Source organism: Diabrotica undecimpunctata, chromosome 2, assembly GCF_040954645.1.
Source record: "Diabrotica undecimpunctata isolate CICGRU chromosome 2, icDiaUnde3, whole genome shotgun sequence".
In the NCBI taxonomy this organism is placed as follows: Eukaryota; Metazoa; Arthropoda; class Insecta; order Coleoptera; family Chrysomelidae; genus Diabrotica; species Diabrotica undecimpunctata.
In genome coordinates, this window is record NC_092804.1 from 132,942,280 (window position 1) to 133,014,368 (window position 72,089).

General features: G+C 33.4%; 1 protein-coding gene and 1 long non-coding RNA gene across 3 annotated transcripts; both read right to left on the minus strand.

Annotated features, from left to right (window-relative positions):
• Nucleotides 1-1,760: 1,760 nt before the first annotated feature.
• LOC140434913 (uncharacterized) lies at nt 1,761-37,120 on the minus strand. Of its 2 annotated transcripts, XR_011950094.1 has the most exons (6): nt 36,969-37,120; nt 26,693-27,040; nt 21,585-21,829; nt 7,739-8,002; nt 4,161-4,269; nt 1,761-1,999 (listed from the first exon to the last, which is right to left on the minus strand). XR_011950094.1 is itself a non-coding variant. In XM_072523541.1 (5 exons), exons 1-5 carry the CDS (start codon nt 37,026-37,028, stop codon nt 4,233-4,235), a joined length of 954 nt encoding a protein of 317 aa, XP_072379642.1. In that variant the 5' UTR covers nt 37,029-37,120; the 3' UTR covers nt 4,157-4,232. The 2 variants fall into 2 exon arrangements, 1 of the variants encoding a protein (XP_072379642.1); XM_072523541.1 differs by lacking the exon at nt 1,761-1,999 and having other exon boundaries at nt 4,157-4,269.
• A 30,611-nt stretch (nt 37,121-67,731) lies between these two features.
• On the minus strand, nt 67,732-68,645 carry LOC140433460 (uncharacterized). The gene is made up of 3 exons (XR_011949973.1): nt 68,569-68,645; nt 67,898-68,069; nt 67,732-67,836 (listed from the first exon to the last, which is right to left on the minus strand). It is a non-coding gene; the product is annotated as an uncharacterized lncRNA (long non-coding RNA).
• Nucleotides 68,646-72,089: the final 3,444 nt, after the last annotated feature.

Consider the following 72,089-nt stretch of genomic DNA (forward strand, 5'->3'; position numbering starts at 1 on the left):
TCTAAATTTAATTTTAATTACAAACTATCTATTGATCTGTTTTATAATAATATCTACTAAAAAAAATGACCATATAAAAATATAATTTATTCACAAAAAAAATAACTCTTTGAAACTTGGAATCTTAGTTCGTATGCTTATATTTGATTTTATCTTTAGAATATCTTAAAATTTTCTTTCATTCAAATTATTTGACTGGCCTTTATTTTTTTCACCAATGATGTCTCCTCTCGATCAAACCACAGTTCCTTCCTTGATTGATTATGTCCGGCTACCATCAAATCTTTCCCGTTCTCAGCATCGAACCAAACCGCATACCAGCAAACTACTCCTCCGAAACCACAAGCCCAAGCCTCTTTTGACCGGTACTCTTTATTCACAAATTCTCCTTTCTTTCTCAATTATATCTCGTGGACTATGCAGACTCAAAAGAGGTATTAATCTTCTCGATTTTGATCTGCTCTCAGCTTCCACCTTTTTCACTAACAAACGAAAACACTGGTACTCAGATTGACTACACGAAAACACGTCTTCTCTTCTGGTCTGCCGGTAACATAATAATCTTTTCAATCTCCCCAGACAAACCTTCTCAACTCTCTCATTCCCCATCATTCCTTTTTAACCAATCATAAGCATTCGTCTTTCCCACTAATTTTCGATTTAGAAAATTTCCAACATAATATTTAAAACAAATAAACTACTTTCACTCAAATTACTTTTCAGAAACCATTAACAATTTTGCCTTTTTCAACAGAAATAAGTTTCTAAATTCTTGTTATCTCATATCTAAATCTAATTCTTATTTACTTTCGAAAAATGCCCACCGCAAAATACAATTACAAGTTTATTCTTAAATCTATAATGATACGGGTTCCATTGTCCTTTCACTAATCACTCAGTCTTTCAAGGAAAAAACTCGTCCGGGTCCCGTCACGGAACAATGTCTTCTCTTATTCTAACTATTACAAATAAGTACAGGGTTGTATTTTAACTTATATGCCCGCGGTATATTAAAATAATAAAAAAACTCTTTATTCTATTTCTGATTGATAAACTGATCCATAACAGTATATAAATTTTTTTCTAGAACTACATCAAATAATTTTTCTGTTTCCGACTAAGCAGAGTTCTCGCGTTCTTTGTCTTCCTGTGAATAGAACGCCAGACAGCAAGAGTTCTCACTGACCACCGAGTTCTGACCGCTGGTAGTGTGTGTTATTAGATTAGAACGTAAGTATTATACAACAAATAACGAAGAACTCAGAACGCGCGACCTTTGTGTGCACGTGGCTAAAGGTTCTATAATTGTCAGAATAAATCACTTTCACAGATTTGTCAATTTATTTGATTTAATTGCGACTTTTCATAATTCACAATGATAAAACAAACTTTTTTAACAAAACAAATTTTTTTCCAGATCTTAAAATTTATATTAGCCCTTTTTTATATCATAATACATTATAATTGAGCACTTTTATACGCATAAATGAGGCTAATTTTATATAGGCAAGTTAAAAGAATGCAATGTATAGTCTAGTGTATCACAATTAGTTTAAGCACGCGAACGCCCTTTTATAATGTAAGTACGCCAAATGGTTAAATTTGCTTTAAAAATGCGCTGTAAAATTTATGCTCAAAGAAAGTCGTTCTAAATAGGAACAACGCAAACAATTCTTTTGAATGTCGTTATTATATCAAGCTTTCTGCTGGCATTAGTAAAATTCTTGATTGTATACGAGAAATATAAAAACAAGTAATGGTTAAGTTAGGATTGTATACTTCAGTTCATTTTTATTTATATCATAACCGTCATTTACTTTTCATGTTGGTAATAATAAAACAATTAAACTTCTGATGTGACTTTCAAAAATAGTGAAAACTATTAAGATGATACAAGAAAATCCATTTAGTTGTTTCGTCTAAGAGTAGGGTTGCTGTCGTGATTGTGGGTATGTCAAAGTAGAAGACGAAGAAGCATCTAGCAGCAGTGAAACTCCACCTAAGATAATTAAAAGAAATTGCTATTATAATATTGATTGGCAAACACGATTTTCTTGGATAAATAAGTTTGACGAAAACAATATAAAGAGCTACTATAAATTGTGTAAAAATTGGATTACTCCAGCTTATAATGACCTAAAAGAATTAAGCCATTACGTTGCGTCAAAAAAGTAGAAACACTGTGAAAGTGCTGTAACCATTTCTCAGCGAATGCAAACACTATTTACACCAACGAGCAGAATACTCCACCTGAATATATTTATGAAGAACTGACTTCACTTCCAAATGCTTTTTCTTCACTTAAAGGCAATTCCATTAATATAGGGAGCAGTTTTTTTCAAAAAATAAAGAGCACCAAATTTGTTGAAGATTGTGTAGTTTGTCTGTATTGTTCCAGTATCCAACGCTTTTGTGAAATGAATATTAAGCGTCATGTGAAATATATAATTCGAAATGACATCGGTCGAATTATTCCGTGAAGAAGTTTTGATAGTGCAAATAGCCAAGATGATCAGCTACCTCCACAGAAGACGCTAAATGCAAGAAGAAGAGATGTATGGATTAACGAAAGAAATCGTCAGGCTATAGATACTATAAAAATCGAATTGTCCATTTTCTTCAACATGTGTCACTTGCACTGAATTTAAAGATGCATTAAACAAATCTTTATTAAAAGCAGTTTCATACAATGCGAAATATATAAAACAGCACATTCTAAGATTTTTTTTTGTAATTTTCAGTGATATTTACCGGCGAATAAAAAAGATAAGATGTGGTCCAGTCTCAAACATATCTGGCAACTCTCTCTATGAGATAATTTTGAACAGCCGATCATACAGACTTCTGCAAATTAATGTTGATACAACTGATAATACGAAATTAACGAGATGATTATAAAGAAAAAAAGAAGAGCAATCAGTTTAAATTGTTTTAATAGGAAATCCTTTATTGACCTTACTTACTGCTTTTTGTATTTGCGAGCCATAAATCATCGAGGGTACACTGTGATAGACAAAGTCTCATTTACAGAGTGCGTCGTTTTCTGTGTTTATACCTCAGTTAATGAGGTTCTGTTTTATATAGTCAACGCCGATGTGTATGCAGTTTGCTGCAGTTCGCTGCGTTCTTCAGTCCAGGAACAATTTCAACAATTCAATATAGGAACAATTCGGGGAGCTCAACGCTAACGCTGCTCATAGATCTTTTTCTTTATTGAAGCCCACTGGTTCTACACATCTACGGTCTTCTGGTGATACGAAACCAGCTGCCCAAAACTGTAGGAATAAAGGAATCGATTTTATCTAGCCGGTAGCTATTCTAGATGTTTCGTTTTATGTACTGGTACCTTGTTAGGTGTGCCTAGATTTATTCCACACGGGACAGGCTCATTATCCTGCTGAGAAACAAAAAGCGTTGGCTGTTGACTTAAAGTCCTGTGGATTTGCACCCCATTTGCTACCTACACGATTCTTGGCCTTAATAAATTCTTTAACACGTTTTGACATAGTCAACAAGTATTTTTTACAATTTTCAATTTACAGTATTGATTGGTCTTGAAACCATATCTGAACTCAGTTGTATTTTTGTTGTGCAACCTATTTTACGAAATTTATGTTTTATGGCTCACACATCCTTAATTGGTCATTCATTCATTCATTCATTGGTCATTCATTCATTCAATTCTTGGTCATTCAGCTTGCGGTATGTTTTTTTTCTTGCAACATTTTATCATGATTTTGGCCATAGAGCCAATTCTTGTTGAAAAACTGCTTGACCTTTGAAGTTTTAAAAAATAGCAAAAAAATGTAGAACTGTTAACATTAACCAAGATGAGAAAGACTGCATACCTAGAACATATATTTTAATACCAGATATATGAGGTACCAAAAGAACTTGAAGAAGAAGGTGATTGAAGACAGAAACTAATTAGAAAGATAAAAATTTCCAACGTATTAGTGGAAGTATAAAATACAGAATGGATGGATGAATATTTGACTTAAAACTGAAATACGCGAGTAGATCGAGTAGAGTAGAGAAGATCAGGACTACCAATGGATAAGTAATACAGTACGAGGCGTATGTTTGGGTGATGCTCATTCATTTATAGAGGTTTTTTGTGGCTACAACTGAACAATTGTAAAAATTGTAAACAAACTTACGTTAAAAGTTTTATTTATTTCCTCATAAATAGTTTACTAAACATAATAAACAATTACAAGCTGTGATTTTCTTTATTTTTCAAAGGGGTAGTGGACGTGCTCCTTTATCCTGAAAAAGAAAATTACGTTACTAAACGTACAGTTGTTCGTTTTATATTTATTGTGCATAATTAAAATCTATAATTACATTGGGATTTAAAGAGAAAGTACGAGAATGTCTATTAAAAGAATTCCGCTAGTTGCTGGGTGAATTAAGTAGCTCTGCAACTATCAGTGCCGGTCCCAAGACCTTATAAAAGAGAAGGGTTTGCGTCAGGAAGGGCATAACACAGTAAAACCTCGCTAAAACTATGAAAAGAAGGAATATAAAAAGTAGTTTAGAGGCTTGTGCATTCCCCGTCAGCGACGCGCAGTTGCGGCCTCGCCTGGCCCTTGCGAAAAGTGAGCTAGGGATTCCCCTTAGAGGACAGAAGGGAGCAAAGAAGCTAGTCTTGAGATTTACAGCTCTCAACGTCGGAAGCATAACAGATTAAGGAAGAGAACTCGTTGATTTCATGCAGAGAAGAAGGATTCGTGTACTTTGTGTGCAGAAAACTTGTTGGAAAGTGTGCATTCCCCGTCAGCGACGCGCAGTTGCGGCCTCGCCTGACCCTTGCGAAAAGTGAGCTAGGGCTTTCCCTTAGAGGACGGAAGGGACCAAAGAAGCTAGTCTTGAGATTTACAGCTCTCAACGTCAGAAGCATAACAGATTAAGGAAGAGAACTCGTTGATTTCATGCAGAGAAGAAGGATTCGTGTACTTTGTGTGCATAAAACTTGTTGGAAAGATAAAAAGTCGAGAGATCTTGGAGATGGATGCAAGTTAATATATAGTAGTTCGAACAGTCACGGCAAAAATAAAGTAGGTAGGTATTATTTTGAACAACAAATGAAAGGAACATCTTGCAAGGGTAATCTGAAGAAGTGATAAAATAATGAGTGTCCAGCTGAATACAGACAATACCAACGTGAACATCATATGTGCCTACGCCCCAAAGGTAGGGTGTGAAGAACAGGAAAAGCGAGAATTTTGGAGGGCCCTCGATTGCGAGATGCTCGAGATTTCTGTAGATGAAAAGTGTTCTATTGGAGGTATTGGAGGAAATAGAAAGAGTTCATGAAGGTTTCAAGATAGTTAGAGTTAATACGTTCTTTATGAAAACTGAAGACTGAAGACATTAATACCTATAGTAGCGGGGAAAAGAAAATCAGATAGATTTTGTGCTGTGTAGAAGAAATCAGCTAAAAGGCGTTTGTAAATGTAAAGTGATAAAGGGTGAGTATGTAGCTAGTCAACACCGACCGGTGATAGTGGAAGCAAGTAGGATACCAGAAAGTAAATCGGTGAAAGTTAAAGGATAAGGATTTGGCAATAATCTTTAAGAGTAGAGTGCTGCAAGAGTTTGAGGAAAAAGATACTGTAAATGACTGGTGGGAAGCCAACAGTAAAGTTGGGATGCTAGTGAACGAAGAAGTGCTAGGGGGCCCTTTACCCCATGTAAAGGGCTTCCCAGAGACAAAGAAACTTGGTGGTAAACGATGAAGTACAACAGATGGTTAGAGAAAAGAACGAGACTAAAAAGAGGTATGAAAGGTCTAAAAGAGAGGAAGATAAAAACATATACAAGGAAGCAAAGTGTGCTGTAGCTACTGCTAAGAAAATATTGTCTGTACAGCTGTATGAAGAATTGGAAACACCTGAGGGGATGAAAAGGGTGTACAGCATTGCTGTTATCAAAGGACGACCTACGTGGGGCAGATTAAGAGTGCGGATGGAAAAGTGTTAAGAACCGGTGTTAAAATAAAGAAAAGATGGTATGAGCACTTTAGAAAGTTGCTAAGTGAAGAATATCACAGGAGTGACAGAGGATGTAGGATCCCAAATGAGAATGTAGTATCGAGGATAGCGAGAGGTGAAGTTGCCGAGACGGTTAATAGGATGAAGAATGGTAAGACAGTAGGACCTGATGGAATACCTATGAAAGTTTGGAAGGCTCTAGGAAAATTGAGTTAATATTTTGTGGCAAATGATGAGTAGGATATATGAGGAAGAAAGGATGCCCAATACATGGAGAGAGAGAGTGTATGATGGTATCATTGTATAAAGATAAAGGGTATATTCAGGACTGTAAAAACTATAGAGGGATAAAGTTAATGTCGCTCACAATGAAAATTTGGAAGAGAACCGTAGAGCTATTGTTAAGGAGGGAGACATCGAAGAAAAGAGAGCTACATTGGATATTTATAGACCTTGAGAAGCCTATAGCTACAGGACTGTATTTGTGGCAGCCTTGTGGAATATCACGGGTTGCTTTCATTTGCATGTGTTAGCAGCAGAAAGGAGACATCTCCATAAGAAAAGAAGAAAGGGAAAGATAAATGAAAGATGGTAGCAAGGGTGAAACAGCACGGAAGATGTTGTCCAGTGGTCTAAGCTGCCGATCCCGAGCTTAAGGGACTCTCTGAATCCAGGCGACTCGATTACTTCTTCAAGCAAGTGCTCACAGGACACGGGTGTTTTAGGGTGTATCTTTATAGGTTCAGAAAAACAGATACAGACAAATACCTATACTGCGAATACTGCGACATTGTTACTTATACAATACTGGAGTGTAATAGATGGACAGTGTAGAGAAACAGAATGTATAGAGAAATATGTATGAACCCTGTAATTGTGAGAGAGATGATAGCGAAGATGACGGAAAGTAAGGAGGGATGGAATAGTGTACACAATTATAACCAAGTAGTCATTAAGAAGAAATAAGTAGAAAAAAACAGCAGCCGGACTAACGACAGAGATAAGATATAGATAAGAGAAGCAAGTGCTCCGAAAGTGTCAGCCTTACAGTGGCCATCCCACTTTTGGAGTACGGTACGTGCCACAGTCAACTGCGCACAAGTGGAAGAGTGTGATTTTAGTTGGTTAATAGGATAAAAGGAAGGCATTCGTTTGCAGGACCTTCTTATAGCAGGAAAGTGGTTCGGATTTACTCCCCTACCATGTATCCAACACACGCCAGCCATCCGTAGGGATAGGTTAACCTGGTACTGTGTTTAGAAAATTTTCACCCTCAGGAGAAAAAAAAAACAAAAGTTAGATCAACTCGTAGAAGATGTGCATTTTGGAGTACAAAAGCCAAACCCCTGAGATATCATTGGGCATGTACCCCAATACCACAAAAGTAATATTAATTCATTTAAATAATTTTTCAGAAATAAACACCATTTTTTTAGTTAGACATTTATAAGAACTATTGCTACTTGCATAATGGCCCAATATGTGGACCATCTATGTAACGTGCAGCAAAAGAATAGAAAATCTATAAAATCTCGTGCAGAGAGGAGTTAAACGTACTGCTGTTTAGCATTAATACTTGTAAAATATTTAGTAATTCTTATGACCCCTTATAGAAACATATATTATTTAAAAGGCAAAACAAAGCTGGCCTCGTATTTCTAAATTTTTTTCTGTCATTTAAACTATAAATTATGATTTAGACTTTTAATATAAAGTTTACTGTATTAATAAAAATAGCTTACTTTGGATTAATGTGTGTCATATCAAATATTCTTCCCGCTGTACCTTTGTCCAAGTTTTCTAAAGCGGTTAAGTCATCTGAATCCAAAATGATATCCAAAATATCAAAGTTTTCTTGAAGTCTCTCTGGTTTTACGGTTTTAGGAATTACTACAATGTCATTTTGAGTTAAATAACTCAGAATAATCTGTGAGGGTGTTCTTTTGTATTTTTTAGCAACAGCGCATACTACTGGATCTCCCAGAATATTTGGAACAGGCACCGTTCTGAAACAGTAGTAACACAAATAATTATTTAAAAATTATACATAGTGTTTACAGTAAAAGGCGCAAAGTAAATAAACAAAAAAATAGAAGACACGTTAGAACTGATATATTTTTGATTTTTTTGTCTTGAATATTTGCAAATTGTTTTAAAATAAAACAATTACAAGCCTACAGCGCAACCTACTGCATAGAGCAAGTTCAATAGTTTAAATATTTAGCCTCAGGGATAAATAAATTAAATAACTTTAAAACTATTTGACCGATCGGGGAGAAATTTCGCACAAATTTAAAAGACAGTAATTCCTCAATGTTCAAATGTATTAATAACATTTTATTTTGTTAATAAAAAAATTAATAAAATTTATAAATTAGTGTAAAAAACTGCTTTTTGCAAATATCTTTGTAAATTATTTATCAATTTTAATTTAAAAAACGGGAAAAAAAGATATTCTTGATTTAAAAAAGTGATATAAATATTGTTTATGTACGATATAAGGGGAAAAACTTCAAATTGTGACCATAAATTATTGCCAAAAAAACGAAAGGTAAAAATACAAGTACTTTTTCATCTATTCGTCATCTAGTAACCCCCACATATGTATTAAAAGCTTCAGATATCTGCGAAAAATTTTTCGACCTTTTTTTTAACCAGAGTGGGCTAATATACATTTAATATTAATCAATTAACTAAACCGAACTTTTCATTTCACGTAATCACTAAACTTTTGCGAACACATTCTTCAGAGGCACTTTAAGTTTCTAGATATGTTTTTTTGCGCACTTATTGGTATCATCTTTAACGTACGCTCATGGGCGCTGTCAGCGGGGTGCAAGATGTTGCAATTGTACTCCCCTGTCCGGAAAGAGGTTGATAGTTATACATGTATAGTTCTATATTTTATCTATGTACCTCCCTAAAAAGCTGATGCACCGCTCTGAAAATAACCCTAGTGGCGCCAATGCGTATGTTAGCCCGGCGTCTTGATGGATGGCTTCACTGGTTATGGACCTTGGAACTTCGAGTATTCTTCTTAATATTTTAAATTGAAATCTTTGTATTATTTCAATATTGGAGTGTGCGGTGGTTCCCCATAATTTTAGTCGATAAGTACAAATTGGTTTCAGGATGGATTTATAGATTATTGTTTTATTTTTAGTCGATAGTTTTGATTTTCTAACAACCAATACATGTTTCTCAACTTATGACTCAGTTGTTATCGCTTAGTAAATATATGCTTCGTCCAGTTTAATTTTCTGTCCAAATACATACCTATAGTAAAATTCCACTATTTGGAAAAGTGATTTCATCGTTTAAACGCCGAATGTCCTTAAATTTAAATGTACGTAGCGGCCTCCGAAAACTACCCATTTAATTTACGTTTTCTCATCAGAAATCATAGAATGTATAATTAGTACATTTATTTGTGCTTCTCTATAGCAGACGTAACCACAAGATGCCGTACAGTGTGGCCAATTCTTGTTCACAAGTAGCAGTTATGGTCATACAAACTTGAATTCTTCGACGCAGCGATTATTACCGACATAAAAATTCCAAAAAAAAAATGAGTTTTTGTAATAGTAAAAATTGAGCAGAAAATTGTATTGAAATAAATTTTATTTACATGTTCAGTTTTGTTACATATTTAAGTTTATAAAATAAAAATTGATATGTTACATTTCATTCCCTTTCCGTTTCAAAAACTTGGCAACTTTTGAATTTGTAAAGCATCGTAGCGGTAATACCCTTTTGTGATTATATTTTTTGTGGTTGAAGTTTGTGGTGATAATCCTAGTGTTATTGGAATTTGTCGTTTTATAGTAAATTTTTAATTATATTCTGTGATTGTTAAAATATAATGGACGAACAACCGAGATGTTCCAAAAGAAGACAGCAAAATGTTAACGTCAGAAGAGAAGGTAGTGATACGTACGATATGAGGAACTTGAACTGCATGATGCAGAAAAATTGCATCAAATATTGGTCAAGCGGTCAATATTTGTAGCAGTTTAACAAAAGTATCCATTAGCTGTATTTATCATGTGCCTAAAAATACATCGGAAAATAAAAAGCAAGTAAAATGTAAAACTAGAGGTAGAAAAAACATTGTTTTGGATGACGAGACAAGACATTTTATTTTCGGAGTAAAATTCCAACACTGAAAAAATTTCTCAAGGACTCGAAAACAATTACTTTTTACCCAAGATATCTCGTGGAGTATTAATCAGAACTATGCGCGAAATGAACTTTCGATATGTAAAAACAGAAAAAGTGTGTTATTAGAAAAAAAAAAAAAAAAGAAATTATTGTGTGGAGAAGAAAATATTTTAAAGAAATACGCACACTTCGCAGCATTGAACGGAAAACATATTAATTGGATGAAACCTGGATTAACGAAGGTCATACAGTTGGAAAAGATTGGCAAGATTTAAATGTCAAAGGTAAACGCGAAGCATTTATAGAAGGCTGCTTTACAGGAATAAAAGCTCCATCAGGAAAGGGACGACGTTTAATCATTATCCATATAGGAAGTGATACAGGGTTCCTTGATAATGGTTTGCTTTAATATGAGTCAAGAAAAACAGGAGATTATTATGAAGAAATGACTTCCGTAGTATTTGAGCGCTGGTTTAAGAGAATCTTAACAAAATTAAAACCTGGTCAGGTCATGTCAATAGACGTTTTAGCGTAACTTCCGCGACAGCCGGGTAGCATCAATAAGTTTTCTGCAAATTTATTTGTTTTTTTTTATAGCCTTTTGTAACAATAAAACACTGAAAACTTTGTTTTCGAAATTTCCACAAAATTTATTATAAAATCTTATCACTAGAGCTATGATCTATTTTTGGTATGTATTTACACATTATAGTCTTTAACGAAATAGTTGTTCTGAAGCTATTTTCTTGTGGCATTTTAAATTAATTACTATTTAACTGGGAATAAGCCACAATTAAAGGTTAAATACGTTTATTGACGTTTCAATTTCCACTTCGGAAATCGTTCTCAAAATACAAAAATGTTTATATAAATAAAAATATACTGTCACTACTTGGTGTTGACTGTAAGTGCTTGGACTGATTAAGGAGTAGGGAAATCGGTAAATGCGGGTTTTAGGTCTTTGATATGAGCTGTTATTGTATGGTTTTTATCGTCGTGTTTTAATTTGAATATTACATTAGAACACACTTTTGTTATAGTATATGGGCCTGAAAATTTCGGTGCTAATTTGGCGTTAAAATTTTTGGCGGCATTTGAGAGTTGGTATTCCCTTTTCATGACTTTGTCGTTTATTGTGGGTTTCCACTCTCTTCGTCGTAAGTTGTAGTAATGGCTTTGAGTTGTAAAAGCTTTTGCCAGGTTTGTACGTACTAGTTCGAATGTTTCTCGTAGTTTATGCCATTTTATGTTTTGATCGGTATGTTGTGCGTCGTTTGGGGTGTTTACGACTTTACTTGGAATTTCTAGTTCGTGTCCAAAGTTCAGGAAGGCTGGGGAGAAACCCGTTGAATCGTGTTTAGCTGTATTATATGCGAATAGTAGTTCTGGAAGGCTCGTGTCCCATTTCTTATGGTTATTATCGCAGAACTGAGCTATCATTGTTTTGATTACTCTGTTTGTTCTTTCTACTGGATTATTCTGGGGAAAATATGGCGGAATGTTTCTTTTAGAAATCTGGAATTCGTCTAGCAACTTTCGTACTTCCCTGTTATCGTATGTTCTTGCGTTGTCTGATATTAGTTCTTTGGGTGATCCGAATCTCATAATGATTTTATCTTTTAAGTTCTGACAGACTGATTTTGCCGTTGCTGTTCTGATCGGTATGGCTTCGACCCATTTTGAAAAGGTGTCTTGGAATGTCATTATATATTTGTTTCCTTTGCTGGATGTTGGAAGGGGTCCTATGATGTCGGTTGAAACGGTGTGCCATGGATGTGGCGGAATTTGTGTAGATTGCATGCGGCCTGGAGTTAAGCTTTGTTGCGGCTTAAATTGCTGACAGTTCTTGCAGTTCCTGACGAACTTTGCGGCGTCTTTAAACATCCCTGGCCAGTAGTATTTTCTAGCTAGGCGGGTTATTGTTTTGGCTATTCCTAGATGTCCTGCGGTCGGTTGCTCGTGGTTTTCTGCCAGGAGTTGTTGTCTCTTGTGGTTTGGGATGCATAGTTTCTAGGGGTTGGATACTTCTGTCTCTTTTAAATCGTATTTGTCCCAGAAGTGTCGATAGAGAAGTCCATCTTTGATAGAGTAGTCTGGAAATAGTTTTTTTGTTATTTGTCTGGATTTTATTTAAAGCTTTATTGTACCATTCGTCGGGTTCTACATCTTCTACGTTTATTATGCAAACCAGATCTACTGGTTCTCTAGAGAGCGCGTCGGCCAGGACGTTCTGGGAGCCCTTTCTGTAAATGACATCGAAGTCAAATTGTTGCAGCAGCATTGCCCATCTAGCTATTCTACCTGTAGGGTTTTCCATTGTTTGTAAGTATCGTAGACTTTGATGATCTGTGATAATTGAAAATGGGTATCCTTCGATGTAGGGTTTCATCTTTTCTATACCGAAGATGATCGCTAGTAGTTCTTTTTCTGTAACGCTGTAATTTTTTTCGGCAGTTGTTAGGGTTCGACTTGCGTAAGCGATGACTTGTTCCTGTCCTTCGTCGTTTGTTTGTACTAAAGCTACTCCTAAACCGTGGTTCGAAGCGTCAGATTGTAAAAAAAATCTTTTCTGGAAGTCCGGGCAGATCAGTATTGGAGCTTGTGTCAGTAGTAATTTTATTTTGTTAAATGCTTCCTCTTGGTCTCTGTCCCAAGTCCAATGTTGTTTTTTCTTTAGTAGCTTTGTTAAAGGGGCTGCAGTTCGTGAAAAATCTTTTATAAATCTCCTATACCATGAGATGATGCCCAAAAATCGGCGTAGTTGTTTAACGGTTTTTGGTGCGGGATATTCGACTATAGCTTTTGTCTTGTTGTCGTCCACTTTTATTCCCGTTTTGTTTACTACATGGCCTAAATAATTTATTTCTTCTTTGCAGAATTTACATTTGTCTATATTAATTCGTAGTTTGGCCTGCTGTAGTCTGTGAAGTACTTCTTTTAAGTTTTCCATATGTTCCTCGAACGTTTTCCCCAGTACTATTATGTCGTCTAAATAGGCGAATGCATGTGGTTCCATTTCTGGGCTGATTACTGTATCCAGTAAACGTTGAAAAGTAGTGGAGGCGGCGTGTAATCCGAATGGAAGTACTTTGAACTGGAATAGTCCTTTTCCTGGTGCTATGAAAGCGGTCAAGGGTTTGCTTGCTTCGGAAAGTGGTACTTGCCAATATCCATTTTTTAGATCTAACGTGGTAAAATATTTTGCAGATTTTAACTTTTCTAGGATATGATTGATGTACGGTAATGGGTAGGCATCTTTTTCTGAGATGTCGTTGATTTTCCTAAAATCGATGCAAAATCTGTATCCGTTGTTATCCTTCTTTTTTACTAGGACGATGGGGGAACTGTACGGGCTATTGGATTTTTCTATCACGTTCTCTTCTAGCATCTTATCTATCTCATCGTTTATAATCTTCTGCATTGCCGGGTTTCGGGGCCTGTATCTTTGTTTGATCGGTGTATTATGTTTGAGTTTTATTGTATGTTCGGTTAGATGTGTTGTTCCTTTAATTTGTTTAAATTTCTCCAATTCTGTTAGTAACAATTCCTGTAATTGTTTTTTTTCGGTATTGTTTAGTGTAGTACTGATGTCGAGCTGCTCTCGTATTGGACTGTTCGTGAATTCCGGTATGTATGACGAAATATCTTCGGTCTGGTCGTCGGCCGCGGTATCGGTCGGTAGTTCGGTATATCTTCGGTCTGGTTGTCGACCGCGGTATCGGTCGGTAGTCGGTATATTTTCGGTCTGGTCTTCGACCGCGGTATCGGTCGGTAGTCGGTAGGTCGTTTTGTTATATCTTTTGCTTCTCTGTTGGAGCGGATATCTTGCGGTTGGTGTTTCGTTGACCCTGGAATTGGTCGGTATTCGGTTATTATCTGCATTGTACGATCTGGATCCGTGTTCTGTCCTGGTTGGGTATTGTTCTCTCCTTCTTACGCGATTTCTATTTAAGATGTTTGATAAATCAAGGCCCCATCTTGTTATTTCATGCATTCCCAGTACTACTTCTGAAGCTAGGTTTGGTAAAAAATGTAGCTTGGCTTTTCTCCAAACGTTGTCTATGGAACATTTTGCTGTAAAACAGATTTCTATGTTGCTGGTTTTTCCATCTGCCAGCGTGATCTTTAAAGCTTTTCTGTCGCTTTTTGTTCCACATTGTTCCAATATTTTTTTACCTTTTTGTCCTATAAACGAATTTTGGGCTCCTGTGTCTATTAGTGCTCTTAACTTTTTACCGTTGCTGAACGTTATCGTTGTGTGGGGTCGTTGATCTGTATAGTGTGCGTAGCTGGAGGTTGTTAGGGAGGACTCTAAATGCTGACTGGGTTGCCTCCTTCTTGTCCAGTCCTGTTGGAGTTTTCCGGTCGGCTTCTACATTGGCAGTTATTGGAAGTTGTTCCTCGGGTTCCGCAATGGCTGCAGAAGAGTACAGCGATAGCTCTGCAGTTTCTTCTGTTGTGGCCTCTGCGGCCGCATCTCCAACAACAAGTCTGTCTGTCGAAATTCTGTATTTTGTTATTATGACTATTTGCCTGTGTCCAGTCACACCGTGTATTGTTTCTGTTGTATATTTCTTTTTGGACCATATCATATTCTTCCGCTAGTCTGATGATGTCCTGTGTTGACGATACGTCTTGCCTCTTTATATACAACTTGTATTTCGGGTTCATATTGGTGTATATCCTGTTTAGTTCTTCTTGGTGATTGAATTCACCATGTCTTCTGATCATTGTTTGAATATCAATGATGTAGTCTTTTACACCTTCGTTGTTTCGTTGGAGTCGGTTCCGGATTTGAGCTTCCAGAGATTGTGTGAGAACGGAGGAAACGAAGAAATTGCAGAAATCTTGTTCGAAGTCTTTTAATTCGTTCCAATATTTATTATTGTTTCTGTACCATAGTAATGCTTTCCCGTTTAATGTTCCTGGTAGAGCTTGTAAAACGTGGGTGTCTTGTAGGCCGTAAGCTGTCTGGAGTTCTTTCAACCGTTCTATGAATTCTATCGGGTCACTTGAGCCGTCAAAGTGTAACCCCCATTTGCGTACTATTTCCATCTTTCTTTGTCTGTCTTCCATCTGGTTTTCTTCTATTTCCTCTGCCTTGATGATCGCAACTAATCTCGCTCTTAGCTCGCTGAAATTCCCTTCCGTCGGCTGTTCTCTGTTTGTTAATTCGGCTATAAGTTCGTCTTTCTTTAATAGGTACACCCAACTAACCTTCGACGTTTCCGGAGCGTCTGTCATTTTTGAACTGTGAATCACCCTGTCTTTGATTAAAATTTGAAACGTAGTACTGTCTCATGAAAATAAAATTCGGAATTCGGTCGGTATTATTGTTTAAAACGTATTTTTCTGCTCGGGCGCCATTTGTGACGTCCTCTCGTGGGAGTCACTATCCGGGTAGCTTTTAGACAGTCAGAGACAGAGTTCAAAATAAAAATAAACTTTATTGCCTTCCTTAAATTAAATTGACAAAAATCTTATATACATATTTACAATTTGGTTTAGTCTTCTCAGTACCTGGCCTATTTATTCAAATTAAGTTTGACCTTGTCATATGGAACCAGTCTTATCGGCAAGCGAATGTGTATTTGAAATTTTACGGTTTTAATAACAGCGGACGATAGGTATAAAGAAAGGAAAGGAACTCAACACGTCCCTTAAGTGATTCGGGTTAATAGGACACTCCTCGACAATCTCAACACGACTGTTTCAGAGTACGGGTAGTGAAAAGCTCAACACGCTTTTCGGGTAAAGACGGTAAAAGAAAAGGAAACAGCTTGTGAACTCAACACGTCCGCAAGCCGGGGTAGGGAAGAGAGAACCTTCAGTCAACACCTGTCGATTCTGTCTCTGTGAGGAAATGTTGCCGTTTATATAGCGGAGCTTTGCCCTTTCTAGTGTCGATACACTCCTACTTCATGGGTTGGTTCGCGCGCACGCTGGTTTAACGGTGATGGCTTGGACTCATCGTTACAACACCAATAAAACGAAATACATGAAAATAGGTACGCAACCACAAATATGGTTCAGAAACCTGGACTTTAACAAAAAGCAATGAAAACATGTTAGTATGTTTCGAAAGAAAAATACTAAGGCGAATCTATGGAGCGGTAAATGAAAATGATGTCTGGAGAAGACGATACAACCTCGTACTCTATAGAATATACCAGGAACCAGATATCGTAAAACACATTAAGATAAGACGTCTGAGGTAAGTAGGCCATGTAATGCGGATGGGGCAAACCGAGTTAGCTAGAAAAACGTTCCTTGAAAGACCTATTGGTCAAAGAAGAAAAGGGAGACCCAGAACAAGATTTCTAGATAACTTAGATCAAGATATGAGAAATATGGAAATACGTGCTTGGCGGAGGAAGGCGATGGATAGGGACGACTGGAAAAAAATTCTTGGGGAGGCTAGAACCCAAACAGGGTTGTAAAGCCAAAATGATGATGGTGATGATGATCTTGGAGGCCAATTAACGGTGCGAAACGTGAAACTATACGGTTAACAAACGTTTTCTTCTCTAAATCAATTGTGGCACCGTGTGGAGCTATGTGACTTGTTGTACCGTCTTATTGAAACGACAACTCCTGTACAGCGTGGTTGTTTAATTGAGGAATGAAAAAGGAAGTAATCATGGCTCTATAGCGGTCACCATTGACTGTAACGTTCTGGCCAGCATTGTTTTTGAATAAGTATGGTCCAATGATTCCACCAGATCACAAAGCACACCAAACAGTCAGTTTTTCTGGATTTTATGGTTTCTCTACATACATTTGAGGATTATCTTAATTCCAATAGGGCAGTTTTGTTTGTTGACGTAGCTATTCAAACCAAAGTGAGCTTTATCGGTAAACAAAATTCGCTTATAAAAATCGCAATCCACGTCAATCTCGTTTTAGACCAACTCACCGCATATACGAATCTACGCCATGCTAGGTTATGATGTACCTTCAATTCTTGTATGAGTTGAATTTTGTAACCACGAAAAGCAAGATCTTTCCGCAAAATCCTCCATAAAGTGAATAAACAGTATCCAAATGGTGTGCACGATGGCAGATATACTGATTCGGGTCTTCCTGTATGCTACGCTTTACAGCAGAAACAACTTCTTCTGTACGCACTGTTCGATGTGTCCGTGGATGCATATTATCATTTAGAGTAAACGTGATGTAGAAACGTTCCATAATTAATCGAATTACTTGCTCTGATGAACTATTATGTTGATCATATAATGGACGTAGTGCGCGATACGCATTTCAAACAGTACCACAATTTTCAAAATAAATTTGTACAATTTGCGTTATTCAGGCATCAAGTCTATTCATGATAAAATGCCAAACCAAACTTAACATAAATCACTTAAACAGTTCAAAAAGTGTTACCAATTTACATGTCTATACCTCTAAAAAACACCCTTTATAATACCATTTACACTTGTACTCATATCTTTCAAATTCTTTTAAACAAAATTTCTCACCAATATCACTTCGCAGAGTTTTTATATGAATACCCTTCTGGTTTTCAGCCATACCTTTAAAATTCTTAAAACAATGAAAAACTTCACTTTTTGTTTTAAAAAATTAAATGAAGACCATTTAACTAAAATCGTTTTGGAAAGTAACCAAACCAAAATATTTGGAGCCACCTAATGATCTGTTCTCCATAGGTCCATATATATCAGTGTATACAATCTCTAATAAACTATTGGCTCTGTCAATTTGCTGTGAAAAGGGTAATCGTGTTTGTCTGCCTTCACAACAAACTATACAGTTTTGTTTTTTAATATCAATTTCCCCAGTCACATTCAATCCATCTACTATTCCATCTTTTATTTTATTTAAACACTGTTTATATGGCTAAATCTCCTACGCCATGTTTCGACATTAACAAATAAACAATTTTCAAAATGTTTATTAACCTTAATATTCAATTTGTACATACCATTTATCAAGTCAACGTTTGCGATTAGTTCAGAATTTTTGTTAAATGTCTTCAAACAATGATTTTCAAATTTAACTCAATTCCCATTCTCTATTACTTTGCTGACAGATAAAATGTTTTACTTCAGATCTACTTTGGCTGTGTTTTTGTTAGAAACTTTAATGTCACGTGTATTACTTACTCTTTTAATATTAATCCCGTTTTTATTTGAAGTTAAATAAACACTAGCTCTCGAGTCCACATACTACTCGGTTTTTTAAATCTCCATTGAGAAACGTGGCGTGATAGGCCCATGTTTTTCGGATGTTCTTAACTTCGGACATTTAATGTTATCGCGACCGATTTGTTTACAATGGTAATATCTGATTTTCGACAGATCTCTGTCTTTCTTGTCATTTACGCCATCATCACTACTTCTATAATTGGTGCAATTTTCAAACCGCCTGTTGTGATTCGTTTTGGTTCTATTAACACTATAACTTGCAAACGTATTACCAGTCTTCAACATCACTTTCCATGTCGAACAGCTTTCTTTTGATTAAATCGGTAGAAATCACAATTTCCGAATGTTCGATCACCATTATCATTGGTGAAAATCGATCAGGTAATTCCGCCAAAAGTAGCGAACGTTCCCCTCATCGTCAATTTTAAAACCAGTTCCACTCAATTTTTATCATTTTTCAACTATTTGTTTCACATAACTTGCCATTAATCTGTAATCCTCCAATCGCATTGAAATTAGACTTCTCAATAAACTTATTTTTCTCACGTACCCCGAGTCACCAAACTTTTTTAAAGTGTCGCAAATTTCTTTCGCGGTTTTTGCTTGTTTTATATGTATATATAACGATGGATCAAGCAAAAGAACTAACTTGGCTTTAGCTGTTTCTTGTTTGTCTACTTCGGTTTCAGTTCCGTCTAAACATGTGGACCAACCATCTAGAACAAGATAATTTTGCACTGCGAAAGCCAAATCATTGTAATTTTCATGGCCTAAAAAATAACTATAAATGAAACGAATCAGTTGAGTATACAGCTGAGACTAATTTTACTTTGTTCCAAAAGTGAATACAATCAACAGTTTACATTGTACCAATCTTAGCTTCCTGCAAATGGCATATGGCGCTAATATTTAAATTTTGTTTGGTTGATATCAATATTTTAACATAATGCTCGTATAAATAATGCAGAAAAATACGTGTTGCAGGCTGTGGCCTGCAACACCGTGGCCCACTAAATCAATAACTTTGGAGGTAATCCTCTTTTCACACAATTTTTAAATTATCTTCATTTTAGTCGTCGTTTTAGTTCAAATGAAATTTTTATTACAACAATTGTGGCTTAATCTTATATAAACACAATATAAATTACTTATTTCAAGTTATTTATTCTGATATGTCGTTTAATTATATAAAAACATGATCAGGCCTCTGCCCACCTCTTCGGTTAGAATCACCCCACGTCAAATGGGCGAGGTTGGATCTTCGAGGAGCGATTAATTACAGGGACCCGATCCGTCAACTGCGCATGTGCATTCTTTACAATGACAATGACATAAAAAGTGACAATCTCCCGCCTAAAATAATCTGAGCAAATTTGTAAAAACGTTTTAATCATAGAAATCGGAAATTTTAAAATATTAATTTCTACATGTACATAGTTGTTGTTACATTCATAACTAAAATATAGAGAATAAATAACTTATACTCTCAGTAATAAGAAAGAAAATCACATTAATCCAGTGGATATTGACGACTTTGATATGAACCATCGAAGATTGTTTATTTTGTTGTAGTAGCATATGGAGATTTTAAACTTTGCACCAGATAATTTAAAATATTTAACATAATATAAGTTTATGAGTGACGATAAGGATTATAATAAATTATTATATATTATTTTAAAGGTAAATTGATTTATTGCTGTTGAAAGTTAACAAATTATTTATGAACTAAATTTAAATGACATATTCTGGTAAATCTTGTATAGATTGGCATAAATCGTTGTCTTCAGGTGGATGTTTTCCAAATTTGTCTCGTTCTAAGACGTGTTTAAAATACTGCGACTAAAAATTTGTGGAACTCTTTCCTATATAAAACCTTTTGCCACTGATTTTAAAATGTAACGAACTTATAGATTTTATAACTGTGTCTGCAGCTTTCTTAAAATAGAACGCAATACAATCGCTTCTCAATTTTATCATTTAAAGAAAATCTCAATTTTAATAAAAACTGGAGTTTGGTAATTTTGATATGACATGCCTCAAATATAAACCTTATGGTTTAATGTTTAACAATTTCATTTGAAGGTTCGAAATATTTCGAACGCAGTCGTCTCGCACATGCATAGTTGACGGATCGTGTCCCTGTAATTAATCGCTCCTGGTTCTTCGTATGTCGCGTTTACAGTATTTTTAATATACAGTCCATCTAATTTACTTATTGTTGCACGTCATTATCATTGACATAGATCGAAATTAACATAGTTGCCAAAGTATATAAAAAAATCCTGAATCCATTTTAAATCAAATAGGTCACATAATTATTGCAAAAGTGGATTATGCAACAAAACAAATTAATATTTAATGTAAATAAATAGAAACAAAACAAGAGTTAAAAAATAATCTTGTTAAAAACAATTTGAGCCGCTTATTTAAAAAACAAAATAGTTTAATTAATAGTAAATAATAAAAACAAAACTAAAGTGACAACACCGCAACTGTCAAGTAAGTGTTACCAATTTATGCCAAAATATCGCCTTCTTTAGATTACAGTTATAGTGTGTTCCGAACAAATGTTCTTCATAAAAACGCTTTATAATGCATTTATACAAATTAAATGAAACATATTGTTGTGTATTTCTTTAAGTTACCATTAATAGAAATCTTTAAATATTATTTCTACGAGTATATAATAAAATATGTCTAGTGATTGTAAGCCAGTGTACTCGGCAAAGTGATTCTAAAAAAACACACCTACCGCCTAAATATTTCGTGTTAATATCATGTGACCTCACGAGCTATGACGCGGATGACGTGCAACGGTAAATAAATTAGATGAAGTATAGTTAATATAAATGGCACCCAAACGCTTTCTTTTTGCATTCATAGAAGTATTACAAATCTTAGTTGCAGCAGTTATTGGTCAGATGCTCAAAAAAGATTTGCTCTAGTTTTTAACAGGATTGTTTGTGATATTTTAATTGGAGAATTTTGGAATAGATAAGTCTTTCTCCGATATATTTTTCTAAATTTAAAATTAAAATTTTAAAAGTGTGAAATGCCACACAGAATCAATTTGTGAATAAGATTGTCTAAGCAGAAGCACTTTTATTTTATCAATCTGCAATTATTGGTTAGTTAAGAATAATCAGTTAACATTGTTTATTAATTATTTAATATTATCTTTGCAAATCTATTTGGAGAGATATTTAAGAATCTATTTATAGTTTAAGAAAACATACTTAATGGTTTAAAATACCTTCCTATCTTTTTAAAATAGTCTGGTGCTCCTGGAGATCCGAGTGAAGAGTAGGAAACTACGACAATATTGTTTTTCCGACAATATTCTCGTAATTCCTTTTGTTGGAAGTAGAGGTGAAGTTCCACTTGCGTATTGGCTGGCTTTATTCTTGAGTTTTTCATTATTCTCTCCATTTGTTCAATGCCAAAGTTAGAAATTCCTATAGTTCGAGCCCTTTTGCAATCAACTTGTTCTTCCATTTTCTATTAATAAAAAAACAAGATTAGAAGAGCAATTAAATGTAATTATTTTATTTCTTGTTTTTTGTATATTTAAAAGATTTTATGTATACAGTGTAGTAGAAAACTCATACTTATGATGTTATAGAAATTTTTTCAAATGTGATAAATATAATAAATTATATTCGAAAGAACATTAGAAAAAATGTACACTGACCGATCTTCAGACATATTTTTGCTAGAACTGGATATATTTTAATCGTATTATTCTTCTTACATTTCTCCATACTTTTGTAAATCGATTAAATTTAAGATGACAGATAAGAAGAGACAAGTTACACTTTTCCTTATTTGTAAATGAACAAAGCATTACTTGTGTAGTAACCTAGCTATTCTAATGATAATATCTAGCTTTTTTTAAACCCTTTTATTAGAAACAGCAAGGATCAAGGAGGGTCAATAAATGTTCACACATATATTAATCAAAAAATCTTTATTACAACTAATTTAAAAGTAACAATTTTAGAAATAAAAAAAGTATTCCTAGACGATATTGAAACAGTTAAAAAAAATAGCTTATAATTTACCCGGAGTCTTTGACTTCAGTGAAATTGGCATCATCGCAGGATACACAAACATTTGACTTTATGCTGTGCTTACCCAAGGTTAGTAGATGTTAAGTTGTTAGTAGATGTTAACTTAATATCTACTAACCTTGGTGCTTACCTCATACATACTCTGGCATTTCGAACAAACTATGGTTGTTTTTCTCAACTTATCGGTCTTTTCTCTTTTAACACATTCACGACGGGTGGTATTTCCAGTGAAACTAGTACTGTATCAAGATTTTATTCATATACGATTCGGGTCTCCGGCGTCCCTAATATTGTCGTTTTTTAAACGCTGTTTTTCCATATAAACAAATATTCTTAAAATTCTAATATGTGAAATAAATGTCGATAATTATGTTTTAAATACAAGGTTTTATTAGGAAATAAATATAATAAAAAATAAGACTAACCCATGCATTTACAATACTTTTCCCTACATACCACAATTTGTCTTTTTCACCTAGTTCTTTTTAGCTCATCTAGTAATTCCACACTCTTATCTATATGATTCCAAGACCCTATCCTAATTGTTCTAACTAGTAATTAAGTCATCATCATCGTCATGATCAGCCGTTTTCAGTCCACTGCTGGATATACGCCTCCCGTAAATAATTTCAATGCATTCTACCTTGAGCACCCTGAATCCAGTTGTGCTGAATATTGATGTCATCTGACCACCTTGTTGGAGGACGCCCTTGATTATGATAAGCATCGTGTCTAGATCTCCATTCCAGAATTTTCTTCGTCCACCTTCCATCTTTTAATCTGGCAACATGCCCAGCCCAGTTCCATTTCAATGTTGTAATCCTTTGAACTGCGTCAGTAACACCAGTTTTTCTCCTAATTATTGTATTTGATACTCTGTCTTTGAGGGATATATTCAACATTGACCTCTACATTGCTCTCTGTACCACTTGTATTTTATAGATTACTTTTCTGGTAAGGGTCAATGTTTCTGCTCCGTACGTTAGAACTGGGAGTACACATTGATCAAAGACCTTCTTTTCAAGCACATGGAAATATCTGATCTACAGATTTCTCTCAGTTTTCCGTAAGCCGCCCATGCCAGTCCTATTCTCCTGTTTAGCTCCGTTGTTTGATTATCTCTTCCTAATTTAATCTCGTAGCCCAGATATTTATAGCTATACACCTGTTCAATTTGCGTGCCGTTAGTTGAGATGTTTTTCGCTAGTACTAGGTTGGTCATATATTGTGTTTTGGAGAAATTAATTTTAAGTCCAACTCATGTACACGAGCTCTGAATGTCTTGAAGAAGCTGACATATATGATCTACCCGGTCTGTAATAAGAACTATGTCGTCTGCAAATCTCAAGTTGTTCACAAATTCTCCATTTATGTTGACTCCAATATTCTCCCAATTATTGTTTCTCATAGCACTCTGCAACAAAGCGGTGAATACCTTAGAAGAGGTATCTCCTTGCCTAATACCCCCCTCGAAGTGAAATGTATTTGTGTTGCCATAATACATTCTAACTGCAGCTGTTGCGCTGTTATATATAGCTACGAAGAAGAGTTGTGCACTCTGTAAGAGCTCTTAACATGGAGCTAAGCTGGACTGAGTCAAAGGCTTTCTCAAAGTCTACAAATATTAATATCAATGGCTTGTTGTATTCTGTAACTTTCTCTATTAAGGATTTTATTACTTGTAGGTGGTCATTCGTTCCAAAGCTACTCCTAAATCCGGCCTGCTCTAATCGTTGGTGAAAATCCAGCTTGGATTCCAGTCTGTTAGTAATTATTCTCATAAAGAGCTTATATAAATGAGATAACAAGCTGATAGGTCTGTAGTTTCCAATTTCTGTTACATCTCGGCTCTCTGTTACATAATGGCACTATTCCATTTTGCTGGTGTGACTCCTTCAAAGAGGCGGGCATTATAAACGGTTTTTAAAGCTTTTATGACGCATTTGCCTCCTAATTTTAACATTTTACTTACAATGCCATCTTCTCCAGGTGATTTGCTGTTCTTCATACCTTTCAACGCTGATTCGATTTCCTCTTCGGTTATAGCTGAAAGTTCCTCTGATCCTTGATTTTGTATGGCTGGGATTTCCACCTCTGGAATATGAGCATCTCGACGATATAATATTCTATAGTACTCTTCGATAATTTTCTTAATTTCTTGTTATTCATATACAGCATGTCCTTGTCTATTTTTTAGCTTATAAATGTTCCTGGTTCCTGTCTTCAACTTTCGTTTTAGAACTTTAAGGCTGTTATTTTGTTCTATGGTATTAGTTGTTTATTTAGTGTTAAAATCCCTTATGTATTTCCTAACAGCTTTTGAAATGGTTTTATTTAAATTCCTTAGCTCTGCGATGCCCCTGTGTGCTTATCTTTTATTTCCCTTCTTTTTTGCATTAGGTTCCTTGTGTGTTCTGTAAGTTTTTCATTTTTCCTTATTTGCTTAACTTGACAATTCTTATGTGCCTTCCTTAGAGCGTCCACCACCCTTTCGTTAAGTTGTTCAATATCCGTTTCATCTTGTACGTCATTCTGAAGGTTTCTATCTATTTCTTCCTGGTAGGCCCTTGTGTTAGTAATCGCATTGAACGTAACATTTTTATTCCTTGTTACCATATTTCTTCGTTCCTTCTTTACGTTCAAGACTACCTTCGCTCTAACCATTCTATGGTCACTTCCGGTTAAAAATTGATTTAATACAGTTACGTCTTGAACAGCGTCTTTTTTTTAGTAAAGATAAAGTCAATTTCGTTCTTGTTCAAGCCATTTGGTGATTGCCCACTTTCTTTGGGGGGCTTTTTTTAAAATGGGTGTTCATGACACATAGTCTGTGTTGCAGAAGAAATTCTATAGGAGTTGGACCCCTTTCGTTTCTGTCGCCATATCCGTGAGGTCCAAGTACAAACTCCTAATCATCCTACTTGTAGCATATTTTTGCGTTTAGGTCTCCCATCAGTATGGTATAGTTGGTGGTTACCTCTTCTAGCGCAGTGTTAACGTCATCGTAGAACCATTCAAGTTCTTTGTCTGTGTGGGCACTGGTAGGTGCGTATACCTGGATGATTTTTAATCGAGTTTTTTCGTTTACTTTGTAGATAAGATAAATAACTCTATCACTTATGCTTTTAATTGTAAGTATATTCTTCGTGTTTTTTTTTTATTTATCATAAATTCGACGCCACCATTAAAAGATTCTCCTCTATAGTAAAATAGATTTCCCGACGAAAGTATCATTTGTTCTTCGCCTTTCCGCTGTATTTCAGATAATCCAAGTATATCCCATTTTATATGATTCAGCTCGTTTTCAAGTTCCTCAAGTTTTTCGTCCTCCATTAATGTTCTGGTGTTATATGTTGCCATAAACCATATTCTTTGCCGTTGTCGTTTGTATAAGTAGCCTGGTTCACTCTGGAGATTCTTAGCACCCTCTGTCCCTCTATCTCCGTCCCCCTCTATAGCCTAGTTTCAAGGGACTGCCGGAGACTGAGGGCCTTGCGTCTTCATCGTTTTTCATTTTACGTGTGTTCATGGCCGTTTCTCTACCACGCTGGCCAGTGCGGGTTGGTAGATGCATGTTAGGATGGGTTAGGAAATTTTAGGGTCTTTGACAAGGATGATCGGTCGGGACGTGATACCCTCTCGGTTTAAAGGAGTAAGAGTGAACCACAGCTCACGTAGGCAGGGCAGGGTCGCGAACCTGTAGTAGACTAACTTTACCGGGATCGTAAAGTGTATCTAACCGCTACCCAAATTAGGTGTTCCCCTAAAATATTCCTCACCCGGAAATCCGAACGAAGGCTCAGTTTGCTTCCGGAATATTTTACCTCAGTAGATACCATTATTTCAGTATATTTTTTATTACATTCAGGAAGGTATTTTAGTTATTATGGCCTGAAAAGATTTTTGGACGTTTGATGCCTGAATGCCTTTTCTATCAGCATCATTTCCTATACAATTGAGTCAACATACCACCAATGCAACGAAAGTGCAGTATTACCCCACACTTGCTTGCGTTTTTCTGTATAAGCCAGGATCCCCACTGCAAGGACTGCCCTATAAGCTAATGTATTGTTGCCTATATTTCGCGATTAGGAGGCACTTACTTTAATCGGAAATTCGGGATACCCGAATTGATAATTACAATGCTATTATCATAAAAAATGGCTAAGAACCGTTTCATAAAAGGAAAAGAAACAAGTGGTTTGATGAAGGAAGATTAAAAAATAAATTTAAGAATAATAATACCAAAAGGGGTTTTATTTATATTTAAATTAGAAAATTTTAAGCTTACCTTCCAAACATCAAGATAATCTGTATCCAACATGTCCCACGGTTTAAGAGGATCGATTAATTTCATGTGCATAGGAAAATGCATAAGATAAAGATCTACATATTCCAATTGTAACTTTTCTAAGGAGTCCTTTAATGCTGATTCAACTAAATCGGGATGAATTTGTTCAGGACTAAGCTTAGTAGTAATAAATATATCTTCCCTTTTTAACTTTCCAGCATCAAACCATTTCCGTAAAACTTTTCCGATACATTTTTCGTTACGGTAGGCAGCCGCCGTGTCTATGTGACGGTACCCAATAGTTAATGCAGTATCGAGGGCAGCTTCCAGTTCGTCTTCGTTTGTAGACTGAAAGTAAACATTAGAAGAGATAATGTTAATTTTACATCTAAATTCAGGCAGATATTTATATTTAAACAATTATACTATATATATAAATTAAAACTATTTCTGGAGTTCAATATTTAGTTAATTCTTAAATTTTTTTAACTCCACCAGAAACATACTATACATTAACTAACAATTAGATACTAGCATAACATTGTTATGCTGTACCATTGTTACAGATGTTAGATATTTTTAATTTTTCAGAATTTTAAAATATGTATTTAAAAGAAATTTAAAAATTGACCTTTTGTTCTTGTGGATGTGATATATTTCCAGAAATAATCTATTTTTAAAGTTGTTTTTTATATCCAAGATCTTGAGAGATAAATTAAATGTGTGTTCTGTTGCGTTGGAATGGTGTTCAAATGCACAAGCATTTTTCTCTGTGTTGCAATCACTTTTATCCTGCATTATTCTTTGTTTTAACCACTGCGATGTTTGCCTTATATGTTGTCCATTACATCAGAGACAAAAAGTTGATCAATGAGATGACTTTGATTTAGAAGCGTGGGTGTCTGGTCTTTAAGCTTCGAGAATAAGCTGTAATTGGATATGCTGTCATATTTAGCTATTTTGATTATATGAATTCCACTCAGCAGCTTAATTATATTGTTAGTTAAGCCATCTACGTAGGGTAACTTTTTGTAAATCAAGGGACCTGTTGGTCTGTTATTACATTGCCCGTCATATAAGCCTGAGTTGTAGATTCGTTGCTTGAGAACTTTACTAAGATAGCCGTTATTTAAAAATATGTTGTATAATGTTTATAAAATCTGTTGTACAAATTGCTACGAATCATTGCTAATGTGCAAAAAACACTAAACTATGTTGGCTGGAATAGAGCTAATTAGGGAGCCCATGGGAGTGCCAAAGATTTGTGAGTAAAGGCCCACCAAAGGAAAAGTACACATTAGAAAAAATAAAGTCGATAAGATTAAAGAAATTATTCTTATTTAGTGTTACATTTGGTTTTACTAAGCGCCAATTTTGTTCTAAAATTTTAATGATCAGGTTAAGCGAAATATTCGTGAAAAGCGATACCGCATCTAGGGATATAAGTACATAGGTTTGAAGGATTGTAACATTCCCGATTTTTCGACAAACGTAAATGTATCTTTCACATTGTATTTGGTTTGATCTCCAAAAGTAACAGTTAGGGTCCAAAGATGATAGGGTAAGGAGGAATTAAAACTTTTGTAAATTTTTGCTAGACAGTATAACTTTGAAAATATCGAGTTATCAGCTGTAAATTACCAGCTGTTTTGCTACATTAGCGTCTATCACACCTTTGAATTTGAGATTCTTAATATTATTGTATTTAGCTTGTATTTTTCCCGTTGGATCATTGTTTAAGTTACTATATGTAGAAGAACCCTGTAGCATTATTTCAGTTTTTATCATATTTTCTGATTTATCCGTGGCATCAATACACCTTTGTCTGATTATAGAATGTACAGATCTGGATTTGATTTCAAAAACTTGCATGTTTTTTTCAAATAACATGTTTTATTGGTTTGATTTGTTCACTGCAGTGTGATTTACATACTTGATTATGATATCGGTTGCTCTAGCTCGTACTACATCCTTTAATTCATCAGAAATATCATCAACTGTATTCTCCAACTCTGCAATGAACCTATCTATACAATGTAATTGCATGCCTTGCAAATAGGAAAACAAAAAACGAAATAGTGTATCGATGAAAGGTAACCGTAAATACGTATTTCGACTATTTGGTCGTCATTAGTACGGTGCAGCCAAGTTAGAAAAGGAGTATGTTAACTTGGGAAAGGATCACTATAGGAGCAATGCGACCAATTTGTGGCAATAGAGTTAGAAGACCCTGATGGTTTCTAGGGTCTTCTGAAGTTTTCTCTTTCAACAAATTTTTACACTTACTTAATTATCGAACAAAGTTTTATGTTCTCACAAATTTCTCAGAAAGCTCAAATTTGTACAGTTTGAACTTATGTACGTTTTAATAGTTTGCTGTTTATTATTGACAATAATCCGGGACTCGATTAAATATAACAACGGTAGAAATGTCAATACATATCGTACAACCACGTCAATAAAAAAAATAATATCGTATTTAAATAAAGTATGATAAAACTTATTTAACTAAAAATACAATTTATATAATTTATAAAATGTATTTATTCAAATATTACCTTTTGTTAATTGATTAAAATTTTTAAGAGAGTTTTTAGAGATCAGTCTACTAACTTAAGTAAGGTGTTACATATTCATATATGTATATTGTATGTATTGTCGCTAGAATTCTTCGTACTTCCAAACCCCCACCGTCAAATATCAGTCTTTCAGAAAGACGTGCCCTAAAAGAACTTTATAACAACCCTGACATTGTCATCTTTCCGGCCGACAAACGTAACGCCACCGTCATTCTCAATTCTTCTAATTATTTCGCGAAAATGTTCGAACTTCTCAATTCCACAGAATGCAAACGCGTCCCTAACGATCCCACCCCGCGACGGAGGTTGGCAATCATCATGGCTATTCTGATCTTAGATGCTGCTGCTCTGAATAGTTCAATTGATGTGCATCCGTACCATTCCCTCAAGTTACGCAACCATGAGATTCTTCTTCTTCCTACACTTCTCTTGCCCTGGATTTTCCCTTGTATAATCAATTGAAGTAGGTTGTATCTCTCACTACGCATAACATGCCCCAGGTATTGCAGCTTTCGTGTCTTGATGGTTTCCAATACTTCCATTCTTTTGTTGATTCTGAGAGATTCCAGAGATATAAGATATGATAAAATCATCCCGAATTTCAAGGATATATGGCCTTCTAAAAATCCATAAGCCCAATGTCTCCCTAAGACCCATCGTCAGTGCATACAACAGCCCCACTTAGAAATTGGCAAAACATCTCGTCTTATCCTGTAACCGTTTCAAAAGTTTTACAAATCCATTATAATTTCGATTAAATTTTTTTTTAAATAAAATTCCTCCCGCCATCTATCTGCCACGTACTTTAAATTACCTCAAGGATTCTACTGTAATTCCAAATATATCCGTTAGATGAGAACGTTCATTAACTTGTCACTCGTCTCAATTTTCAATGGAAAAGATATAGCGTCTTTCTTTTATCTCTTAAAACGTCAAACCGTTAAGACGTGATTCTGTTTTTTTGGTCTCTTATAGAGGTAAGCCTAAAAAATCCTTTTCCTTTCTATATTTTCAGATAAATATTTAGTTTTAGAGCCTTATCGGCGAGGCTAGAGATTGTTTAATATGTTTATTTGACCCGAAGTATGAGATTCTAAACTCAGCCAATACTTATTTATGGTATAAATGGACTCCTACTAAATGGTTTAATTCAATCAAATACTTATAGGGTAAAAAGAAACAAAGCATATCCTTTTCTTCCTAACCACCAGCAGTTGGATAAATCAGGTTGTACCAAATTTCATATTTCTATTCTATATTGAGCAAGCGAGGAATATTTATGAAATTAAAAAAATAGTGAAGTGTTTTGTTTTTATCTAAAATTATAATAGATATTCTTAGTTAATAAATAACTATATTTCTTTGAATGTGAACGAATTTCGATTGGTAATACATAAATTCATTCTTAGTTTAACATCATGATATAAAACGTTTGTTTACCTATACGATTTTAAAATTAGTTTTGTATAAACACTTCTCATGGTAACCAAATAATGTAAACGTAAGTTGGTATTTTAATGTCTTTCTGGAATGACGTAACTTTTAAAGTAAGATCTTTTAATAATGTTTTTTGTTCATTACAGAGAAATAAAAGTATAGTTTTGTTGTAAAACTTTCTCTAAATTCTTATTTTTTTCTTCTCGTCCCCCGTCAAGAATAACCAGGGAGTGGTGCACAGTAATAAATTCTAAAATAATACACATTTTCTATATATATTTGAAAGAACCACGCCCACCTCTCACCGACAAAAAGCAACATGGCCTTGAATATAAATTTGTACGTAATCTACGTTACAATCCTTACAAATATTAGCCGAAAAACCCTCGTCCTTTGTTAAAAACTCTTTTCATTTCATTGATTTTCTGAAAAACATTTCTATTTTACCCTCAGATATACTAGTTAGTTTTGACATTGTCTCTTTATTCTCCAATATTCCTATCGATAAAACCATTTCCATCTTGGACATCAAATCCCTTGCATGTATAATACATACTTTTTATTCCAAAATCATTTTTATCGTCAAATCAAAGGTACTCCAATGGTATCCCCTCTCTCTTCCGTAATAGCTAATACCTACATGGAACATTTCGAGAAAACAGCTCTGTCCTCATCAAATCTCAAAACACCCACCTGCTGGTTACGGTACGTTGATGACACCTTCGTCATTTGACCCCATGGTAAAGACACATTAGATCTCTTCCTCTCCCACCTGAATAGAATACATACTAGTATTTAATTTAAGATGGAAGTTGAGTCTAAAGCATCTTTGTCATTCCTTGTTCTTATTCAGAAACACCCACTTCACAGTTTTTTCTATTTCGTGTACCGGAAACCCACCCATACAAACCGTTATCTCAATGCCCAGTCACATCATTACCCCGCCCAACTTAATTCAGTTATCAACACTCTTGTTTCTCGTTCCATAAGACTTAGCGATAACAATCACAGATCATCTGAAATAAATTCAATAAGGCAAACACTCGGCTACCACAAAACCAATCATTTATTAAAATAAATTATTTTGCCAAGAATTGTTTTCCTTTATTAATTGATAAAACAGACTAGACAGAAATTAAATGCAGTAACTGCAATTACTAGCAATGAATTGTTAGTTGTTGTAAGTTTTTTTTTGAAAAATCTAGTTAGCTTACCAATACTATTGTATTTGGATTTAATTTTTGTGATTAATGGTATTTATTAAAAAAATCTTAAAATGTCCATTAAAATGGGAACAAGAATCATAGGAGACTTCACCACAACAAAAGGGCTCCTGCAGGGTTGTTCCACATCTCCAACCCTATTCAAAATATACTTAGAGAAAGCCTTGACTACATGGAAAAGAAAATGCGAAGGCATGGGAGTACCGGTACGGAACGAATACCTATATACGTTAAGTTTTGCAGACGATCAAGTAGTGATTGCACAAGACCAAGACGACCTCAGCTACATGATGAAGAAACTACAAGAAGAATATACCAAGGCTGGCCTAGATATTAACCTCGCGAAAACAGAGTACCTATCTACAAGTGAAGAAGACATAGAAGATCTACAGATTGATGACAACGTAACAATCAAAGGAAAGGATAAATTCAAATACCTGGGGTTCATAATCACGAAAAAGGCAACAACAGAGGAAGAAATTACACAAAGATTAGGACAGCAATCCGACAACTTAACTCAGTATGGTGGGATAGACACCTAAATATGAAGACAAAAACGCAGATTTATAAAACATTAGTGCGAAGTATTATGACATATGGGGCAGAAAATTGGATCATAAACAAAAAAAACAGCAGTAAGATAATAGCAACAGAGATGGAATGCCTGCGAAGATGCTGCAGATTAACAAGAATGGATAGGAGAAGTAATGACGAAATAAAGCAAAGAACATCAATAGAAACAGACATACTAACATATATAGAACAAAAAAGACTAAAGTGGTATGGACATGTAAGAAGAGCTAGCGACAGCAGATGGATAAAAAGAATAACCGAATGGAGCCCCATAGGAAGGAGGAAAAAAGGACGACCCCGAAAATCCTGGAGGAACGAAGTAGACGACGCCATGAGTAAGAGAGGACTAAACGATGGAGAATGGAACAACAGAGAGAGATGGAAACGGTTGAGCGAGGGAAGGCAGTGAATACTGTAGAATCCCTAAATATATATATATAGAAAAAGATATGCTTTTTATTAATAATTAATATCCTAACCAGAACCAATTTAACAATTCACAGTAAACCTAATTTATTACCACCAGTCATTTACCGCATCTCCAAGGAATAAAATACAGTAAATGACTAACAGCAAAGTGGTGTTACGAATGTGAGAGGAATTGATAGGAAAAACATCTGGTAAAGAGCCTCCTAGGAACAAAGAAACTTGGTGGCGGAACGATGAAGTGCAACAGAAGGTTAGGGAGAAGAAAGATTCTAGAAAAAATTATGACAGGTCTAAAAGAGAAGATGAGGATATATACAAGCTCTACAAGAGGAAAGCAAGGCGTGCTGTAGCTACTACTAAGGAAAAATCGTCTGTGTAGCTAGATGAAGAATTAGAAACACCAGAGTGGATGAAAAGATTAAACAGCATTGCTAAACCGAGGAACAAGTCATCAAAGTACTTAACTCACTAATGAAGTGAATATAATGGTATTATTGTATAAAGATAAAGGAGATATTTAGTAGTGTAAGAACTATAGAGGGATAAAGTTAATGGCACACAATGTAAATTTGGGAGTGAACTGTAGAGCGGAGATTAAGTAGAGAGACATCGATAGGAAAAGAACACTTTGGGTTTATGCCAGAAAGGAGGACAATGGATGTCTTGTTTGCTTTTAGACAGTTGATAGAGAAATACGGCGAAAAAAAAAGAGCTACAACTGGTATTTATAGATCTTGAGAAGGCGTAAGATACAGTTTCTAGACAAAAGCTATGGAAATGTATTAGAGAAAAATGGGTTCGTGTGAAGTACGTAAGTCTCGCGAACTATATGTATGAGGGGGGGGGGGCGTACACCAAAGTAGGGACTTATGTCGTATTGACGGACGGTTTTCCAGTGACAGTTGATTAACATCAAGGCTCTTTACTGAGTCTCTACCTGCTTAATATTGTTATGGATGTACTGACAGAGAAGGTAATGGGAGGGCTTCCTTGATCAATGCTTTTTGCTGATGATATCGTGTTAGTAGAGAAGAGCAAAGATATGTTGAAGAAGAAGTTGAAAGATTGGAGAACGACTATTGAAGAAGGATGAATGGTTGGGGACATCCAACTGCTTGGAGAAAAACTAGAACGAGTAGGAGAATTTAAATACTTTGGCTACTACGTAATGGAAAATGGGACACTAGATCAAGCAATTGCCCACATGATACAGGCTGGTTAGTTTAACTGGAAGTGAATGAGCGGGGTACTCTGTGATCGAAAAATCGGGAAAGGGCTGAAACGAGATAAATACAAGATTGTGGTGAGACTTGTGTTGGTATACGGCGGTAAAGTGAAATGTTAAAGTGGATGTTAGGTAAGACTAGAAGGGGCAGACTCAGTAACGACTTGATTAGGGAAAGAGCCGGGGTAACCATAGTCTCAAAAAGATTCATATACAAAGTCTGAAGTGGTTTGGCACGTCAGACGTAGAAATGAAAACTATGTGGGTCGAAGGATAGAGCTGTTAGAAGTTGTTGGAAAGAGAAGTAGAGGAAAACTGAGGAAAATAATAAAAGACTGTGTGGCAGAGGACCTGAGAGAGACAGATTTAAGTGAAGAAGACACGATGGGCAGAAATGAGTGGCGAAGAAAAGTAATCGCGAACTCTGAGAAGGGAAATGCTGTGGAAGAAGAAGAAGAAGAAGAAAAACACCTAATTTATTAAGAAAAAATTAAGGTCATGTTATACGTCATCCAGAGATATACTATATACTTTATTTATTAATTCAAGGCAAAATAGATGAAAGAAGAGAGCCAGGTCGAAGACGAATGTCATGGTCACTATGAATTCACGATCATATGCATCCCTTTTCCGAGCTGCCGTCAACAAAATTAGTATAGCCAATTTGATAGCCAACGCACGATAATCAAGCATGTCACAAGACGAAGAAGAAGAAGTAGGTAATGTAAAATGATATTTCTATAGTAAAATGGTAAGCAGACTTATAGAAATATTATAATGTTCATTATATAGGTTCTCTTCTTTTTTTGTATCATATCTGTTTTCAATTACCTTCAACTTTAGAGAAAAATTACAAGAGACCTATTTTGTACATAATAGTCCAAAATTGTTTAAAATTTGTTAGCTCAAAGCTAATGAGAAAATGAAGCAAAGGTACAAGTAGCTGTTTATCCTTCGGCCTTCCTATGGTATGGAGGGAACCAAAAAACCATGGAGACGGCTGTTACTTTTGCTCCTGCGATGTCAAGAGTTTCAATTCGAAAAATAAACAAACAATTTAGTATCCTATTTACCGTCTCTTAAACGACTTGTACCTTATGAACCAGGAATCCCCATTTCTCTACCTTTTGGTTACACCATCCAACAGTAATCATCAAATGAAAACTCAAACGAGAAAACTGACTAAAACAAATTTAATCCAGATATAGATCAACCTCAACAGTTTATTCAAGCTGACTTAAATGACTTAGTGAGAGACTTAGGCCTATCGAGGGATGCTGCAGAAATATTAGGATCACGACTAAAAGATAAAAATCTGTTGCCTCCAGGAACAACATTTCCGTGGTATAGGCGAATATTTTTGACTTTTTGAAATAATAGCCGTGCTTTTGGGACATCAGTCTGGCTTCACAAAGTATCCATGTTTTTGTACGAGTGGGAAAGTCGAGCACGAAATTTACATTACGTTAAGACGTTAAGAAAGACTTGTACAGGGACAAAAAAGTGTGCAGCGTGATGCATTAGTTGACCCAAAATTAGTCCTTTTGCTTCCCCTTCACATAAAGTTAGGATTGATGAAGCAGTTTGTCAGAGCTTTAAATAACCAAGGTAACTGCTGTTCAATAAATAATGTGATAATACTTGTGCGACAAATTTCCTGCAGTGTCTGAAGCTAAACTTAAAGAATTTTTGTATGCCCTTAAATTTGAACCTTAAAATCGAACAGATTTTTCCGGAATACAATGACCCAGGATGAATCTGAAGCATGGAGTTCTTTTATAGAAGTCATAGAAGGTTTCATTGCAAATAAAAAATCTACAAACTTATTATAGCCAACATGGTCGAAAATTATAAAAATGGGAAATAATGGGAAAAATCTTCATTTTCTGGATACCCACGTTGACTATTTTCCCGAAATTCTTGGAGCTGTTAGCGAGGAACAGGAAGAGAGGTTCCATCAAGACATTAAGGAGAGGGAGAGACGTTACCAAGGAAGCTATGATATTAGAATGATGGCGACTTACTGCTGACCTTAAAGAGGGACTCGCTCATAAAAATCCACAAAAAGAAAATTACAAAACGCAGTTTTCACGAAAAAAGAGGTCGATTTGATTTAAAAAACCAACGATTGTGTAACGTAAATTATACTTTATTCTTTTTTGTATAACTAACTTTCCGTGCAAAAATTACGAACTTGGTGAAAAAACTAATCGCAGATTCGTGATCAGTACACTCCTTTTTTTATAAGACACCTATTAAAATGGAAACACATTTTCATTAAAAAAAATGTTTGCTTGTATATTTATTGTCTAAAAGTAATCCACCTATATGTGAAACATGTAATATATAAGTTACCGTTAACCATTTTTTAATGGTATGCCCTCGTGTGGCTAATTATCGTGTTGCATTCAACATACCTAACAGTATAAGTACTTTATTGGGCACTAATTTTTCATCGAATAATTTTGTAAATTTTTTAAAATCTATAGGAATGTGTTATAAAATTTAATTTATTAATTCTGTACCCGCCTCAAATAACCGTATATTATGTAGTGGATGCGACTGTATTTTCTAAATAAAAAAAAAAGAATTTTAAATGCTCAGATATTTTAGAGGCAGATTAATACATATTAGTTATATTTATATATAAGATAATATTACTTATATATATTACTTTAGTATTTACAATTTACAATTATTTTTTAGAACATCAAGGTTATCTACAATGTTTATTTATAGGGTTTTAGAGATAATAGTTTATTTTAAAAGAAATATTTGACTACGTTGACATTATTTACATATCTAATTACCTGCCAAGTCCCTAGTCCAATTATTGGTATTTTTACACCATTATACATTTTAAGCGACATTTTGCAAACTGTTGTTACCTTTCAATGACTCGTAAGGAACTATTTATACTTACTTAAACCAGTTTATTTTAGTCTATTAAAAAACTTTTCAACAATGTGCAAATACAGATTATATTAGTAAACAATTGCAGAGCCGGATTGATCCATGAGGTATTTTGCTTATAATATATTTTATATTTGATATTCAATAAATACAATTAAATAAAAACTTCTAATGAGAAGAAGTGAAGTAAGATCTTTAGTTATGCACTAAAAAATAACCTCACTGACATGTAATGTGGGCTTACTAAAACTTAAAATGATATAATGAATTGGTTGCACATGTGAGTTCATTTAAAACAAGATTGTAGTAATAAATTTTAGATTTCAAATATATTTTATTTGGCGTACCGGTTTTGACCACTAAAATTTTCTGGACATGTTCAGGTCTCCGAAGAAGTTAAATTAAAATGCTAAAGCAATTATATTGTACCTAAAGGAGTTCTATCAGATTTATTTCAAAAAGTGTTAATATTATTTATGTATGGTTTAAGGAAAATAAAAAGTACTTACATAATATATGGTCCTCAAACAATACATAAGTAATATTGGTACTTTTTGCACCACACCTGATAGAACTCGTTTAGTTGCGATATGTAATTGTTTAAGAATTTTAATTTAACTTGTCCGGAGGTCTCAAGATGGCCAGAAAATTGTAGTGGTCGAAACCGTTTGTATTAAGCTAAATAAAATAGATTGTAAGTTAAAATTTATTCTAGGTTCTATCTACAACTATGTTCAAAATGATCATCATCATCACCATCATGCTAGACAATCCTCTGTGGACCCTGGCCTGCTCTAAGATTCGTCACTATCGTGTTCGGTTTCTGGCGATGTGTTACCATCTTCTGATTTTTAGTATCTCTAAGTCGGTCTCAACTCCATCTAACTACCTAATTCGTGGTCGGCCTCTGCTTCTTCTTCCTATCCCTTTCAGCACGGCAACAAAAAATTTTCAACAAATATTTGGAAACGTTGTACTCTATGTTCTTATGTCTTAAATAGCACAGGAAATATAATAAAATAATTCTTTATACAGGGTGTTTAGAAATAAGATACCCACACAATTGTGTAGGTTGGGCTTTATTTTACTAAAACTGTATAAAATATTAATACATTAGAACACATATTATTTGGTATGAAATTTCCTAAAACAGTTTTGGTCTTTGGTGAGACATAGGTAAACATCACATTTAAGACATCTAACACGGGTTCTGCTTTCACAATCCGACCTTCTGCAAAATCTTGCTGTAGTTATGTGGTCAATATTTGGCCAATGTTCGTAACCATCTAACCTTTTATCGTCAGCAGATTGTGGAGCTCGATAATTTTGTGACCTGATTTGTGTTTCGTCTTGTGTTTCTTCTTCCTAAACCTGTTCTTCCACTTCTTCATTTGATCTTTTTCTTTTAGGTGACGCTAATAAACTTTCACCGACTTCCATTCTAAATGTAAGAAGATCTCGTGTTTTAGATTTTGGAATATTATTTGACCGGCAATATTCGCGGTATTCCATCCAAGCATTTACTACGGCTAAATCTAAAAAATGAAGTATGACTTTTAGTGTCCACTTTCTGGTTTTTATCCAGGTTCTATAATATTCAAGTTGCTGGTCGCAGATGTCTACTCCACCCATATTAATATTGTAAGTTCTTACTATTTCAGGGCATTTGACGTCTACGTATCGTTTTTCTGTCTTACACCACCTTCTGACACTTTGTTCTGGTTCAAATCCTGACGCATTTGACAACATAGTAACGGATTTGGTATCCCACCATTTAACAGCAATCATGTTTTGTTCACTGCAATAAAACTGGTCACTGTCTCCTCTTCCAAATTTCTTATCTGAGAAAATGTGGGAGAGAAAAGGTGAGAAATTCAATTTGGAAATTCGGTTGTTCATGACAGTACCAGTTCCATAAAACTTTAATTCATTTAGAGGGCATCTCTTTGTCTAAGTCCATCCTTTATCTCAAAGGATCGAGAATGTTCTGCCTGTATCTTATCCCTGGCTTTTAAGTTAGACATCGTCATTCTCGTTAATCGGATGTTTTTGTGGTATACCAAACTCACGCATTGATTCATATAGTACTGTTCTCTTGACACTGTCGTATGCGGCCTTGAACCCTCGACACATAGGTTATGGGTTTCAATGTTAAATTCTAATGTTTTCTCGAGGATCTGTCTTATTGAATGAATCTGGTCAATTGTTGATTTTTCTGGAGTAAATCCGGCCTGATCTTTTTCAACTATGCCAACTGTGCAAACTTGTAGCCTTTCGTAGAGAGTATTTGCTAGTATTTTGTAAGCAGTTATTAACAGGGTTATACCTCTGTTGTTGTCACGCTGGAGCTGATCGCCTATTTTATGTAACGTCATATCATGTCAAGTATTCACACAGCATAGTCTCATTTTGCCAGACAAGAAGTAAAAGTTTATGCAGTGTTTGTATAAAATTTCATCAATCCCTGGTTATTTAAAATGATACGAGTACATTGGTTTTATATAACGGTTGTCACACCTATTATTACTTACAATGAGTTAATTTGAATAAACGAAATAACGAAACAAAAATCAATATGGATACGGTCCTGCTTGGAGAAAAGTAATGTTGCTCATAATCTGGGCTCCGTAAAATTGTTATTTTAACGTGGAAAACAAAGTTATAAATTGTAAAACTATGACTAATTATAGTCGATAACTGAAATTGTACAAAATTTGTTTAATTTCTTTGAAAAAGGTTCTTAAATTTAATATATTGAGACAGTTTTGCATTTCAGCTAGGGTAAAACACCCAGTAGTCAGCCTTTTAGTGAGAATCTTTTTTCAATCTTTTTTCAATTTGTTTCAATTGCATATAAAAAAATAAAGGCGTTAATTAAAACAAATATTTTTATCAGAAACTTTGTGTATTAAATTATTGAAAGAGATTAACTAAATGTTATTATTATGGTATAATTATAAAAAGAAACAACACTTAACAAAACATGGCACTTTTCACCTATAGTCAGTCTCATTTCTCCGCAAGTCAGCCATGTCTACTCTGTAGTCAGCCACGTACTTATTCTTGCATGTTGGACATAGACACTCTTTATTATATACATTCTCATAAACGTTATTTACCAGCAAATTGAGCACATTTTAGATGATACAAGCAGGACAATTGTCACAACTAATATTCTTTAATTCGTTTATTTCTGTGTCACTAGTCAGTTCCTCTTCACACGAGTCACACCTTATTCTGCTCACTGTGCATGCTATACTATTCTTCTTCGTCTTAATGTTTTTGGACTTCAACAGCTTTTCAGCTCTTCTTTTTTGTAATATTTTTTCTTTTGTCTTTCTTTCTCCTTCTTTTCCTTAGCTTCCAGTCTTTTAATTTTTTTAATCAATATATCGTTCTTTTTCTGCTCCTTAATTTCTTCCTTCTGCTTCTCAAACTGTCTCCACTCATCGAAGGAAATGGCTCCTATTCTATTAATGGACATCTTCATTTTTATGGTCTTAGATGTACTAGGTAAAGGTACTTATTACCTAATACCTAAAATGGGTGATAGATTTTTTGATTTGACAACAACATCGGACAAGATATTTATTTTGTTTTTGATATTTTTTGGACTGTCATTTAATTTGCTTTGCATATTTTCTGTATTATTTTCTTGCAAAATATCATTTTCGGTGGAGTTTGGGTTCCTACACTCTTTATTTGTTATTTTCAAATTCATAAAAACTTCTCGAAATTACGAACACGTTTTTATACGAAAAAAATTGCAACAGCGACTTGTCCAGACTTGTCTGTGGCGGCAGTGAAAATAAACGAGTACAGCTCATCAACCTGTGGTGCTATTGGTTCGGGGGTGTGCGTATTGACCAATAAAGGGACATATATTTTGTCAACAGTTATTTAAAAGGTTTAAACTAATTTCAACACTATAAACATGATAATAAAGACTGTAAAGGCCGACTACTGGTGCGAGGCTGCGGGTTCTTTACCCTACAAGTTTTCGCTATTAGCGGTTACACATTAACTACACCTGTCGTTAAAGGCTCAAATACCGGATTTTGCAGTTGGTCAGGGTCGGACGCTTTTTTTTCGACACAGAGTAGTAATGAAAATTAATTAACTAGGGAAAATAATGTTACTATAAAGCAATCTAATATCCAACAGCAACAAAATGCCTCACAAACGTATTCCTCAGCAACATCAAATCTTCTGTTCAATAAACTCATGCCAGGATTTACGTGGAGAGTTACACCCTACTTATATAGCAGTGATCACCATTATTTAATAAGAGCCCTATGGCAACAAGACAAGATTTCTTTATACCAAAGTGGAAAATCGAGACAGTTCATTGGTCAAAATTTGAAAAATATATTTATAATCAAATGCCAAACTATTTTTATCCAACAATGTCAATGAGTTAGTAAATGCTTTACTTAATATAATTAAAGGAGATTTTGATTTATTTATCCGAAAAACTAAAAAGACCAGTAAGATCCATCACCCCATAGCCATTTTATTTAAATTTATTAAATTATATTGAATTTTATTGAATTTTATTGAATTTTAATTAATTTTATTTAATTTTATTTCATTTATTTTACTTAATTTTATTTAATTTATTTAATTTTATTTAATTTCATTAAATTTTATTTAATTCATTTAATTTTACTTAATTTTATTTAATTTTATTTAATATAATTTTATTTTAATCCTTTCGAGTCTACGGGATGCATGTATCCCAGTTATGAAATCATCAAGTTTTTTGGACTAAATCTAAACTGTTTTAAATGAATTTTTATCGTAACCGACATTTTAAGAACTTAATAACAATTTTAAAAGAATAATTTGTGTAAGAGCCAATATTGCGAACCACACATAGTTTGATTACCACAGGGAAAGTTTTGCGCTGTTACTGTTGTTGCGAATTTGTTTTTGTAAGTTGAGCTACCTAGAAAAAAAGGTAAATTTATTCAATAAAACTAATATTTTGTTTTGTGTGTGAAATATGTCCCAACATACATTTATGGTGGGTTATACGTGCCCCAACAGTCTTGTTTTGTTCTAGATGATTAGAAAGATAGTGACGCAGAAAGAGCTAGAGGAGGAGGTAGCAGCCATTTTTGCCAGCGATACAGAATCAGAAGTCGATTCTTTTGACACTAGTGGCTCCGATGATGAAGACTTCAATCCATCAAGATGCAAAAAAGAAATAGAACGCGAGCGTCATGAAATAGATTCAGGTTCCGAGGGCAATAAAATGGATGAAGAGAATCAGCTGATAAGGGACGAAAGTGAAGAAGAAAGCAGTAGTGACGAAAATGATGAAGAAGGCGAAGGTACGTAGCAACCAGGTATTTGGTTTCATTACGATGGAACTTTTTTACCACGTTTTTCGGTTATATGGCACCTAAGTTTGCAAGTGGCAAGATACTAAAGACTTGTTAGTAGTAAGCAGTTGCTTTGGAAATAAGCAAGTAGAAGTGAAACGAAAAATGCAGAATGGCTCTAAAATGAATGTGCGATGTCCTCAACTTCTCGACATCTACGATAAGAAAATGGGCGGCGTGGACATGGATCATATTTTGGGCTTGTATGACTTTGATTAGAAGTCTCCCTAATGGTGGAAAAAGTATTTTTTTCACTTTCTGACGATGGCTGTTGAAAATTCTTATGTACTACACAATGATCTAAAAAGGAGAAAAAAGACACAATTTTAACTTTTTCTAATTAGTGTAGCTGAGGAACTTTTTTCATTGGGAAGAAGCCATGCTGTTGTTAAAAGAAAAGCTTCGACTTCACTTGGACGTCCTCCAGCAAAGAAACAAAAAAAATGTTCAACATGGGGAGATCATTTACCTATCGAAGGAAAGACCCGTACAAGATGTCAACGATGTTCTCAGAAAAAAAAAATTGAACCACCACACTATGTCAGAGCTGCAATGTACCCCTGTACAAAACATGTTTTACACCTTTTCATTTTCATTTCATATTGATCTTAGTTTTAGTCCTTTTGTTGTCAAAATATGAGACTTTATTTGTATTTTCGATTTTTCTTTACTAAAATAAAATAATAAGTTGTTGTCTGATGGGTTATTATAGTCCCACATACCTATATGTTCCAAAAGGGTCTGACTGGGACATATCTGTACCGAAAAAAATGGGAGATCTAAAGGATAAAATTAATCTCAATTACTTTTATTTTTGCATAATTATACGTTTTTAACAAAACTTTAGACAAACCTTATGGTTGTCAGCAAAACGGAGTAACAACCAACGAACATCAGAGCGTATGGAATAGAGTTAGAAAGAGTCCACAATATTACCTACTTGGGTGCAAACATTAACGATAACTGGAATATAAATAAAGAAATATGAATACGCATTGAAAAAGCCAGAGCCGCCTTCTATAAATTAAATTAAATTCTAATTAATAGAGATATTACGCTAAACCTTAAAGTCAGATTAATACGCTGCTACATATTCTCCACATTGCTGTATGGTATCGAGAGCTGGACCCTTACAGAGACATTAATGAAAAAATTAGAGGCCTTTGAGATGTGGATTTATCGACGAGTATTTCGGATAAGTTAGGTTGATCGAATAAGGAATGAAATAGTTTTACATCGAATGAAAAAGAGCACAGAAATAACAAAAACGATAAAAATTCTCCGCGAATGGTATCAAGAGACCACCGCTAATTTATTTAGAGCCGCCGTAAACAACGTTAATATTGCCAATATGATCGCCAACGTTCGATAATCGGACAGAGTAATGAAAGAAGAAGAAGAAACAAAAAAGTTCTAGATTCCATACCGATCCTGAAAAACAAAATCCGACTCGAAAGGGTTAATTTGTTTTATTTTATTTTATGCAAATATTTTAAAACCAAAATTAGCCAAATCGACCTAGTCGTTCTCGAGTTGTTATATATATATATATATATATATATATATATATATATATATATATATATATATATATATATATATATATATATATAAAATAAATAAAATGCATGCGTATCGATTTTTCGAGGTATGCTAAATATAATTTCGGCTGTGTACAAAAACCGAGCTATAGAAAGTATTCATAAAATAAAAAACTAGTATAAATAAAAAAATAATATAAATACCTTATAAAATTAGATAATTTTGTTTCTGTTGTATATAAATTCCTATAAATCTTAATGAGGTATAATAACTTTTCGATAATGATACATTGATTGTTACCATACTATCTATTAAAACCAATTTTATTTACTCTGCTTTTAATCGTCTTATTTGTGCTAAAGATTTTATGAAATGAGGTTACCAACGCTTTAATAATATATGATTTAGCCTCTTTCCATAATAAATGATTTATTTAAAATATCCTTTTAAATTTTTACCATAAAATATCAAATGTCATATTTCCGCTTTCCGCCACAATATATTTTCGGTTGAAGGGAGACAGCACAATTTAATTTGCATATGAAAAGAAAGAAATAATAATGTTTTAAGAAGCTACTTCTGCAGTCCGAACACGTGTCAGGTTTATATATCAAATAATAAGCTATATTTTTACGTTTAAATCAGATATAGCTGAGATACTAATCTAGACGGCGAAGATTTTAAATGAATTTTATAATTTATTACTGAACATGGCAATATTTTAAATTAATTTTTAAGTAAGGATTACATTTTTGAATGAAACATTTTAGAATATATATATATATATATATATATATATATATATATATATATATATATATATATATATATATATATATATATATATATATATATATATATATATATATATATATATATATATATATACATCCCGCTATCCTTTAGAACTCTTTTCACGTTGCAGTAATTTAGCATCACCAAGAATTGCTATCATTTTCTATCTATAAATTATGTATGTTCGTTTAGGGTACCTTTGTAGGCTTGGCACTGTTGTCGGTTTTTTAATATTCCGATTTTTTTTATATATTTAATTTTTACATCAAACCTACGTTTTAACATCGAGCGGTAAAATCACTGTATTTGGCATCATTTTAGAGCCAGTAGATGTTGCCGGTATTAATCCTTAAAATAATATTTTAGATACCTAAATATCGATCGGTTGTTTGGGTCAAGTTCGAATGACGACATTGAAACTACCTGCTCACAAGTTGCAGTCTCAACAGGTTTTTTTCTTCGTTTAGATGTTATATTTATTTAACCTAGATATTTTTGCCCAGAGAATCGTGTAGGGGAATATTTTACATAAATTTTAATTTACAACCTGTTTAGTCGAAGCTATCGATGAATAGTTTGAGATAAATATTATGGTTTTATGGGATTAAGGCCTTTATTATTGGTTGTGATTGTGATAATGTTTGAAATTTTGATTTCCATTCCGGAAATCGTTCTCAAACAACGTTTTTCTGTACAAAATGTGTATACACATGTTTACATAATTAGTACAATAAACAAAGCTATTGTAAAATAATAGTGGAAATCAAAACGTTAAATATTAGTTAATTAAAAATGTAATTTTCATCTCAATAACGACCAATAATTGTGGCTTAATCACATAAAAAAATAATATTTGACTAAATAAAAAATCTTATACAGAAATTTAAATTCTAAATAGTATGAGGGGTAGCTGACGAAAAATTCGTAAAGACGTACAGTTGATTTTGCTTTGTTTTTTTAAACAATCTTAAAAGGCAAAAAAAAATAATTTTTTGCTTATAAAACGTTTTGTATACATTCTAAAGAAAAATAATTCAAATAATAGTTGTAGACCATAAAAAGTTTTTTATGTAGAGAAATACCAAATTTAAATACATAAATAATTGATATAATTCCAAAAAACCGTAAACTCTATGATATTATGTTTGTAGTAATTTATAAATAATGTTAATAACTTTGTTTTTGGCCTAACGACAGGCAATTATGGCAATTGATGAGTTATTAAAGTGTGCTAAATATCAAGCAGATCAAAAAATATTTTACAATTTATTCAATTTGTTTATGACAGAAAGCGATTATTTAAACAACTGTACTTGTCCAAACAGTATGACTCTACAAGTATTTTGTAACTTGCAATCGATTCTTTTCGCTTTTAGTTTTAGGGTATATTAAAAAAACTTTAACATATTATTAAATTTTTTATTAAAAACCAGTTTGAATAGGGGACTTTTTAGTTTTTAGACCACTTCACGTTTTTTCAGTTTCTTTGACAAGTGAGGATTATCTATTCGCTTATTTCTTAATATGGGCTATGAGCAATTATCTAGTCAAGTCAACACTATTATAGAAGTTACCCATACTTTTTTAGTAGTCGTTCAGACGGTTTATCTTAATTGTCCCCATATGGAACATAAGTCCGAGAAAAGTCTTAAATTCTGTTTGTGTTGTTTCTTTCCAAAACGCAATCCTCGATTTTTCTGACCGACGTTTATATTCACATTTAGCTTTTTTAGATGTCGAAGGCATATTATTTACATCCATCTTTTTATAAATACTATAACTCACTTTTACGGAGGTAATTAACAATTAAAATGTTCTACTAAAACTATCAACTTACGACTTCCAATACTATAAGGCCACTTGAGGTATAATACGTTTTTACTCAATAATAGTTCCTGTATAAGTAAAATTGTTTTTGAATGTGCTCCATTGAAGCACACTAGACATATTCCAGTTTTGCCATCACATTCTTCAGAGTATGTTTTAACTTTTTTAACTTTTCTATCGTCCTTTCTACTAGTCATGCTTCTTCTTAAAATTTTGTTACATCTTGTACACTTTCTTCTCTTTGTATTATCTACATCGCTTTGCCTGAGATGGTATTTTTGGGTGTAACTGTTCGTGAGGGTTACAACATTTCTTTATTTGCAAATGCCTTCGCGAACTCCAGTCTGAACTCAAGGATAGGTTGTCGCTTTTTTACGTTTTCTATTATTTAGCAACTAAGCATTTACTACTGCGGTATTAAATATTAATTCCACTGCCACTTTCCGGTACCACTTCAGAATTTTGCGTATTGGGCTTTGGTAAGAAGCCACTTAATCACTAAAATCAACACTCTTTTTCACCAAGTTATAATCGAGAATAGTTTGTGGTTTTAGTACTTGTGTATAATTTTTCTTTTCATCTGATTAAACCAAGATATAACTATTATGTTTAAATGTTGTAAGGATTAAAACTGGTCTTTTGTCGACCCATTTTATTACTTGTAAAATCAATAATGGGGTTAAGTTTCATCGTGAGTAACTGGTTGCAATTTTTTTAATCGAGATTTTGGTTGTACATGTTTTTATAGTAAAACATCTGCACTTGAATAATTCGTTTCTTGAACAATGATTTCAATTCATCGACCAATAGTCTAAAATAAGGTTTTATTACGTCGTCCGGAATATTATAAACTGGTTCTTTTTCACAAATATATTAGAAATATGGTTTACATTCTATATTTAGAAAAATCTTTTACTGCAACTCTTGTTCCCATAAGACCGTATGTTATAAATAAATATATTCCTATAAGAATTATCTTGAAAGATGAAAAAAATACAATAAAAAAGTGCAATATTAAGTGTTATTTAAAAAATAATAAGTCATTCACGGGCGTACAGTTAAAAACAAAAGTTTTCAGTGTTCTATTGCTTGATTATTATTATCTGGTATTCTGAAAATGTTGACATTTTTTCCTGGTCTGATCTCCCTCAACTAACGTCATCTTTCTTAATTGGTGGGTTGTATTGATCAGGTCTCTTTAAGTGTTTTGTTGCTATCCATAGTGAATGATCTTCTTTAGACAATGTACTAATGTAGTGTTCAAATGTGGCATTGCGTACATCATGTAGCGCTCATCTTAATTGTCTGATTATCTACCTCTTGCTCTTTATTTTTCGACTATTAGTTGTATAATATAATTCGGAGTGTTATTTGTCTTTTCTTGATTTGGAATTGTTAATCGTGTAGCTCCATATGAAATAGTAGGAGATGAAAACGGCAGCATATTCATCCATAAAAAAAAGGAAACGCGATAAAGATATCTGAAACAACTGTTTTATGTTATAAGAGATGAAATAGTCCGAAATTACCAAAACAGGTGAACAGGGCACTATAAAGAGGAAGTAAAATTAGCTATGAAACAGTTTGAATGAGAAAAAGAAGTAAGCTTAGACCAAATACCAGCAGGAATTATTCAACTGAAGAAAAAAATTAAATCGATAACAATATTCACTCCATTTACAGAAAAGGCGGTGACCCGCAATTATTTTAAGAACTTCTTTAATAGCCTCCAGTCAACAATTTCCTAACCATGTTTAAAAAACGTACGGAATGCACTGTATATACTAACCCAAGTCGTCAACATACTTGTTGTTGCAGTTTTATGTGCATTTATGTTTTATTGCATGTATTACGATCAACTTAAAGGTTATGCACGACTCCTATTGTATAGGTACACAGGCAAGCACACGCGGGAGAAAAAAGATTTGTCATACCGTTACATTATGTCAAATTTTAACGTTGAATATTTTATGGTCCCCTTTGGGTTATAAAACGAATGATCGACTTTTTCTCGCACAGATCCCTGCTATGTAACTTTACAAAGCGAGTTTGCTGGGTATTAAAGAACCGTCTATGGCATCATATAATTTTACGCTAATATTTCACGTTCTGCGACGCATTCCACGTTTGACACATTGTCTTTTTTAGTTTTCTGTCATTCTATTTGTTAAATCCTATCTCATTCTCGTCACAGCGTCAAGGAGCAGTAAATGTGTATACTGAACGGGAGGCATATGTCTAACAGTGAACGTTGGAGATTTTTCGAGTTTATCATATCTTCTTCTTTATTAAGTGCCTCTGCTATCGCAGATTGGATATCATTAGGGCGATTCTAATTTTATTTACTGCTGTTTTGAATAATTCGTTAGTGGTACAGCCAAACCACTCTCTTAAATTTCTCATCCAGGACATTCTTCTACGGCCTGGATTTCTGCGTCCTTGGATTTTTCCATGCATTATATTTTGTAGGAATGTGTACTTTTGTCCTCTCATCAGGTGGCCAAACTATTTAAGTTTTCTCTTTTTTATATTCAGTATAACTTCTGGATCGTTATTTATTCTGCGTATTACCTCTTCATTTGTAATTTTATCCACCCGACTTATTTTTAGTATACGGCGGTAGCACCACATTTCAAAGCTTTCAAGATTTTTAACATTCTTCTGTTTAAGAGTTAATGCCTCAACAACCGTAAAGCAAAGTACTGAATACATACTAAGTAGTTAACTAAAAGTGGACGTATGCAAAGAGATGTATGACGTAATCGTATGGTATTCGCTAATAATCCTGTCACGTAATATGCCACACACTTCTGTGCGTTAATTCGTTTACGCAACTAAGCCTCTTTTGACATAACATATATAGGAGCAAAGATATATACCTATAGTCCTTTTAGTGTTGATGTATTTGATTTGTACGTCGTAGTATTCTATTAGTTAAATGGTACCATTTGAGGTACTTTACGTCACGATTGGACTAATAGGATCGAAGATACATAACTAAGGCCCTTTTGCCAAGCTACTCCATTTAATTTTTATATCTCATTGTATTATATTAGTTAAGTTCTATCATTTAAGGTACGAAACGTCATGATTGGACTAATAGGACCGCAGATACATAACTAAGGCCCTTTTGACAAACTGATGTATTTTATTTTTCTATCTTATTGTATTCGATTGGTTAAATCCTATCATTTGAGGTACTGTACGTCACGATTGGGCCACTAAAAACAAAGATACGTAACTAAGGCTCTTTTAACGTGATGCTGTATTTGATTTCTATGTCATTGTATTCTATTGGTTAAGTGCTATCATTTGAGGTATCGTACGTCACGATTGGACTAATAGGACCGAAGATACATAACTAAGGCCATTTTGACATGCTACTCTATTAAATTTTTATACCTCATTGTATTTTATTTGTCAAATCCTTTCATTTGAGGTACTGCACGTCATGATTGGACTAATAGAACTAAAGATACACAACTAAGGCCCTTTTGACATTGTTCTGCATTTGATTTTTCTATCCCATTGTATTATTTATGTTAAATCCTATCATTAGAGGTACTATACGTCACGATTGGACTAATAGGACCGAAGATACGTGACTACGGCCCTTTGGACATGTTGCTGTATTTAATTTTTTTATTTCATTGTTTTTAATTGGTTAAATCCTGTCATTTGAGATACTGTACGTCACGATTGGACTTATAGAAACGAAGATATATAATTAAGGCCTTTTTGACATGCTGCTATATTTGATTTTTCTGTCTTATTGTATTTTATTGGTTAAATCCTATCATTTGAGGTGCTGTACGTCGCGACTGGACGAATTGGAGCGAAGATACAATAGGTAGTTGCAATATATCATAACCCGTTACTTTTAACCAAACATGATGCCAGAATGATTTGTAGATGAAAAAAATATATATATATTCTTAAATTTACTATTTCGTCGTGGGTAATATTATATTCAACAACGATGCCAAATTTCTGATGCTAAAATGATTGATAATGAAAGGGGGATATACATTTTCATGTATATAATGGCAGCGAGTAAACGGTAAAACCCTGAACTAAAAATATATAATATTTTCACTGTACCATCATTTTAGACTCAAACATTTTCTGGAATAAACTTAGATAACTCAGTAAGGGATAAAAAGAGAAAGCGGATATTTTAAAATACCAACACGGTATCAAGACTCTAATCAATGAGATGGTTAAAATTCTTGTAACAAGTACGGGAAAAAAGTTATTAAGGTCTTGTAAAGTAGCGTCGATATACAGATGCTACTTTGCAAGACGATGCTAAATTGATGGTAAAAGCATAATGTATCGATGCGAAAATGATAGTAGGATGTATATATATATATATATATATATGTATATCTATTTATATCTATATATATCTATATATATATATATATATATATATATATATATATATATATATATATATATATATAATATGTAAATTATTGGCAACAAGTTAAACCACCTCAGATTCGCTGACGACATAGTGATTATAGCGAGCACATTCGAGGAACTGCAAATTATGATGGGGGAACTAGCAGCCAGCTCCCAATACGTCGGCCTAAAAATGAATATGAAAAAAACAAAAATTATGACAAACACAGATGATCCCAGATGTATAACTATAAATGGCAATGAGAACAAATCCAGGAATATATCTACCTAGGCCAAATCCTGAGAATTGACAAAGAAAATCAAAGTGCAGAAATTACTAGAAGAGCAAGACTAGCATGGGCAGGATTTGGAAAATTTAGTTGGATACTTAAGAACAGCAAAATACCCCAATACTTGAGGAGCAAAGTGTTCAACCAATGCATCCTTCTTATCATGACATATGGATGTCAAACCTGGACCCTAACCAAGGCAAACATGAATAAACTAGCCACAAAAGAAAGAACAATGGAAATAGCAATGTTAGGTATACGACTGTCAGATAAAAAGAGGAAAGGCTGGGTAAGATCCAAAACAAAAGTCGAGGACATAGCAACAAAAATTGCCAAACTTAAATAAAGCTTCACGGGCCACACTGCTAGACAAACAGACCAACGTTGGAATACTACAATACAACATTGGATACCTTACGAAAGTAAACGACCAAGAGGAAGACCACAGATGAGATGGGTTGATGACATTAAAAGAATAGCCGGAACAAATTGGAAATATGTTGCTCAGGATAGAGACCGATGGAAGGAGTTGGGAGAGGCCTATGTCCAAACATGGACGTAGTTTGAGACATGTAGTTTGAGAACTTGTGAATGATGGTATAGTAAAGTAAGAAAGTGTAGTCGAGGATTGTAATGAAGAGGAATTCGCTGCTGATGTGGTCGGGACATTAGGTGGTAGAGTATTAACTACTGTATTTATGGTAGTGGTTGGCACCACTATTGTAAAATTTTGATTTGGATTTGTACATAATGAACAATTTGCTACAAAATGGTCAGATTGTTTACAAAAGTAACACATCTATTTTTTTTGAGATAAGAATATACGATAAGATGTTTAATTGCAGTTTTTGACAATTAAGGAAGGAATTAGTGCAGCTTCCAAAGGAGAGATAAATGTATATCTTCGAAAGCTCAGTATATGTGTATATTTTGTTAATAAATAATGAAATATAATTTCAGTTAATAACTTGAGGCCCAATTTTTTAAGTTCAAATTCTATGAAAATGTGAGCTATACTAGGGCAGACATTAGAGATTAGTAATCTTTCTATTATTTGTTGATTAATAGTTATTTTTCTGTTGTTAGTATTCATGATAGTTTCTACTAATTCTTCACTAGCTAACTAAATATGTATACAGTGATTTGAAATTCGTGATAAAAGAAAATAATATATCTTGCTTCTATAATTTTTCCCAGTGCAAATAGATATTCCTTAAGTTTGGCGTTTTCCAAAGCAATATATATGGTGTTCAAAAACTCTTCTAACCAACGAAGACCGGAGATTCCTCAGATAATTTTAAGACAATTTAACCCAATTCACCTTGTCAGCAAATGCTTCCTAAAGGCGCTAGAGCTCTTTGAAAATGGCGCCTTGTAATTAGTTTTTTTAATACCTTCAGAACTCTTCTATTTAGAAAAACGAAAACTGGTACGATTATTTATCTTCCAGATTTAAATCAATTTCCTATATTGCGAGTTTCTAGTACCGATCATAGACGTCCGTTTTGGGTAGGTCAACGGTTATTTTAACGCATAACTTTTTTGTCTTTACCTTTTAAGCATTTCTGATACTAGATTATTAAATTTTCAGGTAATTTCGATTAAAAATCGATTTGAAAATTTTTGGTTTTTTCGTTTTGAAAGTTAAATTAATATTTTTTGCACTAGTTGGCTTTGGCCTGTCAATAAAAGTATAACCTACGTTTGTTATTGTAAAATTGTGGTCAGTGCGCGAAGTTTATCTGTTAGTTTTTTTTATTTTGTGGCATTCAAATATAACCTGAAAAATTTCCCAATCGTGATCCCACTCACTCAACATTTACAGCTCTTCATCAACGGTTAAGAAAAGCAGGTTTCATCATCATCATTGGTGCTACAGCCTTATAAAAGAGCCTCGACCTTCCCAAGTCTATTACGCCAGTCAGTTCTATCCATTGCCAACTGTTGCCAGTTTGCTGCGCCTATTTGTCTACCATCCTCATCTACACCATCCTTCCATCTGAGTTTTGGTCTACCCCTTTTTCTACTTCCCACAGGTTGTGACATAAGGATTCTTCTAGGAGGGTTGTTCTGCTGTGATCTTGCCAGATGTCCTGCCCATCTTAGTCTTCCTATTTTTATAAAGGATACTACGTCTTTACCACCAAATATATGTTTATATCTGTGATATATCTCGTAGTTGTACCTCCTTCTCCAAACACCATTTTCACAGATGCCACCAAATATTCTTCTAAATATCCTTCGTTCAAATATAAGCAGAAGATTTTCATCTGCCTTGGAAATGGTCCATGCCTCTGACCCATATGTCAACACTGGTTGTATAAGGGTTTTGTATATGGTTATTTTTGTTTTTTGGCTTAAGTTTCTGCTTCTCATATGTCTACTCAGTCCAAAATAGCATTTGTTTGCTAGGATTATTCTTCGCTTGATTTCTTCCGTCATGACGTTCTCCTTGGTGATCAGGGAGCCTAAGTATGTGAATTTGTCCACCACTTCAAAGGTAGAATTATCAACCGTGAGTTGGTGGCCGATGTTTCTGGCTCTATTGTTGGGTGTTGATGCCATTATCTTATCCTAGCCATGAGTTTTATTTTCATTTACTTGCAGGCCCATATTTTTTGAGGCGTGTGACAAGGTGGTATACATTTCTTCTAGCTTGCGTGTTGTGCGGGCAACTAGATCAACATCATCTGCATATGCCAAAATTTAAAGCAGGTTTAGTGATCCCAAAAAATAATCAAAGAGGACGACGTGATGATGTAACAGCAACACACGGGGAAATTATTTTAATGGATGTTGCATAAAATCCAGAAATTAGCGTTCGAAGACTGTTTGCCATGTATCCCACAATTTTAAATTCTTCCATAGGAAATATCCTATATTGCTTAAAATATAAGCACTGCTACAAGAAATGGCATTTTAATGTGCATAATGTATAATATAGTTCGTATGCTAGTGACAATGCCCACGTTCAAGAATTTAAGGATCAACATAGGTTTAGCACAAACGTCTGGATAGGAGTAGTTAACGATCTACCCAATCTATTTAAGCCTGTGGAATTGAGTTAGATGATGCTCCTTTAAATATTGGGCAAAACTTATGGTTTCTACATGAAGGCCCACTTTTACAGAAATGTAGGAGACTTGCTTGATAATAACTACGAAGATCGCTGAATTGGAAGAGGCGGTAAAGGAGGAATTGTGTTTGAAGATACATAAAAGCATTTTTTTTTATTCCGTTTCGATACAAAATCGCTCACAACTCCGACTGAGGATACAAGATGCTTACAACAAATGTAGAAATAATTTTGAAATTTTTGCAAAAATTCGGCGTTCTCTAAGAAAAAGGGCAAATTTATGCATACAGACTAATGGTCAGCACATCGAGCATCTTTTGTAACTTTCTACTTTTGATACTTGTGTGTTTGAAACGGTCTATCCTACCGACTTAAAATAAGAGTACTTTTTAGTACTAGAATATCTAAAAATTTAATAATCTAATATAAAGAATGCTTAAAAGTTAAAGACAAAATGTTATACGTTAAAATAAACGTTGACCTACCCAAAACGGACGCCTTTAACCGGTACTAGGAATTCGAAATTAATGGAATCGATTTAGCTCTGGATGATAAATAATCGTACCACTTTTTGTTTTTCTAACTAGAAGCGTTCAAGAGGTATTAACTAAAACTAAGTACAAGGCGCTATTTTCAAAAAGCTCTAGCAAATTATCTTAAAATTATCTGAGGAATCTCCGGTCTTCGTTTGTCAGGAGAGTTTTTGGACACTCTGTATAAAATATCTTGTTTCTTGAGCAGAGTATGAAGGAGTTTGATATAATGTTAATAAAGTTTGGGGCCTCGATGCTCCTGAAGTATTAACATTATCCATTTTCTTTGATTAATGACATCGGGTAATATAGACAATAGGACTTGTTTTGACGTAAGTAGCTCTAATTAGTTTAAAATTACTTACAGATTATCTCCAATAAGTTCATTAATTTTTATTTATAATAACACAACACTTTAATACAATTTATTATTACCTGGATATAAATAAAAACAAAAAACGCAAAAACTAGCTGGGATTAGACTGGTAATTAAATACGGTCTAGCTTCGCTAAAGGTTCGAATCATTTTAACTTATTAATTCATCAACGTATAAACATAAAATTCCCAAAAACAACACATTTAATAGTACGAGATGCCAAAATTCCACTATAGACTATATAACTACTAATATTTGCATACATTTATATCACATGTTAGATGTATATGAACTTTAAATACAGCAATCGCGAGAAGTGATCACAGCCTGCTTCTTGGTAAAATATAAATTAAAATAAAAAGGAAAGTAAAGAATACTGCAAATGGTCGAAATCTCCACATTTTCAGCAATGTCTTCTAAACTATACAAGTATAAATATATAGTATAGTATACAGTGATGCCTTTTAAACTATAACATAGTAAATATGGTACTCACACAAATGACCGGATCACACGTGGCAATAGAGCAACACATTCACTGAAAATAGTAAATATTTCTAAAAAAAAAACAATGTTCGACTGAAACAGTTACTTCGGAAACTGTATCAAATTGCATTAAATGAATAAAGAGAAGTTTTATTGGAAAATCCAGTTTGGATAAGACCATGGATTTTAAAATGGAATGAAAGTGGATCATTCGCACTGGTTTTAGAAGAACTTCGCAATGAAAACTTAAAAGAGTGTATCAGTATTTTACGAATGATACCACGTGGCTCAAACAAACGTCAATAGAACTTTTCAGAACGGCCGCAGATAGAGTCAAATAGGCCATGATGATAGCCAATGTCCTTAGGGATGGGGCACGTTAAGAAGAAGAACCACATATGTTTGATATTCTGTTAAGTCTTGTGATGCCAAAAATTCAACGATAGCATACTATTATGAGAGAGGCTTTACCAGCAAGAGTAAAGTTGGAGATCACTTTAGATTTTCTTTCATCCGGCATTAGTTACAGAAAACTGAGTCACTTTAATCGGATTTCAAGGTGTTCTATATTTAAATTTATACCAGAGAAAAAAATTTTCATGGCATTGAAAGAAAACAGAAAGGTTAGTAATAATAATAAATTTATATTTGTATTCATCACAAAATTACAAAAAAGGTAATAAAAAAATTATGCATTGAGGAATGCTAAAGCAATAGGATTCTCCTGGCGTAAAAAATCTAAATTAATCTCGTCGATTGGATTTTGTTGTTGATTATTATTAGCTTCATTTTCTGTAATTATTGACAAATCCGACTCTCCTTATGTAAGTGGCAATGGTACAATATTAATTGTTGTGTGTGAATCTAAAGAGCAATTACTACTAGGCGTCTGGTATGTAAATGTGGTGTTTATGTAGTTCAGATCTTCCATGCGATGACATTGAGACTGAGACTGATATAATATGGCATTGATTTTGTCTGGAGCCATAATAGCTTGTGCAGTAGATAACATTTTCAGTTGGCCACTCACAAAAGCTCCAAAAATATCATGCTCATTTTCTTGTGGTGTAGAGTGCTCACCCGTAGATGTACTATTTAAATCATTCTTTATCGACTTTATTTCCCTAACTAAAGATGCTAATTTTAAAATTTTTTTCTTTTTCGGAGTTGGAGCTGATATTTTATCGTTTGATTTAAGTAGTTTTCGCAGTTGCGTCGCACACTCGTTGCGTGGTGGTTTATTACCTGTCGCAGATGTAGAAGGTCGTGATGAACAATTTTCAGAATTTGAAACGTCTTCACTGGTATCATTATTGCCATTGCAGCTGTTGTCAATATTATTTTCTTTGCTATTTTTAATGTTGGCTTTGCTCACTGGGCTGTTACATGCTCTTTATTTATTGCTGATTCTTGACTATCCTACAACAACAAAAAAAGAAAAACTTTAGAAATAATTATAATAAATAGGTATATTATTATTTTTTTAGATACCAAATAATGCCGAAGAATGGGCACTAAGCACTTGCCATTCGAAAAAACTAGCTTTGCCGGCCAGACGAGGGTGGTACACAAGCCAGGGTAGTAAAATTAGTAGAGGGGGACGCAACTAGCTTAACAAAATAGAACTCCATGCTATTAAACTATCTTAGCTTAGGACACTGGCTTACTCTCTTTCTCACCAGCTTACTAGCCTACACGCGAAGCTAGTTCTGTATACATGAAGCTAGTAATACTAGCTTGCTAATTTAAAAGCGCTAGCTTGCTATCATAGATTGAAAAACTAGCCTCGTGTAATCCAGGCATGAATTCATACCTACAAATTAGTGTATTCTCACAGGCGAGATCATAGTTAATATGGAAGTTTTAATTTTCTTCAAAACGGGTAGCGAGGAGAAATGTATCGTCATCAAAGACTCTTTTACTACACTATTAGGTGTAAAACAAATATACCTATTTTTTGGACAGTAAAAAATTAGTTGAGAATATAATTCAATCTTCTTATCAATGTTTATCAATGCCCCATCGTATGTAAGAATAGATGAAAATGAGAAAAAAAGAGAACCTTGCAAACACAAATCGAATAAACACAATATACAACGAAATTTAGAAATTCATAAATACTTGACCAGAAAGGTGCAGAAACCAAACTGTGGAGTTGTGCATTTTTTGGTTACTTTTAACTTTTTACTTTATTCCAAACTTCAACGTGCTGACCCAGGTCTCGGATTGCGATTTAAAGTACAAACAGTTAGCAATATCACTCAACGGATTGACATATGAACTCTTTGTATTTACATTAATAGCTTTTAAATAATGCTGCTTGCAAGGACGTTTATAGTAAATATTTAATTATTTACAATACCAGTTTGCACTTTCTTGTTTTTTATTTTTTTACTAGTATCACGTTCGGCATTGACCTAATTTAAATTCGAACGCATGTAAAATAATTTACTTTGAATTTATTAAGCTTTATTATTTTTTTTTTCGTTACATTACAAAGCTAAATGAAATCTCTACTCATGTGAACACTATATTGAATAATTCAATAAATAGAAGAGATCAAGTAATAATTAACGATTATAAATTGGACATACTGCACTAACCTATAAGTTGTCTTGTCTTGTCTTGTCTTGTTGTATTGATGGCTTTGCTGCAAGGCAATTACCAGCCCGATTTGTGTGAGACCCCACTTTGTCTGGCTCTGGGCCATGCAGGAATCTCTGAAAACTTCACTGAACTACAGCTTTTCTCGTGTTAGCGCTTTTCTTGTTTCTATATACCTTATAACTTCGCTATTATGGTATCGGCTTTCTGATTTACGGCAATAATACTGGAGGACAAATTAATGTTACAAAAAATGGAATAAGAGGACAAAAACAAAGCACTAAAACAGGCAGGATTATAGGATACATCAGGGAAATTGGATAGTTGAGCTTCAGAGTTTGATTTTATTAATGTTAATGAAACGCATGATTATCTCTATAGTTTCGTCTTCCGGAGAGGATAGAATGTCAGTCATGGATAACGGTGATATTTTTTTTTGATACAAAGTACTTATATAAGTCCAAATTAGGAATATGGTTAAGAGGGCACTCGAAAAATATGTGATTCAGGTTTTCTCTCATGCCGCATTCACAGGCAGGGTCATCTTTTATATTAATTTTGAAAAGATGGGCATTAGTCAGGCAATGACCTGTACGCATTCTAATTATAGTTGCGATGTGTCCCCTATCTTTATAATTTAAATTGCCATACCATGTCTTATTGGTGAATGTTGATTGAACTCTAGCATACCTACGATGTCTGGTTGAGACTAAGATTCTCCATTTATCTTTAAAAATGTTTATCTCCATTTATCTTTTAAAAATATCCTGTTTTAAGAAATTTAAAATATCTTTTATGTCATATACCATTTTTCTGGGAATATTAAGATCTGTTAAGATCAGAATCTGCCTCTGAATTCCCAGGTATACCTGAGTGACCCGGTATCCAAGATAATTGGATATTATAACCATTCATGTTAGATGAAGCAATTAGCCCTTTTGTCGTAAGAATCCAATATTCAGACTTTGTTGCAAAAGAAGGATTACAGAGTTTTGTTATAGCCTCCTGTGAATCTGAGAAAATTATCACATTTTTAATTTTTTTAATAATGGCAGTTTTTACTGCATCGTGTATGACAATTGTTTCTGCTTTGTAAATACTTAAATGATTGGGAAGACGTGACGAAAATTTATAATTTAGGGATGGAATGAAAATACCAAAACCAACTCTGTTGTCCCTCTTTGACGCATCAGAAAAAATGAAAGTATACTGAGATTTTAGACTATTAGTTTCGGCCTCAAAATTAAATCTTGACATAATGTCTCCTTTTTTACAATTACAGTTAAAAGATTTTAAAGGTTTGAAGGTTGAGTATATGAAAATCAATTTCGTAACATGGAAAATTTGGATCTCTATATATTAACTTTAAATAAGGCCTATACTGTTGAAGTGCTTCCACTAGGTAAGGTATTTTGTCTTTATTCCAAAACTCCGGTCTATGGATTATTTTTAATAGAAAGTTGTTGATAAATTGAATAGTAGGATGATTTGTTACAACTAAGAATTTTGAAATTAATTTAAGGGCCAGTAGTTTTCTTCTACGTTCAAGATCTAATATAGATGCTTCCGCCAAAAGTGCAACCCTGGGTGTGGAACGCATACATCCCATACATATACGCAATCCCTCATAAAACACCACATCCAATTTACTGAGAGCGGCCTTAGAACATGGTCTAAGAAACATTGATCCAAAATCAAGATGTGATTGGACTAGAGCAGAAAAGGCGATCAAAAGTGTGTTTGGATCTGCACCCCACCATACCCTACACAGTGCTCTTAATACATTTTTGTGATTTTTTTGCTTTATATGTAATATTAGTAATGTGTGGTGACCATTTCATGTTTTCTTGCAGTATAATACCCAAATATTTAACCTCTTTTTTAAAGGCAATGATTGCATTACTAATATGTACGGGGGGTATGATGGTATGTTTTCTCCCTCTAGTGAATCATACTGCCTCACATTTATCCATGGAAAGTGACAGGTTATGTTCACGAAGGTGTGCATTTATGTGCTTTAAAGCATTATTGATATTATTTACCATGGCTGCTACACTTTTTCCTCTGATCATAGCTGCCAAATCATCAGCATACCCTATAATAGATGCTTCTCCCAAATTTAAATCAAAAATATCCCTTAAGTTAATATTGAATAAAATAGTACTCAGAGGGGAGCCCTGTGGTATACCCGAGGTTGGTGGTACAGGACCCAGGAAGGAGCCGTCATTACCCCTACAATATAGTGATCGTTCTGTTAAAAGATTGAGAATTACGTTACACATTCGGATAGGCACTTCTAAGTTTTTGAGTTTACTATAGAGTTTATATATGTCAACATTATCGTATGCAGCTTTTATGTCTAAAAAAATTACGATGACTGACTCAGAGGATTGAAATGCAAGGTTAATGTAAGATGTGATGAATGTTATGTTGTCATATAGACCTCTTCCTTTACTAAATCCAATCTGATTAAACCTATAAGTTTTTAACCAAAAAAGAATTTCGCAAATCTGCAGAAACTGTTTTCTCCTGTTGACAGTGAAGCTTACTATGATTAACTAACAGTGATACGAAGAAAAAAGAAGAACATATGGAATCTCAGATGACATCAAAATTGGCTTGACTATATAATTACATGTATAAACATATTGTTCTGAAGCTATTTTCTTGTGGCATTTTAAATTAATTACTATTTAAATGGGAACAAGCCACAATTAAAGGTTAAAATACGTTTATTGACGTTTCAATTTCCACTTCGGAAATCGTTCTCAAAATACAAACATTAGTAAATTAAACAAATTTTGTTTTTTGTTACTTAGTGAAAAATTCTTCTAATAATTTAATTTTATCTGACTCATCTATATTGACAATTCAGACATACCTTATACATTTTAAAGTAGACGACTTTAAAATGATATTGCCAATATTGTTGAGTTGCGTTCCTGGGACGACTTTACTTATAAGATAGTTCATTCGATTACATGAAATCAATTTTAACTTGACAATATCCGTCAGAAAAGATCATAACATGTAATTCGTCTTTAAAAAGACAAATACATGCCATGATGACAGTAAAATTCTCCTGTTAGTGATTCCATAGTAAATTATGAGGAAAAAACCAGGAAAAAACCTCATAATACTATCCCGACATGGTAAGTATTTGATCGTGCATTTAGTTTACCTTCAATAAACACCAAATTCCGATTTTATATGTTGTTGTACTGGTAAGCTTCCTTTTAATAGCTTCCTCTTTCAATATGGGTAACCAGATCCTACTATATTCTGCCAAGAAATTCGCGACACAATTGGTCTCATTTAGCATAATTATGCGAATTCCCCAATGTTCAATAGCAAATAAAAGATAATCCAACTATCACGGATTCTCCAGTACTATCTACATCTGCAGATGCAAAAGAATGAGCCAAAAGAGATACTCTATTATCACCCGAACTTTTTCAATGTTACCCAAAAACCCCGCTAAGAAAAACAAACCAGAAAGGGTAAGACTAAGGTGTTAATCGATATACTTGAAAAACGGAAATTAAAAGGGTTAGCCACAAACAAAAACGAAAGACGAAGTAAAGAAAAAAATAAAGAAAAAAGACTATTAAAAATCGATTTTGAGCATACTAGTTCTGAGGAAGACATTCATCTAACGTTAGAGAGCGGTGACGATCCATGTACCGATATACAAGAAGAATATAGTTGTGTAAGATGCGGAGAAAATTGTTATACTACAATAAGAAAAAAAGACTGGATTAAATGTAAAAATTTTCGCTTTTGGGTCTATGAAGATTGCAGTAGTTATCAAAATTACTATTAGAAATGTGGTAAAGCCTAAGTCCAAAAACGATTAAAACGAAATATGTGTTCCAAAGATTACTGAATGTTTCTAAAACTATAATATTACTATTTGCGACAGTATTATATTATCAGCATTATCACAAATAAAGAGTATTTATCCAAAAGGTTTTATATTTTGTAATTATCACTCCTTTATTCCAAAACAAAGTAAAAAATAAAGTTCTTGTATAAACATATTTCATCCCAAGGTGCAAACGTCACTGTTCCAAAGCACAAGACGTGATTTTACCTTCAAAGTAAATTGTACAAGACAAAATCACAAAACCAGTTCTCATTTTTTTTTTACTTAAAAAGGTATTTTTTTTTAATTGAAAAAGAATTTGTGTGGGATTGAAGAAAATTATCCTAGGGTATGAGGATCTCCCCACTGGTATTTATTTCTTGCATTACGTTAATATTTCCCTGTCTACCAAGTATTGTAATGCCTTTCAGTGTATAATAATATATATATATATATATATATATATATATATATATATACAATATATATATATATATATATATATATATATATATTATATATATATATATATATATATATATATATACAATATAATAATATAATCTTGAATATTATAGAATTATATCTTTGCATCAATTCGATGTAGAATTGAACAGGCAAGAAACTCATTTCAAAAATTCAAGCCTCTATTATCCAATAACTCGTTAAATTTGGAAATCCGTGAAAAGTTTACAAGATGTTACGTGTGGTCTGTACTTTTGTATGGATGTGAAACTTGGACTTTAAACGCCGATATCATGAATAAAATCGAGGCGTTTGAGATGTGGTTGTATCGAAGGATACTAAAAATTCCATGGACTAGCAGAACCAGAAACGAAGAAGTTCTTCGAAGAATGGGACATCAACGAACTCTATTAAATATTATTAAGAGGCGTAAACTAGAATATCTTGGACATATAATCAGAGGACCAAGATATTTACATTAACCACGCAGGATTATTAGTGGAGAAACGTAACACACAAAGGTTTGATTTATTGACATTAAATAAATGTATACAAATAAAATATTTTAAATATTCTAATACATGTTTATACATTAATTACTATTTAAATGGGAATAAGCCACAATTAAAGGTTAAAATAAGTTTATTGACGTTTCAATTTCCACTTCGGAAATCGTTCTCAAAATACAAACATTAGTAAATTAAACAAATTTTGTTTTTTGTTACTTAGTGAAAAATTCTTCTAATAATTTAATTTTATCTGACTCATCTATATTGACAATTCAGACATACATTATACATTTTAAAGTAGACGACTTTAGGGTATTATTATGGGGGGTTGAAAATTGCGGACAGAAATTACGGGGCTAGAGATAGGGCAACCAAAATAAACGAAACATGCGAACGGCGCTCAGGGTTTATTTGTAAAAACTCGGTCGTGGATAAGTGAATGGCAAGGGGGTTGGATTGGGGCCATTACAAAAATGAAGGTACTTACTTAAAAGAGAGGTTAGGAACTTTTTTTAAAGTAAATAAACAAAATGGTATAGGGAAACAATTAAACATTTATTACTGTCTCACCAAAAACAGTTACAAAGTAAATAGTACAAAAATACTATATTAATAGTCACAAAGGTATATAAAAAATAACAAAGAGAAACATTTACTATGTCCTATCCGTTTACAACATCCGTTTACAAGTTGAAGATACTACAAAACTTACAAATGTTACTGAGCTATAATTTGTAGCAGAAATAAATCATTACAAATAAAAAATTATCTTTTTAAGTGAAAATGTGCACAGAAGTTAACCTTTTACTAAAAAAAACAAAACAAAATCTCAAATATGATTAGATATTTATCAGATGTCAAAAATAATAAAGCTAGCTGTCATATGTCAAAACCTTAGATTAAAGAAACCCGAGATGTAACATGAACCTATTTAGATAGCTGCGCGAATGTTGCCTTATTTCTAAACTTAATCACTGGGGTGGGGAGCAACTACAGAGTTGGATTCAGAATAATTAATAATACTGAATTAGTTTCGAATATACACAACTATAGAAACACAACTTAATATACACTTATTTAACTAATTACAATAATTGTATTGACTAATAACACAAAACAAGAAGTTAGAATAAAGTTTTAAGTGAAAATGTGCACAGAAGTTAACCTTTTACTAAAAAAAACAAAACAAAATCTCAAATATGATTAGATATTTATCAGATGTCAAAAATAATAAAGCTAGCTGTCATATGTCAAAACCTTAGATTAAAGAAACCCGAGATGTAACATGAACCTATTTAGATAGCTGCGCGAATGTTGCCTTATTTCTAAACTTAATCACTGGGGTGGGGAGCAACTACAGAGTTGGATTCAGAATAATTAATAATACTGAATTAGTTTCGAATATACACAACTATAGAAACACAACTTAATATACACTTATTTAACTAATTACAATAATTGTATTGACTAATAACACAAAACAAGAAGTTAGAATAAAGTTTTACAATAAAAATAATCAGTAAATAAAAACTAAAAAATATTTTCATTGTCCAGAAAATAATGTCATCTTATTATGAATAATTCTTTTACTTTTACCAGTATCTACAATTGATTTATTATAATGATGAATTCGGACGTTAATGTAGGTGGAAATTATTAATTTTAATAAATTGGAATAATGTGAATCTAAAAAGGAATAATGTTTGAAATGGTTGTTTAAGCTCTTAAATAATAATTGTTCTGTTAATTCTTTTAATATTTGGATATTAACAATATTAACATTAATACGTCTGTTAACGTTTATGTGGCACTGTAGCACTTTTTCGGCAGTAGTGCAAATAATAACAACATCTTCGGATGGATAAGTTAAATTTAATGTGTCTCTTTGGTTGATGAATGACGTCAACAAGTCTGCTCGGTCTCCTATAAGTGCGTTTACACAATCTTCACATTTTAAAATTCTCGATATTTTATAAATGACATATCCTGAAATGTATATAATAACTTCTCTCTTGTAATTTGTAAATGATAAGTTCATTAATTGAAGTGATATAAAATTTGTATTGGATATGTCATCGTTATCATCAACAAATTCATCTTCAACAATTCGTTCTCTGCCACAAGACTTATTAATTATTTTTTCAGGAGCCATAACTGTAATCAGTTCTAAAGGAATACAATTTCCTCTGAAACTATCCTTTAGTTCTAAATGTTTTAACATTTTTTTATAAGCTGCCTTAAACTGTTTAGCAGTTGGATTATTGTTATAACCCCCCATTGATCTAATTAACCCAAAAAAAAGTTCAAGGTGATCTTGACTTAATTTGTAGGTTGGAATATATACTAATAAATTTGTTTCCACTAATTGTTTGTACAAATGTTGAAGACTATTAATACAAAATAGAAATCCCAAAACTCCCATTTTTCTATTGCTTTCACAAAGCTTTACCCCATCAACTAAAGTTAATGATTTTAAATAATTAGCAGTTTCGGTTAAAAAGTCATTAATCTTGATATAATTATCTGTATTTAAAGGCTTTTTATAATCTTTTTGTGACATATTTCTGGAATTAAAAACATCAAACAAATTATTTAAGATGCGAATAAAATTAACCGTAGCAGCAGAGTTACTAAATTGTTGTAATTGTAAAACTTGTGTTGAATATTCAATTGCATGTGCCACAGAGTTACTAAATAATTGTGTTGCCAACCTTACCTTCATTTTTTGATTTTTATAGTTAACATGAGATTTTTTAAGTTTATTGCGTAAATGAAGCCCTTCTTCCTCTTGGAGTTTATTTAATTCCTTAATATATTTCCACTCAACAGTTTCACCATTATCATTAACTAAAGTTAGTTTGTCTCCTAGGGTATTTCTTAATAATTTTATCATATGACACGGGTCGAAGAGAACTGCAATTTCTTTATTTGAATTTGGTAAAGTAAATGTAGATTTTAATGAATTTAATTGAAAACTACACCCTAACTCTTTTACCATTGTCACATTATTTGATGCACCATCAAAAGTTACTGATATAACTTCTACACCAGATTGATTTATCAAATTTAAGCATTGTAATATTAAATTTTGTTTTTGTTTCCCAGTTAATGAATCAATTAAGAAATACCCTACAGGAAGTTTCCAAGAACTATTCATACAGACTAACATAAATACTATTGCTTCCTTGGCAATTGAATGACAATCTGTTTGTAAGTCAACACCATAATCTACATATCCATAATATCGTTTTCCATCCCATTGAACATGCTGACGAATAGCCATCTCATCAACTGTTAAATTACAGAGCAATTTATATGGTGTATTGGTGGCCTTTATCTTCAACAGTTCAAAAACCTCTTTTGAAAAACCAGCATCTCCATTGACACTTTGGTACCATCTCGATATTGTTTTGGGATGGGGTAATGCAGAATTAAAAGTAGTTCTTACATAATTATATGCTTTAACGGAATAAAAATGCAATGTTAAAGCAAAAGTTTTCAGTTCACTACCATATTTTCCTTTAGTAGACAGTTGTCTCTGTAAAAATTCCTTATTTGGACCTATTACAGCTAAAGCTTCTAAAGTTTCATCTGTAACTTTTCCTTTTAAGGACTTAATAATATCTTCTAAAACTGCAACTTTTTTCTTATAACGATTAAGGGAGACTCTAAGGGTTTTAATAGTTTTTCTAGCTCTTCTTAATTGTTTCCTTAACTTTAATTTTCTAGGTGTAACAGCCTACAATAAATAATACCAAATTAGTTTTAATAATAGTAATAATAATAACATCAAATTAGCAATAATAATAATAACAAAGTATTGGTTATTAGCCTGATAAAAGCAAAAAATGTGACTAGAGCAGCCGAAATCCGAACATATGAAACAATAGTTAGACCAACGGTGTTGTATGCATGTGAAACATGAACCAGAAAGAAGTTAAAAGTGGTATAAAGGAAGCTCACAGTAAATTGCATAAAAGAACATACCAGAGCTGATGGAGATATATGACACCAAAAAAAGTTCAATGATTAGGACCTGTTTTACTAATGTCAACGGAAAGAAAGGTTTTAAGAGTTCTCAAATCAGGTGAATGGGGGAAGAAGAGAAGAGGGAGGATGAGAAAGAAGTGGTTTGATGCTGTCCGGGCTGACATATAAGAAATAAGAACAAGGGACTGACAAGAGAATAAGCAAAAGATCGGAAAAAGTGGAAGAAACTAATCAAGTCCATGGGAGCCACGGCCCTCCAAAACCTGTAGCACTGTTTTATAAATACATATATATATATATATATATATACATATATATATATATATATATATATATATATATATATATATATATATATATATATATATATATAATGATTATTAGCCAATCTACAAAGAAAATACGTAATGTCAATTCTTTAAGTTACGAGATTCACGAGATTCGATTACAGTATTAGAATGGTGTTGGACTTACCAAATCATTTTTTATAGTAGGTGAATTCGGAGGTGTTTTTTGTACAGTTGATGGTAGTTCTCTATTTGGTTTTTCATAAGTACTGGTGGATGGTCTTATATCAGGTACAGAACATTGAATATCTGCTAAAGCAACTCGCTGAAAAAAAAGTATATATGTTTAGCCTTTGTCTATCAGGTTATATGAAAATACTTCTTACCTCAGATGGTATGGCATTCTTTTTCAGAGATAGAGAAAACGGAGATCTTTCGTAATCAAAGGCATCATCGTTAAAATGTAGGTGACACACACGTGAATATTTAAATATGTCTTCACTGTTTATGTTTAAGGCAAATCTCCATGCCTCCCGTCTTTCATTGTCCATTGGAAAACTACACATAATACCAATTTAATAAGCCAATAGATTAATAGTAAATTAAATAGATTCATTCAACAGAAAGCACACTCTTGTTTATACACCATCAAATTAAAGTAATGTATTAAAAGTAACTGTATTAATAAGTAATAATGACTAACTATAGTGCACAATTGCATTTTACAATGTGTACATGCTTTATTTACCTTATCACTCTGTATAATGATTATGTAAGAAGTTTGATTAAATAATATAGTGTCTAAATTTTTGTAATGGTTTTTTTAAGTTATATTACATTGAATTAGGGTAATATAAAACTATAAAACATATTTAGAATCAACGATTAACATACTACGAAATAATGAGCATATATTTAAAAAAATAATAAACAAAGCAATACAATGCTAAAATAAGTAACTCGGAATGTTTTACAATTAAACAATCGGGCATAATACCACCCTGGTGTCAAATGTAAATAAAGAAGCATTTGAATTTAAATACTGTTCAATACTTACGTAAACAAATGAATATTTTTTTTATCACTTCGGCATACTTTGCTTTTATTGTATACACATTCTTTTACACTACATCGACTCATTTTGACACTAAAATCACAAAATAAAAGCAGAAACTGTTTTAAAATTCAAAATTGAATTGCTTGCGTTAACCCTCAACGTTCAACGGCACGAAACAAAATACGAGCTTCGAACATTATCGGCGGTTCTCGTCACGATACGAAGCTCTTATCGACTACAATTGGTGGAATCGATTAGGTAGGGATAACGAAGAATTTGGCACGCTGCGCAATGAACGATGTTCCATCTCGGGTTTCTTTAATCTAAGGTCAAAACTAAAGCTTACAACTGAGAACAATTAAAATGACAGCTAAGCCATGCCCTAAGACACATAATTTTAATTATTACAATTTAAATTGTTATGAAAGCAACTATTATTAAATTTTTTTTATTATTATGTACTTTAACAATCAAACACAAAAATTACTTGGATTGCACTAAAATTTCTAGGGGTAGAAACTGGACTTAGAATCTCTGCCACCCGAACAAAATATGCATATCACACTGCGAATTGTGTTGAAACGGTTTCTTAATTAGGATAGAGCAAAATTTGAGGTTAAAAGTTGTCACACTGGGCGCAAAATTTGAAACTTCACTTCTTAAAAAACTGGAACATATGGGTATTTTCCAAATTTGTTGGGAACGCCGTTTTACAAATATCTCACGATGAGAGACGGCGCACAACAAAAACCAGTGATTACTCTTGCTTTAACTGACACATAACTTTGAGTATAAATCACCTTTTTTTAACAAATTATCCGGTTTTTTCTGACTAAATTAAACACATCTGCTCACAATGGCAAACATTTCAAACCTTACTCATTTAACTTAATACTGCTACACATTTTCCATAAAAAGGGACAAAAAACGAGAAAACATTACAAATTTGACGTAAAATTTAGACCGAACACTGAAGCCAACTACTCTTAACAACGGCCTCAGCGAGAGTGAGTAAATTCTTAAAAATCATTCGCTTAACAAAACATATAAACGGAAATATTTATTTGAAACGCAGAATATTAAGCGGCTTCGATCAAAGGAAAATACCAAAGAATATGCGTCTGTGATATGTTTAAACAAACTATAAAATGTGCTTATATCAACTCGTCTAAAAAGGATTGAAAATACTTTTTAGGTATTTTAACATATACGAGGGGATTGCAATATATACCAAGGAATTTTAAAATGCTACAACTCTTCCCCAATTTTATTATTTAACCGGTTAATAGTAACACGACACTTTTCTGTTTTATGAAAATCATATACTATTGAGAGAATATCCCTAATTTGATATTCAGGCAGAATCGTAATTGTTGATTTCTTAACGAAGTTTTTTCTTGGACTGGAAAATGCAACTTTTCCAGTTGTTTCCATTGACCCTTTACCCTCCTTGAATATTCTTTTAACGGTCGTATAAGAAACAACTGTAAAAAATACAAAACTACTTTATATTTATTTATATATTTGCATTTATTACAACTTTTTCTATCTCTTTCACATCAGGTCAAGTTTTTCATACAATTTCCAAATCCTGTAGAACCAGAAAGATTATTGTGCTAAAGGTCACTAGATTTATTGTAATGAAAGATGCCAAGAATTCCTTATTCTTATTTTACAAAACTGTTATCTTTTTGTACATTTTTTAGTAAGCTGGTTTTTATATAACTAAAAAAATTTAAAAAACTTAATGTAAAGATATTCAGTATATAAGAATTTTGAAAACTACGCTTCATTATAAATAAATTAGATAATATTTTTACCTATTGCTTATGAAGTTTGCCGTTTTGTATCTTCTAAAGCAACCATACTCACTACGCGGCCCGTGGGCCGCATGCGGCTCTCGGAGCGATTTTTCGCGCCCCTCAGACTGCTAGGCAGTAAAACAAAAGTCGCGAGTTATAATATGTTTCTATTTATGTATTTAATCAGATTACAGTAGTGTAGAGCGGCGCCATGTATTATACCGCATTTCGCATTAGTCATCTTTACCCCCACCACAGTGACACTGGCCGGCCAGTTTCAAAACCTTGTGGTTTTCATCAAAACCACAAAATTATTTTAATTTTATAGGAAATTAGGCGACAGGGTAGGATTTGCACGCGCTAATGATGTCGAGTATTTCCAATAAACATATATGACAATAGTCATTTGGTAAATTTGGTGAAAATTTCCAGTGTTATGAAAACACTAGTAAAGATTGTGAATGTCATAAGATCAAATGAACTAAACCACAGAGAGTTTGAAGAATTTTTGAAAGAACTTATGTCGCAATATGGGGACATTCTTTACTATACAGAAGTGAGATGGCTGAGTCTTTTTCTTCTTTAAGTTCCATCTTCTGTCGAAGGTTGGAAATCATCATGGCTATGCAGATTCTGTTGACTGCCACTCTAAAAAGTTCTGCACTACTGCATTCAAACCATTCCCTTAAGTTCTTGACTAAGGGTGAAGTTTTGGAACGTTTCTTCAGCATTCGACATGAGATTACTCTGTTTTTGGCTACAAAGAATAAAGAGTTTCCTGATATTCATTATTTTAGTTGGTGGCTTAAAGTAGCGTTTCTCACTGATACAATGAGCATTATGGATGAAACATTGACCAAATTGCAAGGAGCCTACAATAACATTGTAACGAAAATGATGAGTATTGTGTTTTCACTGGAGCAGAAGCTGAATATGTATATTGAAGAGTTGTCAAATTAAGATTAATCCACCTTTCCTTCCGTTAAAGCACTGTTTGATGAAAATCCAGATGCAAGTCAAGAGATTTCTGACCACTGAAGCTGTTAGCATACCTAAAGGATGAAATGTCTGTGGGGTTAAGTGACTTCAAAAAGTTCCAAGAATCATTTCGCTTGGTGAAAAATCCATGGGCAATAACAACAGCAAATGTAGCTTATCATTCTATTTTTGGATAAGAAGCTAGGGATTTGAAAAATGAGTTAATTGATCTTCAGAATAATACAGAGTATTTTTGAAGAAAAAAAGGAGGAAAAAGCTTACTATAAGTTTTGGGAAGCAGTTGAAAATAATAAATTTCCTAACTTAATTGACTGTGCTCAGAAAGTTTTGTGTATTTTTGCATCTACATATGTCTGTGAATCTATATTCAGTAATCTGAAGTTCATAAAAAACACGTACAGATCTAGGTTAACTAGTGAGGACGTTGAAAACATTTTGAGAATTTTAGTTTCTTCCCAACCTGCTAACATAGATGCCATTCTAGAGAGCTGTGAAAGATTTCACCCGTCGACTTCAAAGAATTAACAAAGTCAAGACTTGACATTCCCGGAGTCAAGTAAAAGACATTTTCCTACTTTTTACATGCAAAACAGTCCATATAATTTATAATTATATTGTTTTTACGTAACTTGTAATAAACTTATGTTATAGTCATATAGTTTTAAAGTTATTTCATACCACCACATGTACTTGCTGTCCTGAGGAAAATTTCATTTAAAC

Bases quoted from the DNA above. Each gene is read 5' to 3' on its own strand.
- LOC140434913 (XM_072523541.1), bottom strand. From the start codon at position 37,028: ATGTCGCTTAAAATGTATAATGGTGTAAAAATACCAATAATTGGACTA. The intron at 27,041-36,968 runs GTAATTAGATAT...GTTTACTTTCAG, and splicing joins TTGGACTAGGGACTTGGCAG to TCTACAAACGAAGACGAACT. The intron at 8,003-21,584 runs GTATTTTAAACC...CTACTGTTTCAG, and splicing joins TATTTTAAAAAGATAGGAAG to AACGGTGCCTGTTCCAAATA.